We start from the raw sequence: 53,973 nt of genomic DNA on the forward strand, positions 1-53,973 counted from the left end.
ATTTATTCCAAATTTAAAGTTGTAGAAAAAGTGAAATAAAATATATAAATTGTTGTATTGCATTAATTGTATCCATATCATACCAAAAATTTACCTTTTTTTTTTGTGATATATATGTTTTGCATTAATTAGGAAGTAAATTAATTTGTTCCAATTATTAGAAAAAAAATTATAATAATTCCATATTACATATTTTGAATCAAATAACACTTCTCTAACTTGTAGGTAAATTATTTTTCATGTATTGTTACATATATTAGGCATGTTTTATTGTAGTATAAATATAGGTATGACATAATATTTTTCAATATAATACATCAAATTACATTTCTTCTTGTTATGGGTAAATTATTCTCCATGTATTAGCGAAAAAAAAAAAAAAAAAAAAAAAAAAGATATTATACTACACACAGGGTATAGTTTTTTGCAGGTAAATTATTGGAAATTAATTTGGAGGTAGGTAAATTAATTTGTTCCAATTATAAAAAAAAATATATATATATACACACACACACACACACTACACCTAGATTATATATATATATTTTTTCTTTTTTGGGAGAAAACCTAGATTATATATTTTGAATCAACTAGCATTTTTGTATACATGATAGGTAAATTATTTTTCATGTATTATTACGTATATTAGCCTATTAGGGACCTTTTTTCTTATGGTAAAAATATATAAAGTAATATGTATATGATTGTTTGTAGGTAAAAAAATAAAATCAAAAGCATGATCCAATTCCTAAGTTTATGCAATATTTTGTTATTGGTATACAATTATTTTGCATCATTGGAAATGAACATTTCAAATAGTAGTTAGGTAAATTAATAGAGAGTTTCAATGAAAAGGGCTTGGGCCAACAAATATTTAATCAAAAACCATCCCAAAATGTTATTTAACCAAAAGGGCTCAAAGTTTAGTAAAAAACCATCCAAAACTATTGTCGACGGGTCAAACTTACAAGCCCAACCCACTACAAATCTACACTTCCGTAAATACTCCTAAATGATTTGATATTGTCTTGATTCTTCACCAACCTCAACCCAACACGAAACCGCCATAATAACTCCATGTCTTCCTATCAAATCGAATTCCCCCATTTCAAAAACAACCAAATCAAAGTTGAAAAAGGAAGTATTCGTCGGAACAAAGCCTCCGAAACAAGTTCTAAGAAGTTTAATGGCAGAAACCAGCAAAAAAGTATCTGGGGAAAAAAAAAAAAAAAAAAAAACCAAAACATAAAACTATTTCTGGATAACCCAAAATATAACACTATTTTTGGGAAAAAAAAAAAAATCAGATACAGTGTTTGTTTTGTCTGTACACAAACAAACACTGTATCAAGAAAGAAAAGAACCAAAATCTAGAAATAGTGACTTAAATTTCAAAAACAGTAACTTAAATTTCAAAAACAGTTACTTAGATTCCAGAAACAGTCTATGTTTTAACCTTTGACTGTTTCTTTTCTTTCATACATCAATTGATTATATTTAAGAAATAGGTTGCTTATTTTGCTTTGAATCCAAATACAATGAATTTCACTATTTCTTTTCTAACTTACATTTAAGAAACAGTGTGTCTATTTCATTTGGATCCAGAAACAGTGACTTAGATTCCAAAAGCAGTTTATTTTTACAGTCCAGAAACAGTGACATGTCTTTATTATTGAATAGCGTGCAGATCTCAAATTTATTTTATGGAGAAACAAACGATGAACTTCACTGACGATGAAAAATTAAAAAACAGTATCTCGAATACACTATGAATAATAACGACGATCACATTTCAACTAAATAATACAAAATATAAATTAAATAGCATGAGGATCTATATTTTTGTTTCAAAGAAAAAGAAGAAGGTTTGCAAAACAATGATGAACTCCATTAACGACGAAAATCTGGAACTCAACCTAAAACAGTTAGGAGTAAAATCGACAAATCATAATTTATTATAGTTGGGTCATTTTTAGTTGGACTACTTTAATATAGGCCTTGTACTAATCATTAAACAAAACTTATAACATGGTTTTTTATTAAAACTAAAACTTTTCAAGTCTTTTTCATTAGTTTTTCTAAATTAATATGGTCTAATTATATAAATACACATACATATACATATATATATAGATATTTATACACATTTTGAATCAAATAACATTTTTGTACATGGTAGGTAAATTACTTTTTTTATATGTATTATTACATATATTAGGTTTTTTTTTTTTTTTTTTTTTTTTTTTTTTTTTTTTTTTTTGTGTGTGTGTTGTGTATATATATATTTATATATATGAACTCATAATGCCAGATACATAGAATTAAGCCAACAATTCTCATACTTGAATTAATATGCAATGAGTCTTTTTAACATTAATGTTTTATTTTTCTTTTTCAATAAAAAAATTATGTCGGGTTTTATATGAAAAAAAAATTGAATTTAAGGTGTTAAAGTCATATTTTCAGTTGAAAGTTTTGACTAAGAGGCAGCATGCGGCTCCCGCTGCCCCCTTACAAAGTTTACAAGTTGCCGCCAAGTCAAGTGTGCTCTTTTCAAACAGAATTATTGATCGATGGGACACGTTCGCTGCATCTCCACAACCACTGTTCAACCCACAAGCCAGAACGAGTCCACTCAGAGAATTGAGTTAACTCCATGGGATCTGCAGTTCATCCTATTCGGCTACGCCCAAAAGGGCCTTCTCTTCCACAAACCAAACTCCACTACTTATGACAAGTACCCAAACAAAAGCTTGATCCAACACCTACAAGCCTCCCTCTCCCTCACACTAGACATCTTCTATCCCCTTGCCGGCCGTCTTGCCATCACCGAAAATGAAGACGACAACACCACCTCCTTCTTCGTCAATTGCAATGGCGTCGGAGCCCAATTGATCCATGCTGTTGCTGATGGTGTCACGGTTGCTGATATTCTTGACCCTGTTTTGGTTCCCAGTGACATTGTTCACTCATTCTTTTTTATGAATGGAGTTTTGAACTATGAAGGCGTGTCCAAACCCTTGCTTGCAGTACAATTAACAGAGCTGGTTGATGGCATTTTCATAGGTTTTACCATGAACCACTCTGTCGTTGATGGATCAACATTTTGGCTTTTCTTCAATACTTGGTCAGAAATCTCTCGGCATGCAGAAACTAGTACTGCAAATTGTGGAAAAATTTCGCAACCTCCTCCTATTTTCAGCCGTGAACTTTTTGACGGCATCATTGATTTTCCGGTTCGAATTCCAAACTTTCACAATCAAATCCCGAAAAATAGGTCTTCCACACCACCCGCCGCCCTCCATCAAAGAACATTTAAATTTTCGAAAGAAAAAATTGCTCAACTCAAAGCCAAAGCCAATGCCGAGATGGGCACCACTAAGATCTCATCCCTTCAAGCACTCTTGGCTCATCTTTGGTTGTCCATAATCCGCAACAAACATCTCAACCCCGACCAAGAGACCAAGTATACCTTACAAATAGGCTTAAGACAAAGATTCCAATGGCCGTTACCTGAAGAGTACCTCGGAAATCTGGTTCAGTTTGGCACGGCGACATCCACCGTGAGCAATTTGCTCGAGCATGGACTAGGCTGGGCGGCTTGGGAAATAAACAAGATGATTGCTTCCAAGACAAAAGACGAGGTGAGAAAGTATTTGGAGGAATGGATAGAGAGTCCAAAACTGTTCCAACTGAATAATTTGGCAAGCGATTACTCATTCGAGACGGGAAGCTCACCGCGGTTCAATATGTACGGTAATGACTTTGGTTGGGGAAGGCCTCTGGCAGTTAGAAGTGGCGCATCCAACAAGGCTGAGGGAAAGTTGACAGTGGCTCCTGGGGCAGAAGATGGAAGTATAGAGTTTGAAGCTTGTTTGCCACCTCAGACACTGCAAGATTTGGCCGAGGACGCAGAGTTCATGGCCAGCTTGTCCAAATGAACCTTTTTTTTTTTTTTTTTTTTTTTTTTTTTTTTTGAGCACTTTCAGTTTTCTATTGTTTTTTTCGTTTTCTTTTTAGAGAAAATTAGGGGAGTTCTTGGGGGTTTTTTATTTATTGTGCACGTATTTTATTTTCTGGGTGTTTTTCCATAGGAACGATAATTTACAATTAATTGATTTAAGGATTGCAGAGCTAGCGTCTATTAGCTTAAAGATCATACTAGTGTACACGTAACTAATGTAGAAACGCATACCATGTAGTCATAAACAATTAATTTCATGGTCATAGTCATCTAGATCATGCTCAATAAAGATAGTTGTCAAATCTCATAAATCATCAACAAAAGTTTCATAAGTCAATTTGAAAGAATACTTCAACAAATAAACAACAAGAATTCTAGTGGTAGTGGTTGTGACGGCGGACTCACTGCGCCGATTGCCAACTGTGTTTCTGAGAAAGGGAGAGAGTTGTCGAGAGGGAGAGATCGAAGAGAGGGAAGAGAGACAATGAGGGTTTTCAAAATAAAAACCCTAAATTAAGTTATACTGTTAGGACTAAAGTGAAAGAATTAAGTAAAACTTGAGCCTTACTGGAATGTTCTAACTATCAAACTAATACTTAAACTAATAAATGTTATAACTGAGTCATCGGAGAGCCGTTTTCAGTTTCTTCCGTGCTCACTTGTTCGTAAGTGTGGGCATGGTCCAGTTCAATCCAGCTCACCCTCTAAATCGAAACTGAACTGATTGTTTTTACGATTTCAATTTGGTTCAGTTTTTCTTAATATTGACTATAAGAACCAAATCGGACCAAACCAGACCGATTCTAGTTCGGTTCGATTTCATAGACGGTTTTGGGCCTGAAAGCATATAACTCTTTTTTATTTCTATTGTATTAAGCTTTAAGAAAATAGAGTTACATATAATCAACAACACAAATGTCCGAACTATAGACTTGCATTCAATTAGTCCAAGAAGCAAAAAAATCAAATTCTAAATCAATATACAAACCAAATCACAGCAAATCTTTTTCAAACACCAAATCAAAATGCATAAGATAAAGTCATAATTGTACAACCCAATTCAAAACTTAAAAACTGAAAGATCATAATAAACGCAAAGCAATACTATAAAACCTATGACAAATGGGAATAGCAAGTCCTTGGTTGCAAGCAAGCATTGGCAGTTCCTTCCTTCCTTGGCAGCTGCTAGGACTAAATAGTTTCTGGAGCTCGAGTGCTCGATGTGCCTCCAAGAAAGTACATACCAACATCATACATAGGTTCGGTTTTCATATAAGAATCACTGAGCACTAATACGTTTGTGATTTAACTCCTGAAGCAAAATATGAACATACAAGAATCAAATTTCAGAAACAAGAAAGACACCAATTATTAACATCTCAATTTAAGTACACAATCAAACATTTTGAACATAAAAATGTAAAGCCAGCACACCAGTTATATTGCTCTATTCAATCAACCTTCACCTCAGAGAACTCACTCACCGCAAGCCCATGTCATTATCCATAAGAAATCAACAAGCAAACTCAGAGAGCTGTTAAATAAACCCATAAACACATGCAAATCAATAAGAAAACCCAGAACACATATGTCGTTAACTCACTCACCGCAACCATGCAAATATAAAAAAACTCAGAGTGCCGTTACATAAACCCATACCAATTTGAAACCCAGACCAATTCTGTGACATCCCACATCGCCCAGGAGAGTGATCCTTATATGTATATTCTCATCTCTACCTAGCACGAGGCTTTTTGGGAGCTCACTGGCTTCGGGTTCCATGGGAACTCCGAAGTTAAGCGAGTAGCGCACGAGAGCACTCCCAGGATGGGTGACCCATTGGGAAGTTCTCGTGCGAGTTCCTAGAAACAAAACCGTGAGGGCATGGTCGGGGCCCAAAGCGGACAATATCGTGCTACGGTGGTGGAGCAGGCTAGGGAAGTGGTCACCCCTGGGCCGAGATGTGACAATTTGGTATCAGAGCCTAACCCTGGCCGTGGTGTGCCGACGAGGACGTCAGGCCCCTAGGGGGGTGGATTTTGACATCCCACATCGCCCAGCCCAGGGGAGTGATCCTTATATGTATATTCCCATCTCTACCTAGCACGAGGCCTTTTGGAAGCTTACTGGTTTCGGGAGCGGATAATATCGTGCTACGGTGGTGGAGCAGGCTATGGAAGTGGTCCCCCCCCGGCTGGAATGTGACAATTTGGTATCAGAGCCTAACCCTGGCCGTGGTGTGCCAACGAGGACGTCGGGCCCCTAAGGGGGGGTGGATTTTGACATCCCACATCGCCCAGGGGAGTGATCCTTATATGTATATTCTCATCTCTACCTAGCACGAAGCCTTTTGGAAGCTTACTGGCTTCGGGTTCCATGGGAACTCCGAAGTTAAGCGAGTAGCGCACGAGAGCACTCCCAGGATCGGTGACCCATTGGGAAGTTCTCGTGTGAGTTCTCAGAAACAAAACCATGAATGTGTGGTCGGGGCCCAAAGCAAACAATATCGTGCTACGGTGGTGGAACGGGCCCGGGAAGTGGTCCCCCCTAGGCCAGGATATGACAAATTCCAAATCAATTTGAATAACCCTAATTTGAAAATCCAGTACACACCAGAATAAACCCTAATCAATTTGATAACCCAGCACACACTAGAATAAACCCAGATCAATAAGAAAATCAACAATTCAATTTGAAAACCCATATCAACTTGAATAAGGCTTTTTAACCCAAAATAGTCCTTAGGATTTGCATAAGTCATTACTTTGGTCCCCTACATTGAAAAAAGTGGTCTTTATGTTTGTCCATGGTCAATCATTTTGTCATTTCATGAAAAATCTATGTTAAATGGAAAAGTAAGTGAGGAAGTTGATTGGACAAAAACACCCTCAATTTAACGGAGATTTTTTTTTTTACAGAATGACCAAAATGATGTACGCTAAACAAACTTAGGAACGACTTCTATCGATTTTCAATCTTAAGGATCAAAGTGAGGACTTATGAAAATCTTAGGGACCATTTTATTTGAAAAGCCTTTGAGTAAACCATTATATTAAACTGCCCTAAAATAACATCATACCTTTTGGGGGTGGTGGAGGAAGAGATGCTCTCGAGTCTCAACGAACAGGGTCACGATGAAATGAGTCTGATTGCCTGAGGGTAAGGATTCAATCCGATTTCTAGAGAGAGAAATGAGGAGACTGAAGTTAATGAAACTAAAAAAGAAAGTGAAGAATGATTGAACTTTGCGAGATAGAGGATTTGATTCGACTTTGAGAGAGAAAGAGTAAAAGAGGAGACTGTAGTGAGTGAAATTGAAAGAGAGTGAGGGATGAATGATTTGTCTTCAAGGAAAATATTGTAGCAATGATCCCTCAACTAAAAATCCATGAACATTGGTCTCTTAACTAATCAAAATGTGCAACTATAATCATTTCATCGACTCCATCAAAATTCCATCACAATGAGTCATATTGGAAAGACCATTGCTATAATTGGGTTAAATTTGAGGGAATATTGCACCAATTGGTTTAAAGTTGAGGGACCATTTCTCCAATTAGGTTAAAGTTAAGGGACTATTACTACAATTTCCTCAACTTCGCGAGAGAGTCTGAGTCTATGAGAGGAATAATACTTATCTACTCAAAGGAAGAGTAGGAGTTCCTACTCATATTGTTCATTACTGATTTATAGAACTTTGTGTTTATAATCAGAGCCATTCACATTATAAATTACTCTAGAAAGATTGCCTCTACAAAAATTAATTAAAACTAAGGTTATCTAGTTATCGAATTCTACAAAAACAAATGAATGAAATTGGTAAAAGCATTACGTACGGTCTACGACCTTAGTTCTAATTCATTTTTTGCAAAGATGATCTTTACAATGTAATTCATAATATAAACGGTTCTGATCATAAGCACAAAGTTCTGTGATTCGAACACGATGAATTTTGAGTAGGAGCTCCTACTTATCTGTGAGTAGCCAAACATTGTTCAAAATAAAGTAATGGAAACCTAATAAGAAAGGATTCAGTGTATATGCACCAGGTGAAACCACATAAATCTGGTTGGTTTTAACCAATCATTGGGTGACTCAAGTATGTAAATAATAAACTTAATTAAGGAATTAATTATATCCTCGGTTCGGTTCAGTTTACACCCATTCTTGGTACTACAAAAACTGGGATTGGAATTGGTCTGAGCTAGTCTGGTTTTATTTTTTATTCAATTTTGACTTTTTTAGTCAACACTATTTTTTTCGATTTTTTTTAATACGCTTCAATTCGATTCTCCAATTCGGTAGTTTTTATGCCTATGTCTACATGTTTGTATCGACGAGTACTATAAAAATAAAATACCAAGAAAAATAAAACAAACTTGAGCCAAAAAGTCAACTTAGTAAAACACTTATGCTTTTCAAGGGCATTTGGTCATTTTACACACACGGTAAGTAATATATGATAAAACTAAGAACGAGCTGTAACAAGAGGGGTGCCCAAAGAACATTAATGAGGTCCTTAGGACTTGCCTTGTTTGTAACAACTCTTTGAGTTAGTTTCTGAGTGATCTCTTATCGTATGTACACACAAAAATAAATAAATAAATAAATCTTGGAGTGTCATTAATAGATCCCTTATTATACTTTTTTCTTTCTTTTTGAATAAATGATATTAACTACAACATATTTTTTGTTATTAGATGTAGTCACTTGATGGATAAGAATAACTAAGGAGATAGAAGTGCCCAAAGAAAACTAATGAAAGTTAAACTTTACAATTAGCATGAACTTCATAATTGTTATTCTCTTCTCATTTATTTATTATTTGGAGAAAAAATACAAATAACTATGGAGGCTAAAAGCTTTTGACAATGCAACTGGTGTTTGAGCACTGGTTCACACACCCTTCCATCTTCGTTGAATCTGTCATATTACAATTAATTTGTAGGTAGGTGCCATTTAAGTAGATTAATCGATCAATAAAATAACTAACAAAATTGTTCATCTGGAGAACAAAAATTAATTAAATTTGTATGTCTTAGGTAATACCATCACAAGAATGAACACAAGCATCCATTGAACAACAAAGATTGCAGTAGTAAAGGTTAGCAGAGGGTCCACGAACCAAACAAGTCTTCATGCATTTCCAGGCGCAAGGCAGAAATTTCTTAGGCACGTAAGGAATTCTCTTTTTCATGTCTAAGATGCATAGAAAGTAACAATTAGCGTAACATTTATCAAAACTTGCATATGGTTCTGCAGCAAACAATAGGAAAAACATAATAACCACAACTGCCTTCATATTTTTCTGCCTTTATATTTTTTTTGCCATTTCTTGTATTTGGTTTTCTTGATTTGTTTAAAGAACAACCACATGAGAGTATATATACACATATTAGTCATGTATATCTGGCCTCATTCAATGTACATATTTATGGTCTTTTATATATATGGAAAATAATCTGTAAGAGTTTTTCCTTTTAGAAAAATATTAGCAAGACTAAATTTTTACACTACATTGGTGTACTATCTAATGTGGCAAGTGATGTACATGCCATATCAATTAATGAGTTTATCACATTGAACATTGGTTGTATGCATCATTCGCAACATCACTAATATACTAAATAGATCTCCCTAGCATTACCCTTTCTTTATCTATTGTTGAAATTGGAAAAGACCATTAGCACAATTTATGTTAGGTTAATTACCAAAATAAAATTTTCTAATAATTGTAAGGGTATGAAAACTTGTATTTCAATGAAAAGCGCTTTGGAAATATAGGACTTTCCTCTTCAACTCATGTATCCTATGTTCAAACTTTTTCCTCTCCCTGTATAGTCTATATCAGAGTAGTAATCGCTTGTCATAAAAAAAACGTTACGAACATTTGTCGGACGATAGACAACTATTACTACAGTATTGCACTCTAGTAACACCTATATATCTTATAAAATCCTATTTTAAATGGTCATTAAACTTATATATAAATCCTCTATAATTATATTTATCATACCTAACACATCCCAATAAGGCAATCGATCTATACAAAATTTAACCACAAAAAGTAAATGTACAGATTCTTTTTATCCTGCATTTTCACTCACAATTATTACCGCTTGTCACAGTAGTAAGTAGTATAGTGGAATACAATTATCATACGTATGTTCTAAGACTCATTTAAAAGTACTTTTAAAATAACTAAAAGTGCTTTTAGAAAACATATGATATTTCTCATATGTCCTCATCAATTTTCAGAAAACATATCTGGCCTTTAGACATTAGTAGTACACTTAGCAAATTCTCAACATATCTAAAAGATATTAGTGGTTAATTTGTTTTTAAGGAATTGAGTATATGGTTCTTTACATGCATACACTTTTCTAGAATGATAAGAAAAGTATTGTCATTTAGTATTATAGTCTAATAATATTCATCTTCACTTATAAGTGAGAGGTTTGAAGTCCGAATCTCGTAGATGGCGGGTTTGAAATCAATTTATTTCCCCCTCATTAGTTATTACTATGAAGATATCATTGTAATTTAAAAAGATGAAGAAAGGCATTAATTGAGAGTTGATTGTCATTGACTAATATCCTACAAAACAATATTGAGAAATGTTAAAAGGGGAATTTCTCAAAAGTAAGACTCTTCATAAATTCTTGGTCCCTTTATGTATTTTGCACAATGTTTTATAATGTTGGCATGAGAACTAACGTTAAACTGTGAAGTGACAACTATCCATGAAGAGTTCTGCTTTTGAGATAATCCTCTTAGCATTTCTCAACAATCTTTTTACACATAAATTAATGAGAAGAACAATATTAAATAAAGTCAAACAAATAAGCCAACCCAAAAAAGTATGATATCCAACAGTAAATGCAAAACTAGTATGTGTAGATTTTCTGAGCTAAGCATCACTCATCAACTTTAAAGTTCATACATTTATTGGTAGGTCAATGCTATTGATGCTATGAATTCCAGAAATTTTCTCAGCATTTGATTCACAAAGAGGTTCAAAGAGAAAGAGTAGTAGTGTATTAGAGCCTAAGAAGAAAACGGTTACTGGGAGACTTGTGATTATTGTTGGACTGATGTTGTTGATACTTGTAGCAGTCGAAGGAAAGAAGCTCTATTGGCTTTCAAAGATTGCTACGGGAAATGCTATTCCAAGTGCAATGTGACTAGGCCTCTTTGGTGTGCCTCCCTTTGTGTAGGGAAATGCAAGCATGGAATGTCAATACCGGATAATCTTTGCAATTGTACTTATAGCTGCTCAAAGTTTATGTGTACAATTATGGGCTCTGGTATGAATAAAACTCTTTGTACTCTTATGTTTACAGTTATATTTGCAAATACATTTGCTCATGACTGCATGCACCAAAAACATTCATTTCGTAGCTAGTTTATTGTTTTAGTTCTTTCACAATTCAATATATATTTGCACAATAAAATGATTTATTTATTTTACAGATCCAAAGAAAGTGCAACATTGCGTGATGAACTGCTCGAAGTTGTGCAACAAAAATAAGTACTAGGCTATTATAACAAGCTTTTGTACCAGGCCAAAGAGCCACTCATCAGAATGAAAGACAATTGTCTTTTCTTTTTACCAAATAAAAGCAATTATGTATATGTTTGGTTCCTAATAAAAAAAAAAAAGGTTACTATATGATGTCTAATGTCAATACAGTTATTCAACATTACTATTGTTTCAACATTGTGAAACAAGAACTTTATAGGATACTATTATGGATGCAAATTTCCGTCTTCTTCTTCTTGGACAAAATTGCACCTCCAAAACAAATAACACCTTAGGTCAAGGCCAAGAGCCTCACGCGCCCACGATGAATGTGGGGGGGGGGGAGCTTTGGCCGAAGAACTTCCTATGCCAAAGTTAGAATTTTGAGGGGAAAAGTGTTTGAAGAATTTAGAGAATTTTGCAAGAGAGTTGGAATTGAGTTTTGGAATGAGATAGTATTTATAGAGGTATGGCCGACCCTTTTGGGAGGATGGGGACCGGCCACTTGGATGGTTTTTTGGGTGTGATTCATAATTTGTTAGCTAATTAATAAATTAATTGAGTAATAAATCAATTAATTAGCTAATTAATATAATTTGAAATGAATGATCTGGGGGTTACTTTGTAGAGAAGATTTGATGAGAATGGATGAAATAGGATTTGAATAATTACCTATTTTGAGCACTTTTGACATTGATTGAGTCATGGTTGTCCACTGCTCGCGCATAGGAGTTCCGGTATTTCTTGAGGGTAATTTTGTCCTTTTAACCCTAGAATCCACGTGTCACCTCCATATTTTTCTTGATTATCATTTACTCCACAAATGCCGCCACACCTGTTCGGCTGCTCGCAAGAAATGGCAGCAGGTGTAGAGATTTTCTTGCTTTAGGAAACATAGGATTGTTTCCTATTTTGATGTAGATTCCCTCTTTAATTGGAAATTTGATCCTTGTAGAAGAGGAAAATAAATCACTTCTAAAGTCTATTTAAGTCTACCTTAAGTAGATGATTAAATCAACTTTAGAGAGCAATTTATTCTACCCTACATGAGAGATAAAGCTAAAGGATATTTGTTCCCCCCTCCCCTAGCAATCTTCTATACTTGCTCGTGCAAAGGACTGCCTTTCGTTGCTTTCTTCATCTTCTCCACGCCGCACCGAGGTAAGAAAAATTTAATTTTCCTTGTCTTCTTCTTGGATAGTGCTATCACAGGGCAGCCATCAGGGTGGTGCTGCACATCGGCTGGCAGGGGCCAAGAGTTGACTTGGCACGGGCCGAATAAGTCTTGTGGCGGCTGCTTGGCTGAGCCAGAGCCAAGGGCAGCTTGTGCGGCTAAGGCCGCGGATTGACGCGCTAGGGAGCAGTGCTAGACAAGCCGCATGGTTCATGTCTTTTGGGCTCTTGGACCACAACCGAGCCAGGCTAACAATTGAAAGAAATAAGAAGGTTGCGGGCTTCATGGGCTGCTGAAATGCTAGGCATGCATGCCTCTTGCCTGCTGGTTCGAGAGAAAAAATGAGGGAAAATCTAGTATGGGTTGAGCTCCATTGTTGAGTATCGTGAATTGCATTGGCTACTTAGTCCTCTTCGTCGAGAAAATTATGGGCTGCTCCCGAAAAATGAGGTAAAGAGGATAAAGGCAAATACATTAGCTCATCTGATCGCTGTCATGGGGCTTACTATGAATGAAGGTGGAAAGAAGAGATCTTCCTCGCTTGCTCAAGGGATGCCGGTTGAGAAAAAACTGAAGATTTCCTCCCTCCACTGCTACTGAGGGTCCGCCTGCTGCTAAAAGGCATGTGATTGGCATGAATTCTTCCAATGGGAAGAAAAATAAGGCTGCTAGATCTGAGCATGTGGCGCCTGCCATGTCAAGAATAACTAGTATGATTGCTCAGCGTAGAGGTCCTATCATGCCCCTAGTGCCGAAGTCTGTACTAAGATATTCGTTGAGAGCTAAGTTCGGTTCACCTTTAGAGAGGCTTGCTATTATGAAGAGCGATAAAGTGGACTCTACTACTAAAGTGGCGCCAAGGCCTACTCCCCGTACTATTAAGACTGATTCGTCTGTAGGAAGGAGGAGGCTGCTCGCATTGGTAGTTGTGAGAAATCCACTAAGCCTGCTTCTGGGGAGGCTACTAAGATCTGTGCACTTTTGAAACCAGATCTACTTAAAGACATAGACGATTATGCCAAGTTTGTCAATGGCGTTATAGGGGTTATTTGCCTAAGTTCATTTGCAAAGCATACGACCGAGTATAGGAAGACTTCCCTACTTACCATGATGCAGAAGACGGCTATTCTAGCAGCCGAGTATATGCTCCTTGACAAAAAGGATACCAAGGCTGCCAATGAGGTGGCAAAAGTTGTGGTAGCCGAAACCTATTCTTCTGTCGAGAATATCAAGAGGTTGGAATCTGAGCTCGTTGCTTTAAAGGGGTTTAATACCTCTGCCTCTATTTCTCTGCAGCTTGAAACCGCTCGCCAAGAGATCGTTGACTTGAAAACTAGGCTTGACGTGATCCAAGTTAAGTATAAAAGTGCAGAGAAGGAGATTGGATCTTACATACCTCTAATTCAAGATCTTGAGCTGCCGTTTCTGATCTTTGTTCTGCTGCTTATGCAAAGAATGAAGAGTTGATTGATGCTTATAACCAAGTGATCTACTTCAAGAAGGTTATTGATAAGCATGAACCATAAGTGTTGGAACTTCAAGGTGTACTGAAGATCAACGAAAGTTTGAAGAAATAAGTTGATGAGCTGCAACGCGTCTATGTTGGTCTGGTCGAGGAAAACAAGCAGATGAAGGGTAAGAAAGCTGCGCTCGAGGCTTTGCTTGTTCAGAGTTATGCCGATTTCTACAAGATAAGTTATGTTGATCATCTCTTTGGTAGGCTGTCTGACTTCGAGTTTGCTAGGAAAGACTTCGAAACCTTCTCTATTTCTCCAGGAAACTTAGTTGCCTTTACTTTTGAGGCTTCCATTGGTGAAGTGGTTAAAGAAGGTGGTGCCTAGGTTGGGGTAGCCGAGGATAAAGTGATGGATGGTGCCGCTGCTGAAGGTGTGGCAACCGAGTAGTCGTGGAACGTCCTAGTTACTGAGGAGCAGCCTTCTATGTAGTATTTAGGATTTTATTTGTTTTCCTTGTTGCTTTTGCTTTGCTTGAACTATTTCGGTCTTTACTAGTCGTTTATCAAATTTGTTAAAAAATTTAATAAACTTGCTTCCTTCGCTTTTCTCTATCTTCGCTTCTTTTGTTCATGCCCTAACCTTTAGACTTTATAGACCAGTGGCAGACATTGGTGTAGAACTTTGCAAAGTTGTTAGCCATAGGGTTGGCAGTCGGACGCCTTACTTACACAAGCAGACAAGTCTGCGTGACCATTAGGCTGTTAACCTTGACTTTCTCCAATTTTGTAGGTTGCGTAGCAAGTATCACAACACTTTAGGACTTGGTGTAGGTCGTTCCGCGTTTAACAGAGGTGAAGTTTATCGACTACGTAGCATGTTAGCAGTGGATAAAGCTTCGTATATGGACGCTAGCTTGTTTAACCTTTCACAAGAATGTGCGGTTGTATAAGTCTAGCGTGGCTTTACTGCTCGAAGGGCAAGCCGTAAGCAGTTTCCCGAAAACCATAGGCTACCTTGTGCACTTGGTAGTAGCTTTAGGGTTCCAGGGCAGCCGTCCATAGGGTGTACTGAGTAATGTGCCTCCTCCGTCTCTGAGGCCCGATTCCCCACGGATTAGGCTAAGAGACCCAAAATCCTTCAGTTAGCTAAGCCTTGAAAAAGACCATTGTGGCTACTTCTAGGAATCCTGGCGCAAGCCATTGTGCACTTAGTTATACCAGGGCAGCCCGGCTCATCCACGTCTGGATATTCGGAGTGTAAGTTTATTCTCTCGCCTTGAAGAGCAGACCTATGTGGGTGTCAGGGAATTAGTTTACCTTATCGCACTAGAGAGCAATTAGTTTATCCTCTCACACTGGAGAGTTGACCTAGATAGGTGTTGAGGAATTAGTTTAGCCTCTCACATTGGAGAACATGGTTGGTCCCTTAAGGGGCGTAATTCCTGCGATGAGTCCCTAAGAAGGGTGCAGTCTTATTTTGAAGTGCATGAGTGATCAGTTGTTGTAAGCACGCAACTGAGCCAAGTTGTAGATTACTTCTGAATTCCTCATTGAAAAACGAGTGAAACGAACGAGATCTTAGTTGTAAGGTAGAAACTGCATAAAAATTGGATAGTCCTCGACTTGCGAGGTGGTGCCCGTCGAGCTGCTTGAGTTTTCGAGCTTTGATGTGGCGAAAAGTCATACATGGTACTTCCTCAGAATGTAGGCGTTCCACTGCATTTCAATCTCTTTGTCTTTCATGGTGGCGAGGATGTAATTACCCTTGCCGCCTACTTTGCTGATCTTGTACGGACCTTCTCAGATGGGATCCATCTTTTTGGAGCATTCTTTGCGAGCAGTGATAAAGGTTTTTCTTAGGACTAGATCTCCAGGTTGGAACTACTAGATCTTGGCCCTTTCGTTGTAGCTAGAGAGGAGCTGTTGCTGGTAGGGTGCGATGTGGATGATGGTCTGCTCACGCTTCTCCTCTGTCAGATCTAAGATTGTGGCCATTTCCTTACTGTTTTGCTCAATGCTTGGTAGTAGAGTGCTAATACTTGGCATGATAATGTTAGGATGAATGATTGCTTCCGAACCAAATGCCAAAGAGAAAGAAGTCTCACTGGTTTTGTTTTTTTTTTTTTTTTTTTTTTTTTTTTTTTTTTTTTTTTTTTTTTTTTTGTGGTACTATATGCCCATAGACATCTGGGGAGTTCGTTTGGCCATTTTCCCTTCTTGTCGGATAGGGATCTCTTGAGGCAGTTAAGGATCGTCTTGTTGGATGCTTTAGCCTGCCCATTCCCTTAAGGATATCTAGGTATGGATATGTGCTGCTTGATGCCATACTTTTGGAAGAACTTCGCCAAATCTTTGCCTACGAATTACAGGTCGTTGTTGATGACGATGAAAAAGCAAATAATGTTCCTCCCTATGAAGCATTCTATATTCGCTTGAGTCGCCGTTGTCATGGGCTCTACTTCTAACCATTTGATGAAGTAATCATTTGCCACGATCATCATGCCTCTGCCCCCAGTATCGGGTGATATTGGCTCTACCAAGTCGAATGCCCACTGTATGAACGGCTAAAGACTCATCTGTGGGTGTAGCTCGTTGGCAGATAGTGCTGGTACCGGCTTGTAGCGTTGGCAGCGGTCGTATGTTTGCACTAACTCTTTAGTGTCTGGATGCATGGTAGGCCAGTAGTAACATGCGTTAAGGGCCATCTATGCTAAGGATCGACCTCCGGACTGATTTCCACAAACGCCTTCGTGGATTGAGCTTAGAACCTTTAAGTCGTCCAGAGGCGCTAGGCAACGGAGATGTAGTCTAGTATAGGATCTTCGGACAAGAATGTCATTCCACATATAGTAGCGTGCTACCTTTATTTGGAGTTTTCTAGACTCCAACCTTTCTGTGAGGAGTGTGCCATTGAACAAGTAGTCTATAATAAAACTTTGCCAGTTTGGAGTTGTACTAACCTGTGACATTTTGACTGCCGGTAGTTGGCTTATCTAGATATTCCACCGGGATATAGCGTTTTAAGTTTATGGCCGAAGGCGGAGCCTAAGCCGGCTAGTACGTCCTCGTGGATGTTATCTGCCCGCGAAACTTGAGTGAGGGTGTAAGTCTAAAATGCCTTAAGTTTCTTGCGTACTTTCTTTAAGTATTGTGCCATCCTTAGATGTTTTACCATGTACACCCTAGTAGTTTGGCTGGTGATTAGCTGGGAATCGGAATGAATTGCAAGCTTTTTCACTGCCAAGTTTTTTTTTCCATTCGGAGGCCTGCTAGTAGGGCTTCGTACTCTGCTTCGTTGTTGGATGCCTTGAAGCCTAGAGTAATCGTCTGCCCAAACATCAAACCGTCTGGGGTGACAAGAACCATGCTTGCTCCTGAGCCTTTGTAGTTGGATGCGCCGTCGACGTGCAAATGCCAAGAGTCTCCATCAGGCGAAGTAGGCGTGGCTAGGGCATGCTTGGCTGCCTTCAGAGCATCGTTGCGTCGCTTTATTGCGTTGCCTAGGCTAGACGTGAAAGCACGGTAGGAAGCCGTGGAACTGGGACCATGTTACACGTAGCAGGAGATGCTCAACTGCCAGTATCGGGTCGCTCTAGTGCTGAATTATGAAGCAAGGGTCGGCTAAGGCCGTGTGACGCGCAGCAGGAAATGATGCTCAACTTGCTGGTGTATGTTGCTCCTATGTAAAATCTTCTGGGGCGACGAGGACAAAACTTGATTTTGAATGTCCTTTTAGTGTTCGTCTGCCCTTGGTGTGCCTTTTGAGCTAAGTTGTTGCGTTCGTCAAAAAACTTTGCAATACCAGTGTCTGCGCCTTTATCATTGCACGTCTGGATTAGGCGTAATAGTGCATCATGAGGATGACTGCGTGCGTCTGAAGGTATAACTTGAGCTTTCAAGTTGCAACAATTGTCACCAAAGTTAGCTTTTGAATTTCTAGTAGCTGGTTTCTGCATCGATGAGAGCTTTTGAACTGTGGAATATGTAGTTGGGCCCCCAACTCTTCTCGTATAAGGGTAAAGCTTATTGCTGCTTCAGATACATCTGCTTGTCTAGTCAGACTTTGAATCTCTTTCAGAGTAGTGGGGGACTTCATATTCAAGATCGCTCAGATTTACCTTGAATGTGCATCGGTGAACCATGTCCCAAAGTGCATACTTTTCTGCCAGAGCGAAAGAGTATAGTAGAGTTAGATCTTCTTTCATGATCCATTCTCCGAACAGCGGATGATCTGCTAGGAGTCATTTTTGGAAGGCTGTTCTAGTTATCGAGTCGTTGCATCTGATTATCTTTTCCTTTTTTTTCTTTGAACCACTTCACATAGTCGCGAAATGACTCCTTTGGGTTTTTCTTGACGTTGAACAAGTGGTAGAACATTTTCTTGATCAAGCAATATAATGAATATTCTATGGTGAAAACCAAAGAAAATTCATCGAAACTATGGATGAATTGTGGCGGTAGAGTGTGAAACTAATCTTGCCCCTCACTTTGTAAAATGATGGCAAATATCTTGCACATAAGGGCATCATTGTTCCAATAAAGGACCATCGTGCTTCGATAGTGCTTCAAGTGCTTCTCCGGATCTCTATCTCATTTGAAAGATGTGAAATGTGGCATGTTAAACTTGCTTGGAGGCTCTGCTTGCTTGATCTTATCCGTGAAGAGTGACCTGCTTATGTTGATCATGTCCTATCGTAGTGCCTCGTTAGTGACCTTGTTGCATTGGAAATTGTGTACTCGCTCGGTCATAAGTCTTTCTACTTCTTCTTGAATTTGCCTTTGTTAGGGTAACGAAGCTCTCGGCTACCCCCGGATGTGACCTAGTCTAGGCTGTTTTTCTATATGTTCGGCTCGCCTATGTCGCGGCTACGGTGTATGTGGTTTGTTCCTAGTAGGCAAGGGAATTCTTCATAGGCTGCTGGTTGAGCTTGAGCCGGACTTAGTGATTGTTTCTCTCTGTCCTTCTTGCTGCCTACTCCGATGTGAGGTGAATGATGCTCCTTGTAGGCCTAGCCTCGAATGAACACTTCACCTAGAAGGTTACTCATGTTGACTATCAGAGTGTGACCCCAACCGTGAATGTATGCTCATCCGTGGGCCTAATCGAAAGTGCACGCTCTTTCGCGTGCTAAGACGGAATTATATGTTATCTCGGGACCCTAATCGGGAGTGTACACTGCTCGAACGCTCGGTTTGTGGCTGGTCTAGTGGCTGCTTGCCGGGACACTATTGAAGAGGTTATTCGTCTACCATTGTCCTACTTTGGGACACCTCGTCTGGGGCACGTTGTATCTTGGTATGCTGCAAGAGTTAATTCACCAAGGTCGTCTGTTGTGCGTTGACGTTCGTTAATTATGTGACTTGTCGAGACAAGTGTTGTTCTCTATTTGGGTTAGAAGAGTTTGGAAGGAATGCATCTCCTTGAGCAGTAGAAGTGTGGTAGACTCCGGGCTCGAGATTTGGTTGGGAAATGTCAAATCCGAGGAGAAATGTGGTGAAAATGTCCTCGGTTCAATCGTAGGTCATGAAATTTGAAACCAGGATGGTTGAACTAATCTTGGACTGATTTGGGCTACTTGGAAGGCCACTGAAGCAGGCTGGGCTGCGGGAGCAGGTTAGGCCGCGAGAATGGGCTACTCAACATATGTTGCACATGGGTGCGAGGCTAGGGCTCGGCTTGGTAACGCGTTAGGTTCACGTTGAGCTTGAGTGGCTTGGGCCATCTCGCCTTGGGCTTAGGTCTGTGTGGGCTTGATGGCACGACTTTGGCCGTGGTTGTGGCGCTGTGGGCCTTGCCGAGGATAACTGCCATGGTTGTTGCCACAGTGGTGCCCAGTGGGGGTGGTGCCGCTTTACTCATCGTTGTGTTGAGCCTCATAGATCACTGTGGTCCTAATCCTTGAATATTGGAATTTTTGTTCGTCGAATCTCTTGTAATTGTACTTTTCTTTTACATTTATCAAAGAATTTTTAGAAATAAAAATTCTAAGAATAAGAACGTATGAAAAATCTACAAATAAGTAAGGAAACGAAAAACCTTAGATGCGAGAGTCTTCTACGAGTGTGTGACTTAACTCTCAATGAAAGTACCAATTTGTGGATGCAAATTTCCATCTTCTTCTTCTTCTTGGACAAAATTGCACCTTCAAAACAAATAACACCTTAGGTCAAGGCCAAGAGCCTTATGCACCCACGATGAATAGGGGGCTTTGGCCGAAGAACCTCCGATGCCAAAGTTAGAATTTTGAGGGAAAAGTGTTTGGAGAATTTAGAGAATTTTGCAAGATAGTTGGAATTAAGTTTTGGAGAAAATGAGGTAGTATTTATAGGGGTATGACCAACCCCTTTAGGAGGATGGGGATCGGCCACTTGGATGGGTTTTTGGGTGTGATTCATAATTTGTTAGCTAATTAATAAATTAATTGAGTAGTAAATCAATTAATTAGCTAATTAATATAATTTGAAGGGAATGACTTGGGGTTACCTTGTAGAGAAGATTTGATGAAGATGGATGAAATAAGATTTGAATAATTATCTATTTTGAGCACCTTTGACCTTTATTGAGTCATGATTGTCCATTGCTCATGCGTAGGAGTTATGGTATTCCTCGAGGGTAATTTTGTCCTTTTAACCCTAGAATCCACATGTCGCCTCCATATTTTTCTCGATTATTTTTTGCTCCACAACTATGTTATTTGTTTAGAGGATATGTTATATTAAGTGAACTTAGTAAAAAACTTTGTCGAGGATTTCAATCTAATATAAAGAAAAAAACTACACTTTCCAAAATTAAACTATTCTCTAATAAATTAAATATATTAAATTAGATCAGGAAGTTCTTGAAACCTTACATGATGTTGTACAATGATAAGTTTATATCTCGCCAAATTTTTTAAGTTGAAATTCCAATTTAAGAAACTTGAACCACTATAGATGTTGCTCCACATGGCAGCCTATAAGGCCTCTGTATGGGTTTATCTACACGACAATGTGTTGTTCTCTCGTATGTGAACCTATAACATTTTTGTGGAATTCAAACATTAGATCTTAGAGTTGTAATCGGCCATTATTTGTGCGAGCATTGCCAATCTAGAGTGTTGTTAGAATGTTGTTAAGAGTGTTGTCAGAATGTTGTTAAGAGTGTTGTCAGATTGTCATGTAATTGAGAAAGAAAGTTGATAAGACTATTGTTAAATTGTCATGTAATTGAGAAAGAATGTTGTAAAAGTTATATGTGACTTGTTGGAACTTGCCATTCGTTAATTAGATGTTTTGGAGAGCCCAATGAAATTGTCTTTTGGCGAGAAAAATTAGGAGTGTGCATTCAATTGTTATTTTAAGGGATTATAATTCTATTTACAAATCCAAAGGTATTCAATTAAGATTTTAAATAACTCTCTGAAAATTTAGGTGTATTCAACTAAAATTTTAAAGGAGTTTTTTTATAGCAAAAAAATTCATTGCTAAAGCATAATTTTGTTGTAATAATTGGTTGGGATTAAACGCAAAAGACAACATTAATTTATTTAAACGTTGCGGGTCAAAATAATGACTTTTGAAAACATTAAAGACACCAACCCAACCCAACACCCTAGACTAATCACCTCACCTCGCCGACGCCAATAACTTCACCTTCTTGCAGCGCCCACCCCTCGTTTTCGTTTCTGCAGTCTAATCCTAACCAATTGCCTCAGACGACAAGCCCAATCAAACCAAACAAAGAGTAATCGAGGAAGGGGCTGAGCACCAGGTGCGATCATCCCGATCGTGATCCCAAATTGCGTGGAAATGTTGGTGGTTGTGTTGTTCCTCGTGGGCCACTATTGTGCAAGAGACAACACGACTATGCAATGACACCCATTGGATTTGCAACACTAATTTTATGGAAATCGTTCGTCAGACCTGCACCGATCTATTAATCTGTTGCGAGCCCAGTAGAAAGAAGAAGATGATGAAGGAAGAAGAAGAATTAGAGTGAAAAATTAAAGCTTGCCGAGTGAAAAAAATTAAAGCTTACCTAGTAGAAGAAGGAAAAAGCAGGGAATGGGGGTTCGGGGTTGAGGGTGGGAGGGAGGGGGAGATAGATGAAGTGGGGAATGTGAGACCATGATTTTTTCAAGACCAGGATAAGGAGAATCGATATACGCCTGTTTTAGAATTGTGGTCATGGACTCAACAACCTTCATTGCAGAGTTGACTAAACGGATTAGTGAAACCACCATCATCCTGTTCCGGAATCAATGAGTGAAGTCCATCAACTTCGCTAGATAGACCATGCTTGTTCTGCAAGATTCAAGAACCTAATCCAACAAGGAATCAACAAGTTTCCTACAATCATGGAGTCTTTACAATCTAAGAATTGACGTGTGCCGCAAGTATTCGCACTTCTAAGATGATGCAATATCTACTTCTTAGATATCCTATAGGATTCTCCCGATTTAAGAAGGGTTATACTATCCTAGAGGTCCTGTCTTCGAATGGTATAAATACACCTTTTTAGGGTTTATCTTGGATAATGCAATATTTGCATACTTATTCTCTTGGCCACTACTTGAGTATTAATATTGATTACTAACATAACTGTTGGAGAGTCTTTAACCGACACACCTTCTGATCTTAGGCTTGCTTACGGTTCTTCTATAGGTAAACAAATTTTAGCATCTTCACATTCTACAGCAGTGCGAAATTTAGCAACAGGGAAGAAAGGTAAGGATGGATGGGCCCCACAATGTTTTACTTTCTTAATTTGTTTTATGTTTAGTTTAAATGTTAAAATGTTATAAAATAATTAGTAACTAATTACAAAATTAACTAGTGTTGAATTAAATGACACATGTCATGTTATATGGTAGGTGTGAGCATACCCTAAAGTTAATAATGATGAGCAAAAATGCTCCTTTAATTAAAATTGATTACCAAACATTCATTATTCTAGTATTCAAACTTTCTTCTTCTCCGTCACCAGAATATTTCCCAGCTTTCCATCTCCCTGCACCAGTAAGCACTTCCAGGTCTCCCATCACGTCTCATCCTCTAACTTTTCTCAGCCGACCCTGCATCAAACCAACATCTTATTTTCCAAGGAAGTCATGAAAGTGCCATCGGAGTATTGGCGAATCACCGCCACCTTCCTTCCCCTGCTGCCATGACTGCTTTAGAATAAAAAAAAATGATGGATTGAGGGTGAGGTCGATTGAGAGAGATTGGAGGATATGACAAAGTGGGGTCAAGTGGAAGAGGCTGGAGGAGAAGACGAGTGTGGGTTCGAAGAAGGGCAAGGGTTGCAGGAAATGAGGGTTGGTCAACCATGGTTGGTCAGGTTATGAGAGGAAGGAGGACATTGTTTGGTTATTAGGTTAGGACATAAAGAAGGATGTTTGAGCATCAAAATAGCAAGAGCTTATGGTAATTAAATGGACAGGTGTAACATTCTTAATGGGCCACGTAAGTGGCCAGTAAAACTTAAGTAGCAACGAGGAAGTATTCAAGTATTGTCCGGAACAGTAAGGTAAAAAAAAAGGAAAGAAATCTAGAAAAGAAACGAAAATAAGTATTGAGTTGGCTTACATCCCACTTCCTAGATACACAAATGGCGGAAGTTGGTTGGTGGAGAGTACCCAAGCTAATTCACATGTGAGAATAAAGCATCTCACGTGTCAGAATCTAAATCCAACACAACACTGCTTTTTTGGTGGATTCCAATGCCCTCCAGTCCAATGTATCTAACGCCTCACTTTCCATCCTGCCTTGTGACTGCAACTACTTAAATCCCCAAAATACCCCTGAACAACTGCCTATTGCCTCAGATATTTCCGTAATTATCCATTTCCTCGAAATCTTGACTCCTCCCCAAGTCTTTCCACTTTCAAGTTATGACGGCATCGTCGTCCAAAAGCCCCAAAATCTTTCTCTAGGGTTTCACGGGTAAGATTCCAAATCCCTAATAAAATCCCCTTGTTTTTCCCCAATTCGAGCTCCTAGGGTTTCGATTTTGCGGTAATGTACATATTCAGGGTTTCGTTCACGGGAAATTTTGGATTTTTACGGGTTTTTGATTGAGGGCTTTGGTTTTTTCGAATTCGCGTTTGAATTCCAGGAAGGTTGGGGTTTATCTGAGTGAAGATCTGTGCGGTTGGTGTTTGATTATTGTAGGCAAGTTTTGGGTTTTTTTGTTGGATATTTATTGGTGTGGATTTAGGGTTTTTGTTGGTTTAGAGTTTAACTAATGGCTTCTGTGGGTAAGGATGATGTGGAGTATGAGAGTGATCCGGAGGTAACGAAGCGATCTCTGGCGATGCGGAGGAGGGAAGCGGCCAGCGACGATGAGGAAGGTGAAGAGGAGGCGAGGGAGAAACCGAGGAAGGATCCGAGGGCCGCGGTTCACTCCGATGAATCGGATGATCAGGGTGGGGCGGCTGAGTATGATGATGACGAAGAACTAGAAGAAGAAGAAGGAGAAGAAGAGGAAGAGATTGATGAAGAAGAAGAGTTTGAGGAGGAAGTTGTGGAAGTTGTGGAAGAAGAGGAGTTGGAAAGATATCAGGAGAGAGGCCGGGAAGGCGAGATGGGTGGCAGGGTTGAGGTTTTGGCTGTTAAGGAATCGAGCGGTGATGGTCTGAGGTCTGTCGAAGGGTCCGTGGATGAGAATGGGGGGAATCAGGCTGAAGAAGGGGAGGAGAAGAAGGAGAATGAACCATTTGCAGTCCCCACAGCGGGTGCTTTTTATATGCATGATGACCGCTTCAGGGAAAACTCTGGTGGTCGGCACAGGTAATTGTTTATGATTTTTTATTGCATTTGCGTTCATATGAATGTAGGTGTAGTTTGGCGAGTTGTACTGTTGTAATATAGAAGTAAACTTGTGCAGCTGTGATAGTAGCTCCTTTATGGATCGTTGTTTTCCTTCGGCATCAACACCCCCCCCCCCCCTCCCCTCCTTCTCCTCCTCCTCCCCTTCTCTCTTTTCATGGTCAAGTTATGGTGTATAGCGCTGTAATAATTTGAAGCATTCTCCTTTCAGTAGGCGAACACATGGTGGAAGGAAGCTGTGGGAGTCCAGAGATGAAAGAAAATGGGGGCACGATAAGTTTGAGGAGATTACTTTTCAGGAAAGGCGCTACGAAGAAGTAATAGTTGTATACATGGTCATACTGCAGAATATTTTGTTCTATAGATCTTTTTTCATCTCTCATCTTTCTGATGTGCACTACTTACTAATTCAGGGAAAGAAACCTTCAAAGGGTCCTTATGTAGGTCGCGGAAGAAACCGAGGTATTGATCGTGGGAGTGCCAGAGGAAATAGGTCTAAAGAATATGACAGGTCTAAAGAATATGACAATAATAATCAGAGACAGGTACCCAAGGGTGTTAGAGGGAGAGGGCCCAGGAGGTATGAACCGGCTTTTAGGAATAACAGACAGGCACCGCCAACACATAACAAACAGTGAGTACAACGTATTCTTATGGTACTAATATGTCTTCGTTAATTCATGATTTTTTATAATTAGCCGTCACATTGATTTTATTTTCAGGTCTGGAAAGCCTGCTGAGAAAAACGTACAAAGTAATTTAGCGAGAACATTTACTCCCAACTCAAATGCAGAGTCTGGCCAGGTTTCTGCTAGGAAAAATTCCTTTGCCTCAAGCTTGAATTCAGCTTCTCCTCCTTTTTACCCATCAGGCTCTTCCAGTTCCAATAAAGGTATAACTCTTACTCCTAAGCGGGATGCACAGGTTGGGAGTGGTAAGAGGAACCTTCGGTCTTCTGTAGTGCATGAGACTTTCAATGTGCCCCAAACCAATGCATTGGAGCGAGGTAAGAACATAGCTGAATCTGTCGGTATGGACAAGCTTTATATAAATGACTCTACCAATCCAGCTGCTGGGAAGACTTTGACCAACATAAAAATGTCACCTTCTGGGTCATCATTTGTCAATACTACTCAAGCTCCTCAGTCTAGGGTTCAAGGAAGGAGTGTTATCTCAGGACAAATGAGTTATCAACCAGTGTCTCAGAACCAAATGACAAGGGCTTCTCCATCCACACATCTTCATGCTGTTCAGCGCAATCCTGCTCAAAATCGATCTCAACTGGCTCTGCAAGGTCCTGCTCAGCAGATGGGACAACGTCCTGGAAGTGGATCTCAGGCTTCCTCTCCACCCAAAACAACCATGTCATCAAATTCCTTCGAATCAGGAGAAGTTGAATCACCTTCAGATTCAAGTAAATCTAAAGGTGCCCTGGTTGCAAAGGGAAAAGGCAGTGTTCAGGGTAGTGCAAGGGGCAGTATTACTTATGGTGGAGCTCCAGTTACGGGATCCACTGGGAGTATGGGTGTTAATCATGATCAGAACTTCCCTGGTGCTCCAGCCTTTTTGCCTGGTAAGTATATTGGATTACCATTTTGGTAGAATTATAGAGTTGCCCTTAATTATAGAAGGAAAATTGGGCTTAGTAGCCCTTTTACAAACCCACCAACCAAAAATAGCCCTGCTCTCAAAGTGCAATTTCTACTAGCCCTCTTTAACGAAAATGCCTTCAAGTTAATATATTATTGGCATTATTAATACATTATCGACACAATACTGATAGATTATCGATACAATATGAATACATTATTGGCACAATATTAATACATTATTGACACCATAATTTTTAGTAAGAGGCTTTTCACTTGAGGGTATTTTCGTCAAAGAGGGCTAATAGATATTGCATTTTGAGAGCAGGGCTAATTTTTGTTGGTGTATTTGCAAAAGGGCTAGTAAGCCCCAATTTCCCTTTATGGGAATGCAAAGTAAAACATAATCAAGGTTAATCATCTGTTTTTGCCCCGCACTGTCAACGTAACAAAACATGTTCACTGCTTCTCTGAACTGTTTATGATTTCACCGCAATGTTGTTCTCTGAACTGCTTATCGATAATGATTGACAGTAGCTGCAGATTAAATTATTAGTGCATATTAAGTTGTGTCTTTTTCTAACATTTAAGCATTCAATAGATTATGATTTGAGGTCTTATCTGGTTGGATGATTGTGCAGTCATGCAATTTGGGGGCCAGCATACTGGGGGTATGGGAGTTCCTGCTGTTGGCATGGCGTTCCCTGGATATGTTGCTCAGCCACAACTTGGTGGTTTAGGAAATTCTGGCGAAATGACATGGTACGGGAATTGTATTAATGATAGTTCTTTCTGTTGGTCTTGTCTTCTTCTTGTTCTTCTTCCTTATGGGAAGTTGATATCTTATTTAGTTCAGTTAGTGGTTGACTACTCTGCATTATGAATTATTGTCTGCTATAAAGAGAATTATGCGAAGGGGTGTGTATTTAATTGAGATTTTGAAAGATTTTAAGAGAGTTGTATATTTGGGAAGTTTGATGGAGTTCTAATGGAGTTTCATATATCCATGTGAATTCATTCAAAATCTTTGGGGGAGAGGCAAGATTTCCTAAAGGCTAAAATACACTATAAAATCTGTTTAAATCCATCAAAATCCTTTTAACTTTTTAAAGTACTTTAAAATCAAATCTGAATTGAATATACATGGATTTTTATACTACTTTAAAACCTGGTTGAATACATCCAGATTTCTATGGAGTTTTATGGACTCCTTTAAAATCTTGGTTGAATACCCATGGACTTCCATGGAATATCCCTGAATTTGTAACCTGACACTATTTTAAACTCCTTATTGATTACTACCCCTAAATATATTTTCAATATATATAATTTCTGTGAGGAGGTAGGAACTGCTTCAGTGTCATATCTGTCTTGGAAAAATATCTTCAAATATTGCTATGAGAATGGAGTTCAATCTAATGGGGTGATTCCTTTAGTTTGAGAAAGATCTCTGGTGATAATTGTTTGAATTGTTTTAGGTTACCTGTATTGGCGGGTGCTGCAGGAGCATTGGGGGCAACATATTGTCCTCCATATATTACTGTTGACGGTTCTTATCATGGTCGCCCATCTGGACAAACATCTACTGTGGGTTCCCTGAGGTTGGTTGTATGGTATCTCTTTGATTATTTATGATTCTGAGATAATGGTCTCTCGTTTATCATAACTTGCTTACCTTGTTAGATCTGTCTCTTGCAATACAATGTGGTTCCTTTTTCGCTTATTTTATTTATTTATCTATCTTTCTTGATTAAACTTCCCTTGTTCAAGTTGAAATAACTGTTTAACGGGTCTTTCTACTGCCACATGGTCAGGAGATCCTACATTTCAATTATGTTTTTAATAAACATCTATGTCTACCATTCTGAATAATCTTCGTTTATTTGCAGCAAAGAGAATAATGCAAATAAAACCAATAACGAATGGAAGCCTTCACAAAAGCCTGGTATGACATTATATTACACTTAGCTCTGCTTCCCACCTTTTTTTTACTCTTGGCCATTGAGTTGGCCGTTTAATAATTTATGAATTGTTATGGTTTGGGATTGACATAGTTTTTCCATTACAGAGATTGTGGGAGATGAGTATGGGCAGCGACAAAACAAGCCTCGTAGGCACGTCATACCTCATGTTTTCATGAACTAATTATATATTTGCCAAACTTGCTCCGCTTATCCCAGGGTTGGGTTAGATTGGAGAGGGTGCATTTTATACATTCTACCTTTTCATGCAATCTGAATGCTTTTTTCTTTTCAAGTGCAGATATTCACAGATGAATGTGGCCAGTGAAGTACTTCAAAATAATACGGAGCTTGTTTGAAGAAGCAGATGAAGGTTCTATCTTTGTCCGAATTTAACTTTTCTGCCATATTGGGAGTGCAAAGTTCTAAGTTTTGTTCATTTGGTGCTGCAGGCCTTCGTCTGAGCCCTTTGTGATCTTCAGCCTATGTTCTGGGGCACTTTGGGCCAATGTTTTCGAAGATATCTTAGGTATGTCATCCTTGGTCTTTCATCAATTTGGTTTTACATGTATTTAATGCTTGACACCCCAAAGTGATAATTCTATTTGGATAGGATAGCACACCAAGTTGCTTCGATGAGTAATGACATTCTATTTTTTTATGAACCAACAAAATGTTAAATTAAATATTTTGGAAAGGCCTGTGTTTCATTTGTTTGTATTCTCGAAGAATTGGGCACTAGAACCACCAGTGTGACTAGTTTTTCTTATTCTGTACTTGGGCCATGGGAAGATTGACACACTGTTTGTTTTATCCTCGTATTGCCAAATGTATTTTACGGCCTTATAATAATATTTAGTTGTATGCTTATATCTCTTTCTTGTCTGTTTCCCTCTTTTTCCTCTGTTCCTGCAGTTACGTATGACAAACACCTGCTCATGCTGCACTTAATCGAAGATCAATGTTGCGGCTTGACGGGTGCCATTCCTTGTTTACAATTTCGGTAGGAAACGTTTCAAGTGAAAAAAACTTAAATATCTTTGTTCTTGTGAATCGTCATCGACTGCTGTGTAATACAGTTGCTTTTTCTGTCTTCAGGTTTTCTTGTGGTTTGGTTTTTATCGAAAAGCTTGTTTGAAAATGTAGACGGGCTTCCACTTAAACTGCTATATAAAAGAAAATGGAAAAAAAATACAAAGAATTGTTGTGCGGTAGCAGCAGTTCGCTCGGCGATGGTTTCTATAAGTTCTTTCATTTTACATATAGATGCATTGGATTTTTTTTGTTGCCTACGTTGTTAAAAACCTTTGTGCTAGTATTTTCCTTGTTTAGTTGAGGAGGGTAAGCAGCAGCTTGAACTATCGATACTGTAATGACTTGTTTGCTATGAATATTTGATATGTGAATTAATCATGTTTAATTGGAAGAGTAATCTGTGTTTGTTTATTTATTATTTTTTTGAATCGGCCCGGTCTAAGTTTGGCAACCGTGGTGGCGGCCTTGAATCCGCCTCCGGGTCTGAGGTTAGCTACCAAGGCAAGGCTACAGGGATGGAGCTAGAAATTTCTTCTAGCGGGGGCAACCTGAAAACCAACTAAGAAAACCTTATTTTAGTATGGTTTATACTCAATATGATAGCGTGAATTATTTTAAATGATGATGTATCACAATTTCAATGTTACAAAAATTTCAGTAGAGTAGTAAAAAGTGGCAAAGTGATAAGAAATATACTAATACATGATAGGCAGAATAGGATTTTTTTTTCAATGATAGAATAAGAGCACTTTTGCTCATATAATATTTGATATGAAGTATAAGTAGTATGAATATATGTTGAATATTAAATACATATAATTTTCTCCAAAGCTAAGGCGCATATATAATATACATATATATATATATATATTATAACTGTAGTTTGTAACTGAACAAACAAATTACTTGAATGGGGCCATCTGCCCTCAGTGAGCCTTCATTGGCTCAGTCCATGCAAAGCCAGCTTTCCGTCGCCCTGCGGATCGAAGGCTGTCGAACATTTCAAAGGATATTCCTTGCAGCATAATTCAAATGCTTATGGGTACTGAAATCTGAGTTAGAAATAGGCGACATCAACATGATAGAAGTTTTGACGATTAAATCGGACACGGTTGTGTCCCTAAATGATTATTCATGGTGTAATTAGGAGTTAAACGTGAACGACTGCTCGTAAGATCTTACAAATAACGGAATGAAGCTTGAATATGCAATCGTCCAAAATAAAAGACACTTGCCACCACATGCGGAATACTCGCAAGTTCTTACAAAGGAGGATTTGTGGGGCCAAGATAATCAGAAGCATAATACAGATGGAGGGCCATGATTGGCTGTGAGACCCCACCGACGCTGCAGTGGGAGCCCGAGCGTACAATTTTATTCAGCGTAGGTCAGCTGCAAAAAGACCCCCAGACCAGGCACAGCAACAGCCAGAAAGGAGCAAAAGCTTTGAAGTAGTCCGTGCGGCAGAGAGTACACACCCAGCCCTGCTTCCGAATCCGTTTACACGAGTTGACCCGCCCGCGCGATCGGACACATAACAACAATCTCTCTCCGTCTCTAAAACCTCTCTCGGCCATCTTCACACTCACTCACTCTGCAACTTGTGCTTCTCTCTCTCAAGAAAAACCGTCGAGATCTTGGAGGCGCAGCTTCAGAGGCAGAGCATGCAGCAAATCCATGTAATTTCCCTCTCCTCTGAAAGCTCGTATTTGCTTACCCAATCTTCCAGAAATAAAGAAAAATGCGTATCTTTGAAATCTTTCTTTATATGTATGTGTGTGTATATGTATGAATTTTAATATTTTCGTTGGGCGGTTTGATAGGGAATGAGCTCCGAATTAATTGCATGATTTCTTGGTAAGTAGTAATCAGTGGATCTTTTATGGTCTGTTTGGCTGCCGAGAAAATGGAGCGAAAGAAAATGAATCAAGTCTCTCAAGTTAGTGAGAATTAGGATCGGAGAAAATTTTAGATTCAGCTCTGACCTTATAGTTGATCTTCATCGATAACTTCGAAGACCGTGAAATTAATGAAAATTTTTGGGATCTTGATTTTTTTGTTTTGTTAATTTTTAGTAGAGAAAAATAAGCATTGCTTGAATTAGTTGTAATTATTTTCCTGTATGTTCTTGTTGGTTGATTGTGATTACAAATTACTGGGATGCTATTTTTAGACATGGATATGGATGTTTAATTAACATAGAATCTGCGTGTTTATTTCGGTTTTATGGTGAAATGCTGAATGCAGTTACTGCGTTTGATTGCTGAGAGCGCCAAGTAACGCTAAACGGATTAAAATTTCATTCTGTGAGCTATATAAGATTTTAAAGAAAATTACAAGAGCCGAGGGAATTCTTTACTTATTCTTGTGTATAGAGAAAATCATGTTTCTTTACTCTTAATTGCTGCAGAGACCGAATTAAAAAGGAACTGATGTTCTTCGAAGAGAACGATGGAGGAAAGCACTAGAGTGGATTATAAGTCGACAAGAGAAAGTGGAAGTTTTAAGTCTACATTGTCAGGAAGATCCAGTCCTCGAAATTCTCCTTCATTTCGGAGATTGAATTCTAGCCGTACTTCACAAAAAGAAGGTAGAAGTAGTGGAGGTGTGCAGTGGTTTCGGAGCAATCGGGTACTGTTTTGGTTGTTATTGATTACTCTTTGGGCTTATCTTGGAGTTTATTTTCAGTCCAGTTGGGCTCATAGCAATAACAAGGATAACTTCTTGGGGTTTGGAAATAAGGCAAGGAATGGGAAGTCAGACAATGAACAGAATCTGCGGAGAGATTTGCTTGGCAGCGACAGTTCTGTGGAAGTTAAGAATGGGACCACAGAAAATCAGGTGGAAGATGGTAAAAGGATAGATGTGGTTTTAACAAAAAAGGATAATGAAGTTTCATCTCATCGAAGCGCAAGTCCAAAAAAGAAGAGTAAAAATGGAGTTCGTAGTCTTCGTGGTAAAGGGAAAGGTAATCAGAAGAAAGCAGTGCAGGTTGATGACCATGAGACAGAGGAGCAGGAAATGGACCTTCCTAAGACAAATACTACTTATGGGATGCTTGTTGGTCCATTTGGCGTTCTGGAGGATCAAATTTTAGAATGGAGTCCTAAAACGCGGTCTGGAACCTGTGACAGGAAGGGGGACTTTGCACGTCTTGTTTGGTCTAGAAGATTTATATTAATATTCCATGAACTTTCAATGACTGGGGCTCCACTTTCTATGTTGGAATTAGCAACAGAGCTTTTGAGCTGTGGAGCCACAGTTTCTGCTGTAGTTCTTAGCAAGAAGGGTGGCTTGATGCCAGAGCTAGCTAGGAGAAGAATCAAGGTGCTTGAGGATAAAGGAAAACAAAGCTTCAAAACTGCTATGAAGGCAGATCTCGTCATCGCCGGGTCAGCAGTGTGTGCATCATGGATTGGTGAGAACCATTTTAAGAAATTCCAAGTTAATATATTTGCTGATCTCACAAATTTTGAAGTGTATAACATTAACTATCAATACCTCCATATTGTTTTCAGTGACCTGATGTTGTATTAACCTCTATAGATTTTGTATCTAACGTTGAGTGTTGTGCTTGTTTAGTTACGGATATCAGTACCTTTTTAGCTTCTTGAAGTACAGGTTATACATGTAAAAACAGTATGCTTTCCCATGGAGATTAGTCAGTTTCTTGTAGAATTTTTTGATAGGATTATCATTTAGCAACATGTTAAAGAGTGATTTCCATGTAAATAGTTATAGCACTGTATGGATGGAACAACATATGTTGCCTAAATAATTTATTCTGTGTTGGAATTATGTGGTTTTCTATTCACCAACTGCTTACCTCCGATATTTCATCCACTTTCATGCTAATTGATGCAGGAAATATGCATGTTTTCTGTAATTAAGACGGTTTTTTTCTTTTTTCCATTCTAGGAGAACAATGACATTGACTAAGTTATTAACCTGATGAAATAGCCATATTATGCTCTGGTTTTTCTTGACCTTATAAGGATGTGTTTATGCATCATTACATTTGGAAATCAGTATTCCCTCAGTAATTTGTAAATACATAAATTCCATCTTTTTAACACCTTATTAGTTTATTTTGCATTGATGTGTTTTTGTATTAAGGTTTTCTTAGACTAAGTGACATTTGTCTGTGATATTTTGGAATTCTTAAATTTGTAACTGATTTGATTTGGCTTCGTTTGCTTGTATCAGATCAATACATGGATCATTTTCCAGCTGGTGCAAGTCAAATTGCTTGGTGGATCATGGAAAACCGGAGGGAATACTTTGATCGCGCGAAGGTTGTGCTTAACCAAGTGAAAATGCTGGTTTTTCTATCAGAATCACAGTCTAAACAATGGCAAGACTGGTGTGAAGAAGAAAAGATTAAGCTGAGGTCTCCGCCTCTTGTTGTACCACTCTCTATTAATGATGAACTGGCGTTTGTAGCTGGCATAGCTTGTTCACTTAATACTCCATCCGCTAGTACTGAGAAGATGCTCGAGAAGAGGCAGTTATTGCGAGATTCAGTCAGAAAGGAAATGGGGTTAACAGATAATGATATGCTTGTGATGTCTCTGAGCAGTATAAACCCTGGGAAGGGGCAGCTCTTGCTTCTTGACTCAGCACGCTTGGTGATCGAAGAAAAACCTGCGAAAGATGATCCGAAGATAAAAAATCCAGTACATAAGCGCCAAGCCCACTCTACCTTGGGTAGAAAACATCACTTGAGAGCTTTGTTACAAGAATTGAATGATGATGGAGTATCATCAAATGAATTGTCACTGTCCAACGAATCTGATGTGCAGTTGAATGAACCCCAGAAGAAAATTTTGCAATTACGTAATCTCTATACCTCTGTTGATAGTACGGGTGCTTTGACTTTCAATGCCACTCATATGAGGAAAGTGTTGTCAGATAAAGGAGGAACACTCAAACAATCTGTTAAATTTCTTATTGGTTCTGTTGGATCTAAGAGCAATAAGGTCGTTTATGTCAAAGAACTTTTGGGATTCCTATCTCAGCATTCAAACTTGTCAAAGTCAGTGTTGTGGACTCCGGCAACCACACGTGTAGCTGCATTATACTCCGCAGCTGATGTTTATGTCATGAACTCTCAGGTGATCCATCTTCTTAGTCTTTTAGTAGTTTATGTGAACACGCATAACTGCTCCTAAATTATACTTGTTATTATGGATTTTGATGGAGAAGTCCCATGTCATAACAGAATCAACCATTCATGTTTGTATTGGTTGTTTGAATAAAAATATTTTGTGAGTCTTTAGTTTTTAATCTGTAACACAACTGAGACAGACACGTAACGATATGGTATCTTTGACAGTATTAAGTGAGAACACCGGATAGATTTCAGGTCCTTATAAACCATGTGAAAGTGAAACTACTGTCGATAAATGTTATGAAATGGTTTATTTTGATCTCTATCTGGATATCATTTTGTTTTATTACATTTGAGGTCTTTGCAACAAAAAGTTATTAGCTCTGTCCAATGTATGCACAAGTTGTATTCATGAATTCCATTGGTTATGTATGAACTAGGCATACCACCAAATGTTACTGTTCTGTTCAATATGTATGTAGCGGTTCCAATTTAGTGCGTTTGTAACCCATTTCTCATTTCAGTTGAATTTATAATCTTGATTTATGCCTGTATACATTTGATCAATTATTCTATATCATTTAGAATTAACACAGTTTGTCAAATGGTGCACAGGGACTGGGAGAAACTTTTGGGAGAGTGACAATTGAAGCCATGGCATTCGGTCTTCCGGTATGACATTTTATTCCTCATCCCACTTGGATGATAGTTTTTTTATACTGCTGCTAACATTTAGTCTCGCTAATCGAACCTCAAATATGCAAAGGCATGCTATACCATATGACTGCTTTATGGCGTAATCTTTCTTTTCGGCTAGGGATGGTATAGCCGTTCCTTTTCCGGTTTCTCCTCGAAAACAACAGAAACAGTTATAAAAGATAAAGCCTCTTTTGAAGCAAAATGGCATTATTAATACTGATCTCGGTCGTTTGATCAAATATAATTCCTATGTGTTTGTTTTGATCAGGTGCTTGGAACCGAAGCCGGAGGCACAAAAGAGATTGTTGAACACAATGTAACAGGCCTGCTTCATCCTGTGGGGCATCACCAAACTCGTGGCCTCGCCGAGAATCTCCGGTTTTTGCTTAAGAACCCAGTTTCGAGGAAGCAAATGGGACTCAAGGGACGAGAGAAGGTAGAGCGGATGTACCTAAAGCGGCACATGTACAAGAAATTTGTAGACGTTCTCCTCAAGTGCATGAGACCCAAGTAACACAGGTACCGTTAAGATGACATTTTCATTCTTTTATTTTTAGAGAATGCTGTGAGTGGAATTAATGGAAAGTATGTTACTCTGGCTAATCGATACATATCGAGGATTGATATTTTGACGAAGGCGTGTTACGTGACGAGAGAGATTTTAAAACGTGAAGTTGGGCAAAGCAAAAGAATGTGAATTTGGAGCCTGGGGCGAACTTCTTAGAGAACTTTTTTTTTTCTTTTTATTTTTTTATTTTTTTATGGTTAATGCTACAATTTGTTTCCACAAATTTTATACAACTGGTTATATGTTAGAGTCACTCGTGATTGTTTCTGGCATATTTGCGAGAAAAGAAGAAATCAAAGGGATAAAATCATGCCTGGACAATCGACATGGCCTCTGTATCCTCCAGCCAGGCCACCTCCACAACCGCCTCTTTAGAAGGCTTGGCCGGCTGGCATGGCCGGTTCTGAAAGAAAGGCCCTTGGAGAGTACATCTTTGATTTGCCAATTATGTTAAGGCAGGAGCCCCACATGAGAAGAGACTGCGGGCCAGCCATTTCGCTGCTTCTCTGGTCTGGCGAGCGGTGCTAGCAGCTTTGGTCATGGTTGTGCGAGGGAGTTGGAGAAGATCGCGGTGGAAATCGGTTGAGAGATAAAGAAATTATAGACAACGCAAACGTTGAATACGTGACCAACAAGCCGAATATAAAACTATGAATAAAACTTTATTAATTGAAACGAAAGAGAACAATACAAATTGCCGAGGTGACTACGTAACCCGTAAGATTATAATGTGACTAAATTAGTTTTTATGTTAAATTACATGCCACATGTATTTATAGAGAACAAAACCTAAGAAACTCTAATTCAAAAGGGTTAGGCCCAAGCCCAAACAATAAAATAAATAACTAGTTTTCCAACACCCCCGACAAACATGTCGTCAAACTCATAGCGGTACACAACGTGAGTTTGCCAACAAGCAGATGTGGATACAAGCTCTGTTAGGTACATATGATAAGACAAGCTTCGTTAGGTGAACTCAAGAAGACAAGCTCTATTAGACAGACAAGGCAACACAAGCTTCGTTAGGTGGGCAAGGCGAGTTCTGTTAGGTAGACAAGACAAGCAAGCAATTCAAGCGAGCAATTCAAGTGAGGGAGCAACCAAACAATAAACCAATTTCAAAGAAAGCGATCCTCTTCGGATCCCTTCCTCTTAATTCACCAAATCAAGATATTCGTGCCGTTAAAATTTGATCCAATGGCTACAAACAAGGGCTTACTTTAAAAGTTATAATAACTTCAGCCGTTGGATCAAATTTAAACGATACAGATTCCTTGATTTGGTGGATTAAGAGGAAAGAATCCGGAGAGGTTCTCTTTCCCAATTTCTAACAACCAAGCAAGCAATTTCCAAGGGGGTGTGATATCCACACACCCCATTTTACTTCTCACACACCTTTTTAGTTTTCGACTGTCGGATCGGATGAATTGAAGAAGATCAACGGACATAAATTATCCAGGGGTGTGTGAGAAGTAAAATGAGGTGTGTGGATAGCACATCTATTTCCAAGCGGTTAATAAATGGATAAGGGTAGTGAAGTGGTAAATGACGATAACCAACAATCAAATAGCAAATTCCGAAAGGCAGGCAAGTAGATTTCGAAAAACTTCATGATTGAAACGAATAGAACATTACAAATTCATCAGACAGTTACATAACTCGTAAGATTACATTGTGATTAACTTAAATCTCATATTAAATTGCAAACTATATTTATAAAGAAAGAAACTTTAGATATCCCAATTCAGATGGTCTAGGCTTTAATCCAAACAATAAAATAAATAACTAATTTTCCAAGGTCTTGCTTGCTGCTTGTTACTGTGTTTCTCTCTTCCATTTGGATTTCTTTTCCTTTTTCCCTTTTTCATTTGGAACCCTACTCTTTATTTTTATTTTTTTTTATTCATACCTACTCTTTATTTTTTAGCTTCCCATTTTCATTTGAATTTCTTTTCCCTTTCCTCTTTTTCATTTAGAAGCCTCACTCTTTATTTTGAGTTTCCCTTTTTCATTTGGAACTTTTTTCCCTTTTCCCTTTTTCATTTGGAAACCTTACTCTTTATTTTTGAGTTTACCTTATTTCATTTGGATTTTCTTTTTTTTTTCATTTGGATTTTGTTGTATAAATTAGCACTTAAAAGGCTGCTCTTTTATTTTAGGCATGATCTTTACGTATCTATAGTTTCAGCATGTGCCTTAAAGAATAAGTCTAAACAAATTTCTTATTTCAATAAACTAAAATTATGTTGTTCCACAGCCAACATGTGACAATAAAATAGATTTATGTCTTTAAAATACAATTTTCAGTTATTTGACATAACTATTTTAATTCAAATTGATTAGTGTAATATTCTTCAAACAATAGCTAAGATGTGATTTTTTTATTTTTATTTTTTTGGAACAAATATATGATTTCTGTAAACAAAAAAAAAAACAATTTTCTTTTAATAAATCCCTGTAATCTTCTTAATGGTGATTTTTCAACGAGAAATATTGTTTTTGTAACCACTATATTATCATAGTGGGTATTATTAGTGCAATAAATAATGGAAAACGCAAATTAAATAACTCTTGTTTTTTGTTTTCTTTTACTGTTTTGGACCTGAGGCTGTATTATTTAGTTTACGATAAATTAGAAAGATCAAAATTTTAAATTAAATTCGTAAATTAAATGATAGATAACTAATAAAAATATACACGTTAATCAACACTTAAATAATAATTCAATTATCAACAACTATATTATTTGATTTACAAATTTGGTCTCCCTAGTATTTAACAATATTATTTAGGCTGTTAGCCAAAATTGCCTATGAGATTGACATAACTTCTTACTTAGATTTTGAAATCGATAGAAGTGGTCCCTAAGTTTGTACATTATCAATTATTTTGGTCCTTCCGTAAAGATCTCTATTAAATAAGTACCAAGATGCAAAAAATACTCTCAATTTAATAAACAATTGACCAAAAAGATTTGACAAAATGAGGGTATTTTTGTCACTTTATTCTTACTTAATGAAGTTTTTTTTTTTTTTTTTTTTTTCACAAAATGAACAAAATGATTAATGGTAGACAAACTAGAGGCAGTGGCGAAACCAGGATTTCTCGGGAGAAGGGGCGAACTTAAAAAAGTACAAGGTTAAAGAAAAATGGCAACAACTAAATTTTTTTATATGTCTTTCATAATTAATCAATACAAACAAATTACAATTGTTGCCAGCAAAGTTTCATGTCATGAAAACGTCGCATAATAGGCTCATTATCAATAAAAGCAAATACATCTCTCTCAATGTAAACAACCATGCTATCACTCAACCATTGATCTCCCATTTTGTTACGCAATGGTGTTTTCACAATCTTCATAGCAGAAAAAGCTATTTCTACCAAAGCGGTTGCAACCGGTAACACCAAAGCCAATATAAGAAGCTTATACACCAACATATAGCTTTCACATCTCCCGGTCTTCACTAACTCTTTTGCAAGATCACTAATTCCTCTCAATTGTGAAAACTCACTATGCATCTTCATATCATGAATGTACTTGTCAAGTTGAATTGGAAGATTCATGAGGTCTATACGGTCAAAATCTTGAGGATAAAGATGAGCTAAACGAACAATTTTTGCTTTGTCAAAAGATGCAAAATTATTCACCGAACTTAAACATGTCATACGAAGAACCAACTCAATGTTTACCTCATTGAAGCGATCATTCAATTCCTTTAGTTGCATATCAAGGACTTGAAAATAGAGGTCCACACGATAATAATGGAAGTTTGTGATTTTTGGGGCTTTATGCCTTGATTTTCCAGGTACGAAATGCAAATCATCCATGTTAGGAACAACAATATCATGCTCCTCACAAAACTTTTCCACATCATGAAGCAAGTCCCCAAAGTCATCATCTCTCAAGGATTGTAGTCTTTGCTTGCATACTTCCACTAACGCCATCGCATTCACAATATCTTGATCTTTCTTTTGCAATGCTTGTAATAATTCATTTGTAATTCCCAATATAAGTCTCATCAAGAAAAGGTGAAATGCAAAATCAAAAGTTTGTATGTCTTTGAATAACCTAGTTGCTTTACCGAGATTATCTTGGTTGCGATCACTTTTAATCCATTCTACCACCTCCACCACGGCTTCAAACATAACAATAATATTAACTATAGTACCATAATGCGAGTTCCACCGTGTATCACATGGACGCATGAGACTACTTTCTTGATTTAACCCCTTACCTGTTTCAAGATTACCAAGATCAAGAGCTTTCTTAATTTGTTCTTGTTGTTTCTCTCTAAATGCATCACGGCGCTTACACAATAATCCAATAAGATTCACCAAACTACTAGCATTGATGAAGAAATTGGCAACATCCTCATTTTCCTTTGCCACGAATACAAGAGCTAGTTGAAGTTGGTGTGCAAAACAATGAATATAAAATGATTGAGAGTATTCGTTCAAAATCTTTGTTTTAAGACCATTTAACTCACATTTCATATTACTAGCTCCATCATAACCTTATCCTCGTAACTTGGACATACTCAAATTTGTTGTAGCAAACAATCTCTCAATGGCCTCTTCAAGCGAGCTACTAGTTGTAGATGAGACATGTTGAACACCCAAAAACTTTTCAATTGCTTCTCATTTTTTGTTCATATAACGCAATACCACCGCCATTTGCTCTTTAGTTGAAGAATCATGTGCTTCATCAACCAAAAGAGAAAAAAATGCACCTTTCATATCCTTAGTGATTGCATTTACAGTTTTAATGGCACAAGCACGGACAAGATCTTTTTGAATATAAGAAGAAACATACTTAAGATTCTTGGGAGCATTCTCAAACACAACCTTCCTAACTTGTTCATTATGCTTGGAAAGAAATTGCATAAACTCCAAATAATCACCCCTATTGCTTGATTTCAACGATTCATCGTGGCCACGAAAAGGCAAACATTGTCCCAACAACCATCTTGTGCATTCAAGTAAGGCACTCAATAAAGTACGATAATTAATGCGAGCTTCATCGGTTTGCTTACTCACAAATGTTTCAATGTGTTGTTTTTGTGTCATCAAATCTCTAACTTATTGTACAGCTTTATTATGAAGACTTCCAACGCCTCCCTCATGGACTCAAAGATTTTCGAGTCCTTTCTTCCAATTTGTAAACCCTATCTCAATGAAGGCATCACTTCCAGTGCTACCCATTTGATCAAAATCACATTTGAAAAGATAACAATAACGAGAAAATGCAGCATTTTTTGATATACTACACTCCAACCACTTAAACTTATCAAACCAACCGATGATAAAACATTGATTATCGCTAACTTTTCTTGGCATGATGTGGTCTCTAGGTTGACAAGGATCATTTGGAAATAGTGTCTACGAATTGCTTCACGATAATTAGATGGATAATCAAGCATTCGATGTCTATGTGCAGGACGCAGGAAGATTAGCCAATATTTCATCCAACTCAGTGGCTTCACTTTGTTGTGACCTACTCGGAATATTCGAAGGATGACTTCTTGAAATATTTGAAGGAGGAGGAGGACTACTCGGAATAGTTGAAGAAGGACTACCCGAAATGTTTGAAGGAAGATTTAAGCATTGTTTCTTATAGTATCGTTCCATTACATAACTGTAAGAAAAAAAAAATTTCTTAGACTCTTAATCCTAGAGTAAACTATACTAATATGCATAATAACTAATCCAACCAACAGTTCAATTAATCAATACCAATTAGCATACAAATTATTCAATAAATAAAAATTCAATTCAACTAATCATATGAATAATTGTATACATTATGTAATAATTCAATTAATTAATCAATAATCAAGAATTCAAATTTTATTTTTCACCCTAAAAATTAATTTCATATCAATAATCAACAACCAATAACCTAACTTAGTGCATTACCATATGAATATGATTCTATTTCTATACCAATTAAATAAAATTCGTATTAAATAATTATTTAGGGTTAGGTAGGGATTATAAATTTACCAAATTACCTTTGAAGTTTGAAGGCTGGCCTGGAAGCCAGCGACTCAGTGGCTGGACTGGAGTGAGATTGTGAGAGTGAGAGGAAACGGCTCAGGGTTGACTCCGTTTCGTTCCGTTGCTCCTCTTGCTGGGATTTTGGGGGGCAGCTTTGCTACTCTCTGTCTCTAATTGGTCTTGAGAATGGCTGAGAGAGTAAAGAAAGGCTGAATGGGGGACACGCGGTCTCACCACCCCACCCCCCCCAAAAAAACCATATATATATATATTTTTTTCAAACAGACGAAACGATGCCGTTTCGTGTAAGTTTTTTAATTTTTTTTTTTTTTTTTACCAAGACCAAAACGACGTTTTGGCCTGGATTTAAAAAAAAAAAAAAAAAAGAATAGAATCCACTCTGCTGTTGTGCAACAAAACTAGTTCCCCGTAGAATAGACAGGGAGCAGAGGGGCTGGGTTTTCCTGGAAGGGAGGAGCTGAACCTACGCTGGGGCTGTGTTTTCCAGCGAGGGGAGTGGCGGCCGCCACTCCTCGCCTTCACGTGGCTTCGCCACTGACTAGAGGGACCACTTCTATCGATTTTAAATTTCAAGGACCGAAGTGAGGAGTTATGCTAATCTCAGGGATTATTTTGGTTAAAAATCCTATTATTTAATCAACATTTAACCTTGAACCAATAATAGACCTAGTCTATATGAATGCATATGACAAACTTACCTGAAGTGATGTCTTTGATTTTTCTTGACGTTCTTGAGATCAAAATCCTGAGACATGCAGACTCAACAATTACAATGAAAATTGATACTAGTCTAAGCAAAATACAGACACGTGCGTTTTGTTAGGATTGTCAATTTTCCGCACTAACAGCGTTTGTAATTGTATAATTGTATTCTTGGTTAATCATATTCTCCGTTTTATTTGATTAATGAAATACTTTTTATCTTAAAAAAAAAGTTACAAGTTTACTATTGTTTATTCAGGACCATTAATATAAGGTTATGTGAATTAAAACTCTCTTCATATGACCATGTATTAGTCGCCTAAATGTTGTAAACGAGGGTGTCATCTTGATCATCATCACTCTCCGTCTCCGTTCTATTTCTTGGGGCAGTCTTCAGTCCTGTGGCTATAACCAACACGACAAGTCGTACAAAAGTTCTTAACAACACCTCCAATCCAATTCTTTGTACCTAAAGATTTTTCAGTGTGCACGGAACACGAGGTGATACACTACGTGTCCAGTGGTGAGATACTTGTGTTAAAAATTTAACAACTCAAAAAATATAAAATTTTCTCTACTTATATAATGAAATGTGGTGTATTACCGTGTTTCGCGCATAATGAAAAATTTCTCGTCTGTACTAGGATAGTCACCTTCTCTTTTACAGCATTTACAAATCAGGGTAGCGCTAGGGCCAACTTTTGGAGAGATTTTTTATTATGATCGGAATACGGGATGGTACACCATATGTCATTATATAAATGGTGAGATTTGTGTGTTAAAAAGTTAATAACTTAAAATATAAAATTTATTACCATTTATATAAAAACGCGTGTTGCACACTATCCGTATTTCTGTCACAATGAAAATTTTCTCTAACTTTTGGATCTTTCTCGGTAGAGGTATATTTGCTGCTCTAGGTTTCTTAGTTTTTGTGGGTCAGTATCGGCTTCTTTGATGATATTGGAGAGTGGTGCTCCCAGATTGGTCATGGTTGTGCGAGGGAGAAGGAGGAGATCGCGGCGGAAATCGGTTGAGAGTTGAAGAAATTATAAGACAACTACGATGAAAGTGAAGTTCCACCGTAAAATCAATTGGCAATATAGAAAGTAGCCCAAGATCATATAAGCACATAACAAATTTTGTCCCTCACCAATGTGGGACAACTCTCAACACGTCTCTGCACGTGTGGCAAATTTTCAAGCCTACACGTGGACAACAACTGGGTGACGTGGAGCACTTGTGGCCGTTGGGCTTCACATGTAGATAACCTTACTCTGATACCATGATGAAATTGAGATTCCACCATAAAACCAATTGGCAATATGGAGAGTAGCTTAAGATCATATAAACACATAACAAATATTATCCCTCACCAATATGGGACAACTCTCAACAAACGCAAGGGTTTACTTCTATCGACATTCCATTCTAATAAACTAAAATAACGTTGTTCCGCAGCCACCAAATGACAATAAAATAGCTTTCTGCAAATGATTTGACTTCAAAATTCAATTTTGGTTTACTTGACTTAACTATTTTTAATACAAATTGGTTAGTGTAATCAAAGAGACAATAGATAAGATATGATTTCTTTAAACAAATATAGCATTTTCCTTTTAATACAACTCCTATAATCTTCTCAATTGTGATTCTGCCAACGAGGAGAAAGATTGTCTTGATTCTGCCAACGAGGAGAAAGATTGTCTTGTGACCACTGTAATATCATAGTGGTATTATGGTGCAATAAGCAATGGAAAATGAAAATTAAATAACTCAATTTGAGGACCTATGACTCTGGGGACTTCTTTTTTATGAGCTCATGGATAAATCTAACGATAGCAAAACTAATGATGTTATATAATCTTGTTATATTTAAACAAAATGAAAACATGTGAACTAACTAAAAAAATTAGGGTCCACACTCATCTAAGGTTTTAGAAGACGCTATGCACTAGTCGGGCGGCGGGATGGGACCTAGCGCCTAAACGGATTAGGCGGCTTAGACGGATTAGACGGATTTAAGTATATATATATATATCATATAAATAAGTGTCTACTTTTCTTAAAAAATATATAATTTCATTGGGATACATAAACTATAGAATAAAATGACATATAGATTATAAAGTATTAGAACATAATGAAAACATGGGGCATATGATATGTTTTCATCTAAGCATTCAATAAGTCTTTTACAATTTGTTGAAGAAAAAACAAATGAAAGTTATCTATTTTATGTCTAAGTAGGAGTCGCAACCTAAGTGAGTACTTAGGCGGGTCTGGACGGTTTGGGCAGTCTAGGCAGATGCTTAAACAGATTTAGACGCCGTTTTTTAATTTTCAAATGCCAAAAAATTAATCGGAAAGAATTCGATGATTGGGTAGTTGCAGTTGTCAATTTCAGAGACCATATTTGATCGATCTTCAATTTCCAAAACCAAAATGATGAGGGATCCTAATTTCACGACCAATTGTGATACTTTATGCCGCTAGTTGTATTTTAGTTGTTGATTTGTCTTCCCTCTGATTTGTGCACCTTTTTCGATTTCCATCAGATATGGGATAGTTCTGATCTTCGCCTCCACCTTTGACCACAAATAATTACGTACTGAGCTCCGGATCTTATCCTTTCCATGCCTTTTCTTCATAGCTTGGATTTGAAGTTGGCTCATTTTGTTCAGGTATAATGGGATTATATGACCTCATCAGTTTTGCTACAATTAGATCAATTCAAGGGCTCATCAAAAAGGGGTTCTCACAAATCCTTAAAATGAGGATCTTCGGAGAGCAGCCATATGAGTTTCTATAGCAAATTAACCAATAAAAGAAATTCTTTAAAATTAGGGTAAATTACATTTTACCCCCTTAGCTTTGGAGTCTATTACAATTTCTTACAATATCTTTAAAACATTTCAATCTCTTACATTTACTACTATTTCATTTCAATTTCATACAACCGTTAAAATAGTGACGTGTCAAATATAAGGCACATATTTTTTATGACGTGGCAAATAAAAATAATTTTAAAATCAATTTTTTTTTAAAAAAAAAAGCAAAATTAAAATAAAGTGAACCCCACCCAAATTTGTGTCATCGTTCTTCCAACGCCCAAATTTGTTCATGTTGGATTAATAATCGCCATCATTTGTATTTGGTGCCAGTAGGATATTTAAAACTTTTCAACTTAGTATTACAATTTAATAATTTTTTTTTATTTATATGTGAGAATATTATATACAATTTTAATAAATAACGAGTTTGATATCTCTTATCAAGCGAAAAAACATTCCTCTACAAGTTATACAAATACAAAAGGAACTTGACAGATACTCATTCTTACAAATCCAGGGAACAAATCGACAACTAGACTTGTAGCTTGGACTCATACCTCCAAATAACAACTTGATTGAACATGGCCCGAGTACTTGTGAGGTGTCTCTAGTTTTGTCCACATGTAATCTTCCAAATGCAGTACGTAAGCCATGTGGGGCTCACCGAACCCAGCACTCCCCATCACTAATACTTTACCCTGCCACGCTGTCACGCAATCGGGATTACGCAACTGAGCAGGCAACTTGGCCACGAATTTCCACGTGTCGTGTTTTTGCTGTACCACATCATCGCCACGACACATGTACATTGTCTCATCGTCACCGTCCACACATGTCCGTGGACAAGTGGCGACTTGTAAGAAGCCCTCCTGTACTTGATTCCACAGCCACGTGGAAATGTTGAATGTCTCGGTGCTCCTCTCGAAACGTCCTTGCATTTCAGTGCAATATCCGCCGATGACGTGGAGTTTGCCACCCTGGAAAATCGCCTTACATTCGTCACGCTCTCTTGCCATATCAGGCAACGGAATCCACTCATCTTTTGCCACGTCATACGCCATTGATGATCTCAATGCATTCTTCTCGTCGTCATGTCCGCCGGCAACATACACCATCCGCTCCGAATCCGCCGCGCACCCAAAGAATATCCTGCCATCACCCGGCATGTCAGTCCCACGCCGCCACGCTCCGGACACAAAGTTGTAGATAAACACAGATTTCGAGATCGTCCACGTAAGCGGGTCCCAGCCACCCATCACCACCAAATCGGACCCAACTGCTGCCAATTGGCAAAACATGGGTAGCCCATTGGCAAAACCGGCAAGGAGAGGCAACTCGGACCAATTACCCAAATCCGGTTCACAAATAGTGAGCCGGTAAACCGGGCTATCCGGACTCCTGAAGACACCATGGTTTGAGACCACATGGGCTTGAACCATCACAATGAGTCTTTGGCTGCGGCCAGCAACCTTCCTATGCTGAAGAAACTCCGGCAGCTCAACCTCCGCCTTCCACCCTTTACACACCGATACCACCGTCGGAAACTGGTCGTATTCAACACGACTTAGACAGTCATATGCTATATCATCCGGCAGGCCAGAAATCAGCGCCATGGTACAAGATTTGGTACCAACAAAAAGCAGAAACTTGGTATGCAAAAACGACTGAGAATTTGACGTATAAATTCTGAGAGACGGGGTTTTTTGAACCTGAAATATTGGGACTGCTTGGAAGGGAATTTTTATAGTGTTTGATTGTTGTGAAGAAGGGAGGGTCCTGGTTTAGTGTTTAATGTTTCCTCCAACCGGTTTTATTGTATTTATATATATAAACATAAAGTTCTAGACAGAAAGGTTTGGTCGATTTGGACAATTTAATAAGGCCTTTGATATTGTCAATTTTCACATTCCCATTAACGGACTCTATGTGCCAGCATTAATATTCTCCGATATTATAATTTAATTAATTTATCATCGTCTAACAATTGTCACCGCGCAACATTTAATTAGATTATAAAAATGGAAAAACACTATGGATTAGGAAATTGGGGTGCCGCAGTCGGTATCTTCTTCAACGTAACTTGCAGGGTTTTCTTGTATTCATTGACAAACTTTGGAAGTACATGCAAGTGATGCCATGTGGAAGTAAAAATAGCCAAACAATATCAAAATTGAGAAAATTCAAGTCCATTTTGCATATTATTGAAAAATATATTAATACATTTGTTTTTCTTTACAAAGGGGACCGGCTAGTAATTTTGTCATGGCAGTCCATCTTTTTGGGGACCAGAAAGATTGTCTAGCACCAGGACGTGTCATGTGGAATGCAAGCCTGAAGTTCATCCCCTATCACTAGGCCACCTTATGATGATTATATGGAATACATGAATGTGTGTGAAAGCCTACTATGTGCATCGTAATGTACGCAAGCGCCATGAGGCCATTTCAGCATGACCGCCCAAGCTAAGAATGAGAGTCTCAAAGCCTACTTGAAGCAATTCCATGCGGAATTGGTAAAGATCGAGAAGTCGAACGACAGGCTCGCTACAATGGTCTTCAAACAGGGACTCTATATCCACTCGCCTCTCTCCCAAAAGCTGAAAAAGAAGAAATATGACTACACCATCCTGACGAAGTGCTTTGATATCGCTGATGACCTCATCGATTCGGAGATAAACTCGGAAAGAGAGCTCGGAAAGTGCCGGTTGGTAATTGTTCGTTTTTATTTTAAGTTTTTTCGGTTCGGAGATAAGTAGAATGAAATGTAAGAAGATTATAAAAACTAAAAACCAAAATTTATTTTAATTATTTTCGTTTATTCTTCATTCATCTATTTCCGCTTATTCTACCACCCTTCTTTGGCCCTCCTTTTTTATATATATATATATTTCCACTATTTCAAGCACTAAATGTAAAATTAAAAACGAAAAACGAAATGATTACTGAACAACCGCTTAACACATCTTTACCATTAGTATTTCACAAGGTCCATTCCAACCATAATAACAATATGGTATGCAAGTGACGTATTGCCTTAGTGGTTAAAGCTTTTCTACTCAACTCACTGCGTCCCAGATTCAAACTTTCCTCCCTCCGCTTGATTTAGATTGATGCAAAAACGTATTAAAAAAAAATAATAATAATAATAATAATCAACCACGAAAATTTTATTAGATGAGTATTAAAAATAATAATAATAATAATAATCAGCCACGAAAATGTTATTAGATGATTAAAGAACATGTGAATTTCATAGTCGTTCTCATGATTCCCATATGTGTACCAACTTAAGAACATAAACACATGGTGAGGATATGACTAGGAAAGCAATGTCGGTTATATTTTAATTAGAACCGACATAACTTACTCAAAAGACGGTCATTACTGGTAGAGTAGATGCTAGATTGTTTATGATCCGCCAGCAAAGTATGCTTGTGCATGCAATCATATTAATACTTGTAATTTCACCAAATTGAAGTCAAACGAAAGCATTCAACATGTTGCAGCTTTAAAAAAAAAAAAAAAAAAAAAAAAAAAAAAAAAAAAAAAGGGAAAGTTTGTTAGGAGTCAACTTGTTAGTTCATCGTTCAGTCTCGCTTCTGTGCAAAAATAGCATCAGAATATTCAGGACATCTTTGGATTAGGTTCAAACCTGGACAATTTTTCAAGCCATTCCCGTACGTCAGGGCCGGCGTTTACAAATTAGTGCTGTTAGCATCGAAGTGTTGTTTTACGCTAGAATGTTTGAGAGATTTTGTATGTGTTTATAACATCAAATTTTAGTGACGCGTCAACAAAATAAGATGGAAGGATTGAGTCGATAGACAAGCATCAAATTGGATAGAATAAATTGAAATCCATTAGTATCTCGGAATTAAAAAAAAAATATAGAAAACCTTTAAAGTTCAATTGATAATAATGTGAAGAATCTGAATAACAACTCCAAGATAAGCCTTATATAGGTATCAAACCCTAATCTAGCGGTAATTGGAAATCAAGTGAATAAAGGAAATATAAAAATAAAAAAAATTGGAGAAATGGAAGCCTAATCGGTATGGGAGAAGAAAATATAAAATTACCCAAAACTCAAACTTTCGCAAAACCATTCAAGCAACTTGAATTTTCCAACAATAAGCCTTTCCATATTTTATCACAAAATATTTTATGCTTGAACGTGAATTTCCTTTCACGCGTCATCTCTTGCCAATGCTCAACCATTTCATTTTCTTTAACTTTATCCACTTTAATCGACCCCCATCTTGTCCTACATCATTTAGTTTAGTATTATAGCAGTTTTACTCATGTGTGAAGCTTAATGAATATACGTTTTTCAAGTCACCTAATATGTGAGAGCTAATATGAGTTAAGAACGTGTGTTTATAACGTCAACTTTTGGCTTGACTGTAGTGAAATGATGTCCAGCATATTGAAAACTTATCGTACGTTGTCTGTCTTTATAAAGACTTGAGCTACTCTCTATTAGTAATTAATTTTGAAGTAAAATCTCAATTTCCTTTCGGCAGCAACAAGAATACTTCATAAAAAATTATGAAACCTCTGCAAATTGTGATGGATTTTACTTTCGGATTCTAGGTAGGATGTCATTATTTGATTACAAGACCGTGTTTACAAGGAATCATATATATGGAAGTTTTGGAAACAATGAGCTTCCGTTCCATACAGATGCCGTTATTTGGTCGCAAAACAATGTGCATTTTTGGTTTATATAGTTTTTTTTATAGGAGAAACGGTAGTGGATTTATAAAGCATTTTGTTTTGCAATTGGATATGTGGTTTTCATATAGCATTTTGTTTTGAAATTAAATATGTGTCTGTTTTCTCTTAGTGTAGATAATATCGTTTGTTCAAAAAAAAAAAGTGTGAAGGCTAACAATATGTCAATATAACTAGATGTGAGACTATCTTGAAAATAAAATACTATCATTTCGGTCTTGCTTATACATACAAGAGAGACTATCATGTTACAAGTTTAGTGAAGGAGTGACGTCTTTTGCAAGTTATCAAAAACTTATGCAAGGTTTTGTCCTAGTGAGCGTTATCTTTCCAATTGGTTGGATATGGTTATGTGGGTAGATTTTGTATAGTCTTTCTGTTGCATTTTCTTGTTTGTTTAAGAAAACTATAGTAATATTCATTTCATAAAAAAAAAAAAAAAAAAAAAAAAGGATGTCTTTTTGTTGCATTTGAAAGTACTAGAATGGTTCACATGTTCGTTTATATCAGAGCATAGGATTGAAACAAACTTGCAATCCTATTAGCAGCAACGGAATATAAAATCAATTGGCAACACACAATACACACCCATGTAGGATTTAACGAGGTAAAACCCACCACTATGAAAATCTTCCAGCACTTTGCTAGGCAGAAAACAATCCACTATAAGTCAAACAACTAGATCTTACTAGACATGTACTAGAAGGCAGTTTCATCCTCCGCAGCCTTGCTACTTGAGTATGCAACTTGCTTTCTCCACATGAAAGTCCACGAAACTGGTCGCGGTTGTCGATTACTCCAACACAAACTTTGCACAATACTTCTCAAACGCATAAGAGATCCGCGATCACACAATAGGAATGATATAAATGATTTAACACAATAAATCAATTACGAGAATCACAAGAAACATTCTCATATTGATATTAAGATTAAAGCACAAAGTAGACCATGAATGATTTCTCAATTTTTCTCTAAAAAAAACCTCTTTGCAATGTTATGCTCTCAGTGTCCACGCAAACATGCGGCGGCCTTAATGCGCGCGCGCGCACTCATATATTTATGTTGCCTCTTATTTTAACCTAGCATGCGGCTACAATACTAATGGGTTGAACTAACCTAATCAATAAAGCTTTATCAAATAAACACACTAAAATTACCAATTTAAAAGCTACAGCCCATTGTATTTAACAACATTAGTTAATCAACATTTAACCTTCAACTAATAATCGACCTAGTATATATGCATGCACATGACAAACTTACCTAAAGCAATGTCTCTGGTTTTGCTTGACGTTCTTGAGATCAAAATCCGGAGATATTTAGACTCAACAATTACATATGAAAATCAATACTAGTCTAAGAAAAATACAGACACGTGCATTTTGTTAAAAATTACCAATTTTTCGCACTAACAACATTTGTAATCATGAAATTTTATTTCTCGTGAATGATGTTCTTCGTTTTATTTGATTAATGAAATATTATTGCCTTAAAAAAAAAAAGTTTACATGTTTACTATCGTCTATCCAGGATCATTAATATAAGGGATATGCGTATAAATTCCCTTCACATGGCTATGTATTTGTGGCCTAAACGCCGTAGTGCGACAAACTCGTTAAGATAAAGTCCTCAGATTACACAGTGTGTCCCTACATCTTTGTGTGTCTGTATAAATATTAGATAATCTGTTGTATGTGTAGTGCTCATCTCAGTAGATAACACGTAATGTTTGTCTCTACATTGTTCACCTCATTGATTGCATGGTCCATTCATCATGATCCATATAGTATATATTATTATCCAAGCATTAACTGATTAATAAGTTAATATTACACTAGCTATCGGTTTGGACATAATTCATAATTTTATGTTTTATATTTTCATCCAAATAAAATCCTTACTAGCTCACCAAACTGAAATTGTTTAGCCATTTAATATGATTGCCATCAACATGTCTTTGTTTATGGACAACGTTGTATTTGTTCATTTGTTTGGTTACAGGCAGATAATTTGAAGGGAATTTTTATAAGATTAATATTTTAATGATGACCTAAAATGTCATTGATTTAGATCATTAAATATTGTGAAATCGGCCAGTTTAATGTTTTATTAACTTATTAGCGCCATATTACCTTATTACTTGATCAGCAATGAGCACTACAACAATTCATACGCCACTTAGTACTACGGTCTAGTGGTATTCTTTTCACTTGTAAATAAGAAATTTTAAGTTCGATTCTCGTCAAAGGTTAATTCGAACTACATTATCGATAGCCTATTATAAGGCTTAGTCTACACCCCATCTACACTCAAATTTAATTCATTTAGTTGTCTAATGGTTACCTCTCACGATTCAATCATGCATGTTGGTTTTACGATCACATCAAACAATTGAAGGCTTGATGCCGACAATTATATATATTTATACAATATATTAATCACTGATGCAATTTTAACACTATATTTCGAACAATAATTACATAACGACAATAAAATCAATAGCAAAAGTTCATTAGTTTTGATTGATCCACTAAATTATACAAGTAATATTGGCATAGAGAAATTAAACTGGACCGGCACTTGAGATGAAAACTGTCTAGACATTTTGTCAATAGTGATAATGCACCAAGTAATCTTCCATAAACATGTACTTATTAGGAAAAAAAAAATATGGAATTGGGATCACACGAAAAATGGATTAGTACGTTTGGGAGACCATTATAATCTCTCCGGACTCATGTATTCACACTATTTAGTTGTCAATTTATGTTGTTTAACTAAACTTTTAGCGTGAATAATTGTTAATTAATTGTATTTTTTTGTGCGGATTGACAAATATTTAAAGTGTATATGAGAGGAGAGGAGATCAATTTCATGTCCAGGTTTAACTGTCCCTTGTTTATTAACTTTCGGTGGGCAGCTGCTGCAATTCAAAGAACACTTTGTTTTTGCTCAATAATAATAACAATTATAATAATGATGACGACATTAATTATAATAATAATATATATACCAACGGTACGTCTAGACTCACATAATAAAATAAATATATGGCTTTTTAACTAAAATAATTCAAATTGGCATAACTCCTCACTTTAGTCCCTAAGCTTTAAAAACGATAAAAGTGGTCATTGAGTTTATGGTCAATCATTTTTGTTATTTCGTAAAAATATCTCTATTAAATTTAGAGTATTTTGTGAAATTAACCCCTGCACTGGTTTTTCATCATTTTTTTTTTATTTATTTCTTTCAAAGACCATTTGTGATGATTTACTTGAATTTGGTGCCAAATTGTTTTAATGGCATAGCAGTTTTTGTTGGACGGAAATGAGAGAGCAGGGTGAAAAAGTAAGTAGCGGGGTTGATTTGATAAAAATATATTCAATTTAACATACATTTTTCATGGAATGGCAAAAATAATTGACGTTGAACAAATTCACTGATTACATCTATCAATTTCAAATCTTAGAAACCAAAATGAAAAATTATGACATAATCACAAAGCATTTTGGCTAAAAAGCCCAAAAAAATAGCAAAGTTTTCCAGATTGTGTGAATCTACTACATAAGATTGGTTTTTGTGTAAGCAAGACAAGTCACCTCTTACTTATATCTTATTTTAGCAATTCAAGACCCCAAATTTAATTTCAAATGTCAAAGGAAAGATCATTTGGTCAAAATGCACGAGGGAAGGCCTTTCTTTTTTTCTTTTTTTCTTTTTTTTCTTTTGGTTTTGATCAAGGGTGGGGGAGGAATTTCAGCTAATTAGGACCTCTTCATAATACAAGCGATGT

At 37.4% G+C, this 53,973-nt stretch overlaps 4 protein-coding genes and 2 pseudogenes across 8 annotated transcripts; 3 read left to right on the forward strand and 3 right to left on the reverse strand.

Moving 5' to 3' along the window:
* The first annotated feature begins 2,444 nt into the window (after positions 1 to 2,444).
* LOC148689593 (putative acetyltransferase At3g50280 pseudogene) lies at positions 2,445 to 4,133 on the forward strand (annotated as a pseudogene). Its single transcript, XR_015958247.1, has one exon. The product of XR_015958247.1 is annotated as a putative acetyltransferase At3g50280 pseudogene (transcript).
* Positions 4,134 to 23,912: 19,779 nt separating this feature from the next.
* Positions 23,913 to 29,907, forward strand: LOC137749391 (protein MLN51 homolog). 4 transcript variants are annotated; one of them, XM_068489482.2, is made up of 12 exons: positions 23,913 to 24,886; positions 25,137 to 25,242; positions 25,339 to 25,559; positions 25,648 to 26,498; positions 27,156 to 27,276; positions 27,993 to 28,115; positions 28,404 to 28,459; positions 28,583 to 28,628; positions 28,777 to 28,848; positions 28,928 to 29,004; positions 29,391 to 29,478; positions 29,574 to 29,907. In XM_068489482.2, the coding sequence occupies exons 1-9, from the start codon at positions 24,342 to 24,344 to the stop codon at positions 28,832 to 28,834; spliced, it is 2,127 nt and encodes a 708-aa protein (XP_068345583.2). In that variant the 5' UTR covers positions 23,913 to 24,341; the 3' UTR covers positions 28,835 to 28,848; positions 28,928 to 29,004; positions 29,391 to 29,478; positions 29,574 to 29,907. The 4 variants fall into 4 exon arrangements, with proteins under 4 accessions (XP_068345583.2, XP_068345585.2, XP_088546001.1 ...); XM_068489484.2 differs by having other exon boundaries at positions 23,964 to 24,886; positions 25,140 to 25,242; XM_088689875.1 differs by having other exon boundaries at positions 23,978 to 24,886; positions 29,555 to 29,907.
* A 943-nt stretch (positions 29,908 to 30,850) lies between these two features.
* Positions 30,851 to 36,140, forward strand: LOC137749390 (uncharacterized). The gene is made up of 5 exons (XM_068489481.2): positions 30,851 to 31,189; positions 31,921 to 32,928; positions 33,717 to 34,624; positions 35,236 to 35,292; positions 35,588 to 36,140. The coding sequence occupies exons 2-5, from the start codon at positions 31,962 to 31,964 to the stop codon at positions 35,831 to 35,833; spliced, it is 2,178 nt and encodes a 725-aa protein (XP_068345582.2). The 5' UTR covers positions 30,851 to 31,189; positions 31,921 to 31,961; the 3' UTR covers positions 35,834 to 36,140.
* A 2,951-nt stretch (positions 36,141 to 39,091) lies between these two features.
* LOC148689594 (uncharacterized) lies at positions 39,092 to 40,957 on the reverse strand. Its single transcript, XM_088688887.1, has one exon. It carries the CDS (start codon positions 40,382 to 40,384, stop codon positions 39,092 to 39,094), a length of 1,293 nt encoding a protein of 430 aa, XP_088545013.1. The 5' UTR covers positions 40,385 to 40,957.
* LOC148689595 (uncharacterized) lies at positions 40,529 to 41,518 on the reverse strand (annotated as a pseudogene).
* Positions 41,519 to 45,071: 3,553 nt separating this feature from the next.
* On the reverse strand, positions 45,072 to 47,284 carry LOC137749317 (F-box/kelch-repeat protein At1g15670-like). Its single transcript, XM_068489408.2, has one exon. The coding sequence runs from the start codon at positions 47,055 to 47,057 to the stop codon at positions 45,996 to 45,998; it is 1,062 nt and encodes a 353-aa protein (XP_068345509.2). The 5' UTR covers positions 47,058 to 47,284; the 3' UTR covers positions 45,072 to 45,995.
* Between the last annotated feature and the right edge of the window lie 6,689 nt (positions 47,285 to 53,973).

The sequence above is a fragment of the Pyrus communis genome, chromosome 17, assembly GCF_041283825.1.
Source record: "Pyrus communis isolate YQ-2024b chromosome 17, ASM4128382v1, whole genome shotgun sequence".
Classification (NCBI taxonomy): domain Eukaryota; kingdom Viridiplantae; phylum Streptophyta; class Magnoliopsida; order Rosales; family Rosaceae; genus Pyrus; species Pyrus communis.

Coding starts and splice junctions, on each gene's coding strand:
- LOC137749391 (XM_068489482.2), top strand. CDS start 24,342: ATGGCTTCTGTGGGTAAGGATGATGTGGAGTATGAGAGTGATCCGGAG. Junction 24,887..25,136: donor AACTCTGGTGGTCGGCACAG/GTAATTGTTTAT, acceptor TTCTCCTTTCAG/TAGGCGAACACATGGTGGAA. Junction 28,629..28,776: donor CGACAAAACAAGCCTCGTAG/GCACGTCATACC, acceptor TTTCAAGTGCAG/ATATTCACAGATGAATGTGG.
- LOC148689594 (XM_088688887.1), bottom strand. CDS start 40,384: ATGAAATGTGAGTTAAATGGTCTTAAAACAAAGATTTTGAACGAATAC.
- LOC137749317 (XM_068489408.2), bottom strand. CDS start 47,057: ATGGCGCTGATTTCTGGCCTGCCGGATGATATAGCATATGACTGTCTA.
- LOC137749390 (XM_068489481.2), top strand. CDS start 31,962: ATGGAGGAAAGCACTAGAGTGGATTATAAGTCGACAAGAGAAAGTGGA. Junction 32,929..33,716: donor AGTGTGTGCATCATGGATTG/GTGAGAACCATT, acceptor TGCTTGTATCAG/ATCAATACATGGATCATTTT. Junction 34,625..35,235: donor TTTATGTCATGAACTCTCAG/GTGATCCATCTT, acceptor AATGGTGCACAG/GGACTGGGAGAAACTTTTGG.